Below are 72,089 nucleotides of genomic sequence, written 5' to 3' on the forward strand. Positions count from 1 at the left end.
ACTACCTCTTGAAGCTCATCAAGAGAATGCCAAGAGTGTGCAAAGCAGTAATCAAAGCAAAAGGTGGCTACTTTGAAGAACCTAGAATATGACATATTTTCAGTTGTTTCACACTTGTTTGTTATGTATATAATTCCACATGTGTTAATTCATAGTTTTGATGCCTTCAGTGTGAATCTACAATTTTCATAGTCATGAAAATAATGAAAACTCTTTGAATGAGAAGGTGTGTCCAAACTTTTGGTCTGTACTGTACATTTTTAAATATAGACACAGGAAAATAAAATAAAAAACTCCCAAAAATGTTAAAAAATATATGTTTAACATAAAAAATGATTAAAACAATAGGTTGTTTTTTGATTATACTTTCTATTTAAATACAGTAGTGTTCAGTGAATATGGAATCCTAACTATTGCTTTGCTTTGGTTGTGTTGTTGTGGTTTCCATCACTATACTGAATTCAGCTTAGGATATGACTAAACTCCCATTGATATTGGTCTATACGAAAGCTCTTCAACTCCAATGTCAGGAGATATATGGATTATACTGTGATAAGAGGACATCCTCTACGTCTAGAAGAAGGAAGGTTTCTACATCAACATAGAAGGGGATTCTTTACATTAAGGGTCCATTCACACGATCGTATGGGCGTCGTGACCATGTTGCGGACCGAACATAGGCAGCGGCTGTGTGTACTCTGCATTGCGCATGTGGACTGGCTTATTTTAAGATGGGTCTTCGATCCGCAGGATATGCCAAAAGATAAGACATGTCCCATCTTTTGTGTTGCAAAGGAACAGACGGGAAGCCCACAGAAACACTCGGATACCCTTCCGCGGGCTTTCAGGTCCATGCATCCACATCACAAAAGATAGGACAAGTCCTATATTTTGCCGTATCTTGCATAACACTTACCCATTCAAGTCAATGGGTCCGCAAAGTAGCACTTAGTTCACACGGCAGGTGCCTGTGTATTGTGGACTACTATTTGCGGTCCGCAACAAAGGCACGGCACCATAAGTTTGTCTGAATGACCCTAAAGAGCTCCTGGTAACAGATGATCTGCCGGGGTCTGACACCTGGACCCCCCACAGATCTGATATTGGTGACCTACAGTATCTTGTGGATTGGTCATCAATATATTTGTAATTTTTTCCCATAATAACCCCTTTAAGGCTTTAAGGTACAAGCTAGTCACGTTAAAAAAAGGTTTAAAAATGTAATAAAAAATCCTATTAAAAAAACTGCCCTATGCATAAAATCCAATATAAACACACTACACCCCTCAAAAAAAAAAAAAATGTGTGACACCAAACGGTAGTCAACAGTTGGGGATCAACATTTTGTCAGGATTGCACAGTAGATCGTTTGAGTCACATTTATGAAGAGTGACTTTTTTAAAAGGATACAAAAGAGCAGTCTAAAAAACTTCTCTTACAGTAAATACATCTGCAATGATAAATCACCCCTATATAGCATAATGATCTCCTAACAGAGTACCTTTAAATCAGGCTTTTTTCTCAAAGTTCGAGGTCATGCCACACATTTTGATATAATGCATGTCGAAACGATGGGAAGGATGAAGAAGGACACATCTGTAAGTTAATATTAGTAGCAGATACAAAGTTGTCCAGCTACATATACTAAGTCAGGCCTCTTGCACACGAACGTGTGTGTCTCGTGGCCGTATTACGGCCCGCATACGGCGGGTCCGCATTACATGGGAAACCGGCCGTGTGCATTCCGCATGCATGCGGACCCATTCACTTCAAAGGGTCTGCAAATCCAGAGATGCGGTGCGAAACAGAACGGAACCACAGAACGGAAGCACTACGGGGGGCTTCTGTGGTGTTACGTTCCGTGCTTCCGTTCCCGCAAAAAGATAGAACTTGTCCTATCTTTTTGCGGAACTGACGGATCACGGGCCCCATTCAAGCGAATAGGGTCGCGATCCGCATGCGGCTGGCCCACAGTCGATGCCTGTGCCACCACGGCAGCAGTTCGTGTGCAAGAGGCCTTAAGCTGTAACATGTTTAAAAGCCGAGTCAATAGGTTTTGGAACCGCGCTGCTGGAAACTATGTGTTTTCCCGGTCACAAGTGGATGGTACAAGGGTGTCAGCCCCTCTCCTCAACACCAAAGGATACGATCCTCCTAGATCCCCTCCTCTACAGGATTTAAGGAGATAGGCAAAATAGTGAAGCACCCTTGAGAATCTTATCATAAAAAGGTTTTATTCTACTTACAACAGGTCAGTAGACAAAAGGCATAAAAATACAAAGTGATCGTCACTTTCCTGCCCGACCCGGGTTTCGCTGCCTCGCTTCTTCAAGGGCGATGACTGAGCATGCTCACAATCAAGCCTTTTAAATAGCCCAGCTGTCTCATTATTCAAGCGGGTGTGGTTCCGATCCGTATAATATACTTTCAAAAATAACAGTTTTACATCATATAGCATAAAATCACATTCATTAATACTTTTAGTGCAATCACCTTTAAAATGTAGACATAAAAATACACACGGGAGCAGATTATTACTCCCTATTGCCAGTCCATATGTAAACCCTTTCGGGTTACCGCTAGTATTCATATTCAATATATAAATTCAGCCTCCTTATATGAATCAACCCCCCAAATAGTCTTCTCGTATCCTAAAAGTGTTCCAACTCAATCTATTATAATAGTCCTACCATCCTATACATTCCATCCACTCCTAGAATATTATACAGGTATTCTCCTTCTGCTCCCGAAACGTCACTCCGGTGATCTCCGCCCACTTTTGGAGCATCACTCCGCAAAACGCCATCCATTCCTGGGGCGTCGCTCAGGTGGTCTCCACCCACTCTTGGAGCGTCACTAAGAAGGACGCCACCCACTCCGGTAGCGTCATTCAGGTGTTCTCGACCCTGCCTCCACCTCTGACGCTCCTATCACGAAACGTCATGGTCCAATGGAGCAGCCAGAAAACCTGACGTCACCCAAAGGTCCTTAGGAGGCCAGGTAGAGAGCAGCCGAACGGCGTCACCGGTAAGATCGCTTTACAGTAAGCATGGTTTTAGGTCAAATTCGATGTTGAGCCCACTGGGTTGTAGGGTCCCTAGCTGGTAAATCCACTCCACCTCTTTTCTATTGATTTGTGCCAGCGAGTCCCCTCCACGCCAGTGTGGCTTAACAGTTTCAACTCCGGCGAATTTTAACCTATACGGATTTTTTCCATGCAATAATTTAAAGTGTGCTGATACACTATGGGTCATTAGGCCTTTTCTGATGTTCCGTAGGTGTTCTTGTATCCTAACCTTCAACTTCCTAATTGTCCGTCCCACGTACTGGAGCCCGCAAGGGCATTCCAGTACGTAGATTATGCCCTCATTCTCGCACGAGCAATTGTTCTTTATACGAAATTCGACCCCATTTTTTTTAGATACTATATGTTTAATATTAATTAGACGTTCTTTAGAGTTAGAGTTCCTTTGGGTGACGTCAGGTTTTCTGGCTGCTCCATTGGACCATGACGTTTCGTGATAGGAGCGTCAGAGGTGGAGGCGGGGTCGAGAACACCTGAATGACGCTACAGGAGTGGGTGGCGTCCTTCTTAGTGACGCTCCAAGAGTGGGTGGAGACCACCTGAGCGACGCCCCAGGAATGGATGGCGTTTTGCGGAGTGATGCTCCAAAAGTGGGCGGAGATCACCGGAGTGACGTTCCGGGAGCAGAAGGAGAATACCTGTATAATATTCTAGGAGTGGATGGAATGTATAGGATGGTAGGACTATTATAATAGATTGAGTTGGAACACTTTTAGGATACGAGAAGACTATTTGGGGGGTTGATTCCTATAAGGAGGCTGAATTTATATATTTAATATGAATACTAGCGGTAACCCGAAAGGGTTTACATATGGACTGGCAATAGGGAGTAATAATCTGCTCCCGTGTGTATTTTTATGTCTACATTTTAAAGGTGATTGCACTAAAAGTATTAATGAATGTGATTTTATGCTATATGATGTAAAACTGTTATTTTTGAAAGTATATTATACGGATCGGAACCACACCCGCTTGAATAATGAGACAGCTGGGCTATTTAAAAGGCTTGATTGTGAGCATGCTCAGTCATCGCCCTTGAAGAAGCGAGGCAGCGAAACCCGGGTCGGGCAGGAAAGTGACGATCACTTTGTATTTTTATGCCTTTTGTCTACTGACCTGTTGTAAGTAGAATAAACCAGAACGAACAAGTGGAAATGTTGTATCAAAAAATAAGTTTATTTATAAAATATAAAGAGTGGAGAAGCTACAGGATGATATCCAAAGATACGGAAAAGCACAGGGTAAATGACACCAATCAATCACCAATACTACTGTGAAATATAGCATACAGTAGGATGCAGTCCATGAATCCAAATCAAAGCTCAAGGAGAACCAGGATGGTGGGTGCCACTGTAGGGCTATGCACCCACTGTACAAATGACCATACCTGATAATCCATGGGCTGATTTGCACCTGACACAGTACATAAATACCTAGACTAACCAGTATAGTGGTAGATAATGATAGATACTAAAGATAGAAATAAATATCTCAGTCGGAGAAAGGGGATGGTACCAATATGCACAGAAGAAATATATCTGTATGGGAGACTCACTATGGATACAAGCAAAGGTCCCATGCAAAATGTAATACGGTACTAGTGACAGGACGTACCTGAGGACATGGTGATGGATGGAAAGTCAAACGCTGAGCGCGAGACCTCCGAGGGACACAGGACTGACTTTCTGTTTTATTTGTATTCTACATGTTTAAAAGCCGAGCTACATCTCAAGTCTAATTTCTCTAAGAAACTATTTTCTTACGCTACGCAAGGCTCAATTAAATGCTGTACTATTTGTTAAAATTACAATTAGTCCAGGTTAGTAGTAGTAATTGGTGTTTACCAGGTGGGATTGCTCCTTTTCCACTAAAGTGCTAAAATATTTAATCAAGTGACCCACTAGTGTAATAAAACACAGCTGCTCCACAAGTTAATGAAATTTATGGAGTTGTTTTTTCAGCCGCAATTAATTACTAAATCTTTGCAACTAGAACTTTTTTTAAATCAATTACTAACGATTAACAGCAACAGGCTCTGATATAAAAGCTGCCAGGAATATGACCTTTATCTCTGTCTCCCTTTTTAATGCCTTACAATGTCTAGCGTGTACTTGCTGCGTACATATAGAATTACCTTAAAATAATTTAATTAAGCTTTATTTAAACCTTGCTAGAACAAATGTGATTAATTCAAGGTTACAGAAATCCCCTCTAGGAAATACATTGGATTAATTATGGCGTTATGTGGATGGCTCTGTTCAAACTAGTGGGGGCTTTATTGGGTGTGATCACTTATTGTCTAATAAGGGGCAGCAATAGTAAGACTATTAAAGTGGTGACCCTATGATTACATTTTATACCAAAAGTCCTAAAAGACTGGTAACCCTTAGGCCTCTTTCACACGGGCGTCGTGTTTTTGGCCCGGATAAGATGCGGGTGCGTTGCGGGAAAATGCACGATTTTTCCGCGCGAGTGCAAAACATTGGAATGTGTTTTGCACGCGCGTGAGAAAAATCGCCATGTTTGGTACCCAAACCCGAACTTCTTCACAGAAGTTCGGGTTTGGGGATCGGGGTTGTGTAGATTGTATTATTTTCCCTTATAACATGGTTATAAGGGAAAATAATAGCATTCTTAATACAGAATGCATAGTACAATAGGGCTGGAGGGGTTAAAAAAATAATAATAATAATTCAACTCACCTTAATCCACTTGCTTGCGCAGCCCGGCTTCTCTTCTGTCTTCTTCTTTGAGGAATAGGACCTTTGATGACGTCACTGCGCTCATCACATGGTCCATCACATGTTTTTTTTTTACCATGGTGATGGATCATGTGAAGGACCATGTGATGAGCGCAGTGACGTCACCACAGGTCCGTTTCCTGTGCACAGCAAAGATGAAGATAGAAGAGAAGCTGGGCTGCGTGAACAAGTGGATTAAGGTGAGTTAAATATATATTTTTTTTTTTAACCCCTCCAGCCCTATTGTACTATGCATTCTGTATTACGAATGCTATTATCTTCCCTTATAACCATGTTATAAGGGAAAATAATAATGATCGGGTCCCCATCCCTATCGTCTCCTAGCAACCGTGCGTGAAAATCGCACCGCATCCGCACTTGCTTGCGGATGCTTGCGATTTTCACGCAACCCCATTCACTTCTATGGGGCCTGCGTTGCGTGAAAAACGCGCAAAATAGAGCATGCTGCGATTTTCACGCAACGCACAAGGGATGCGTGAAAATCACCGCTCATGTGCACAGACCCACAGAAATGAATGGGTCCGGATTCAGTGCGGGTGCAATGCGTTCACCTCACGCATTGCACCCGTGCGGAAATCTCGCCCATGTGAAAGGGGCCTTAGGCTTCCAGTGCAGCACATGTGCGGCGCTGGGAAGGTCTTTAAACTCTGCACGTGCAGCGGGCAGAGGCCTGCAGCTAATGTCTGTGACCGGCAATAATGCCAATTGCAGGCTTTTTACCCTTTAGATGCCATGGTCAAGTACGACCATGGCATCTAAATAGCGAAAAACCCAGGAGTGCGATTTTCTGGGTTAAGACCGGCTCCCCTGTGCAACTATCGGGGAAGCCGTTCCTTCAATCTATGAGTCTCTCTAAAGAGACTCAGTGTATTAGAGCTGCAGTTCCTATGTTGACCTGCAGGATAACAGCAAATTCAGCTTATTCTGTAGTTCTGTGGAACTATAGGATAAACAAAAAAAATCTGACCAGTCAGTATTACAGCCTCCTGATGAGCTAAAAAAAATGTAAAAAAATAATAATAATCTAAAATACAAAAAATACCAATTTTTCTTGCTTCAATGTGCCCCCCTTGATGCTGCTGGTGGCAGGTTTTAGGTTGAATAAATCTTCTCTCTGACATATAGTCTATTCTTATTCCCAGGAAAACTTGTCTTCTCAGTTATAGTGCCATGCTATTCAGAGGTTCTGCTCCTTCTCTGGCAGGCAGGGCTACCCTGCAGTGAACAGAGGATCTCTGTGGGGAGACAACAAGCCCCCGAGAAGCTGGTGCAGAGGATGGGAGTGGTAATGGTGACGTTTTTCATCACTGTGTACTCCCTCAGGCTGTTGCTTCCTGAGGATCAGTGCAGTGGAAATGTAGTACTGAAGAAGGAGGATAGAATCTGTAAAGTCTTTTCTCTAAGTACAACGTAGAACTTCAAATAAATTCTGCAGCAGCAGATTTTAAGTGCAATCTTCTATCTGGCACCAGTAAGGATATGGAATCAGGTTGGATGGCTACAGTTTAGCACTTAGGTTATACTGGCCTTAATAGTAAAGTTGTGATGGGTGTCTTGGCTGTAATACCTCATTTGCAGCAGTGTCTTCAATACTGGATATAGCAGCTCACCCTGCTGTTTAGTGTCTCAAGACTTTACTTGAGGAAGGTTTGAGTAGTTCTCTCTGGAAAATCTTGGCAAGAAGCAGGATCAGCTCGCTCCGACCAAGAGGGGAGGATCAGGGTGGTTAGCCCTGTTCCTGGCTAACCTTTGCTACCCATATTCTCTTCTGGTAACTTCAGCCAGATAACAATAAAACAATACAAAATACATAACCATGCAAATTGTAGTACTACACCTGGCTGCATGTAGGGTGATTGAGCATTCATGTCTGCCAGCACTCCATACAATAGTAGTACTCTTGACTGGCTCATTTTAAGTAGAATATAAATGTCAAATATGATTCCTTTATTAATTATATATCCCAAGATGTGCATATTAACCCTTCCTGGCATGGGCAATGGAGTAGCTTTGTCCATGAAACATGTTAAGTGGCCTATGTTCACAGTGAAGTGCTGTCTGCATCACAAATAACGGAAGTAAATGTCAGGACCCACAGGATACCGCAACTAGTAGATTAGAATTTCTTACAAATGTTGGTGGGTGGCATGCTATGTGTGTCATGGCCAAGGTTGCAATGAAAATCCTGACTCAAATCAGTGGAAACTTTACATCCTCTGCTAAACTACACTTTCAGGGGCGTAGCTCAAGGCTCATGAGCTCTGGTGCAAGAGTTCAGCTTGGGTCCCCCTTCTCTCAGTGCTTCGTGGCCAGGGGCAGGGAAGCACATAGCCTTTGTGTTGCCTGAGGCAAAAATTGAAAGGACACCTCCCCCCATGCCAAATCCTTGACCTAAACCCTTCCCTACAGCCAGAGGTGTAACTTGACGAGCATCTGCTTTGTATAATACAAGTGTCTTCTCATGCGGCACAAGAGTTGCCCGGTAGCGACTGCTACCTCTGCACCCCCTATAGCTACGCCCATGCCTTATAGAGAGTAGCATAGAATTTTGCCATAAACACCAGTAAATGTTTCCTCCCCTCTGCAATTGCTTCACAATTTGAAAAATAAATAAATCAATAAATAAATTATTGAATCAATGTAGCCATGTGAGGTCTTGTTTTAGGCCTCCTGCACACAAACGTGTGCGCCCCGTGGTCGGGGCGGGCCGCAATGCACAAACACCATCCTTGGGGCCGTAGCAGTGGATCGCGGACCCATTCACTTTAATGGGACCGCGATCCGGCTGTTCCGCAAAAAGATAGGACATTTTCTATCCTTTTGTGGAACGGAAGTACGGGACGAAACCCCACGGAAGCACTCCGTAGTGCTGCCGTTGGGTTCCGTTCCGTGCTTCCGTTCCGCACCATTCCGCATCTCCGTATTTGCGGACCCGATGAAGTGAATGGGTCCGCATCCGTGATGCGGAATGGCCACGGAACGACGCCCGTGTATTGCGGATCCGCAAATGCGGTCCGCAATACGGCAATGCGAAGCACACATTTGTTTTTCGTTTTTTGTTTTTATTTTAGGAAGAATTTGTTTTAGAAGAATGTAGTTTGTTTTAACAGGCAAATGCATAAAATCACAAACGTGTTTGAAAGGTTCTCTATCATTTTCCAATCATCCCCTATGCATTTCAAAGTTTATTATATGTATTATAAGTTATTATAAATACATTTTTATATATTTTATTGGCAGAGAATAACAGGAGTTATCCAACAGCAGGAAGGTAGAATAGATCATATAGAGACATGGACATGTGGCTAAGGTGTAGGGAGGGAAAGGCACATGAAACAGGAACGTATAGGTTGTTTTAATAGCTACCATTTTTTTTTTACCAGAATTTTTGTTGCTGTTTATGTTGTAAAAAAAATCCTGACATTTTTACAAAAGAAAAAAAAGAAAAATTGCCTGAAACGGTCACTGTGATAGAAGAAGCTGTGCTCGGGCAAAACTATATGATTCTTTTCCCCTTGGCCAAGCACAGCTCAGGATAATCAGTAGGGGATTAAAAAAGACAGTCATATGATATGGATATTGTGATGGAATTTAAAGGGGAACTCTATTCAGAAATCATCACAATATTTTTGCTAAATCAATGCTTGGCACTACTGGTGTAACACTTTAAATCTGATCATTTGCCAAGCCTTGGCAGCGACTATAGATGCCGTATGCAAGACATTTTGTATTTCCGAGATTCCAGAACAACATCTGCGACAATTGTAGCGGCCCCATATTGTTTCCATAGTTACAAATGTTACCAGGGGCTATCAAATTATTAGCAAGTGTGCCAAATGTCATCAAGAGATATCAGTCAGTCTTTAAAGGGCTATTGAAATCTCAATTACCAGGTGGTAAACTTCTTTTTAATGTTACAATTTTGTGGATACAGCATTTAAGAGCAGACTGTATCTGTACGTACATGTGTAAAAGTTTTAGTTATAATTTTATAAGATTATATAAAATTATAAAACTACGCAATAATTTTGAATGCAAACTTTATGTGTGCATTAATGCATCTCTGAAATCTTACTGGTTTATTTTCCAGATTGGTTATAATACCTTTTAAAGAGGTTTTCTGGGACCCAGCAGGTCCCACAAATCCACCTTAAAGGGGTTGTTCCATAAAAAAATATTCAAAAGTTTTCAAACCAGCACATGAATCTGAATTCTTTTGTAATTGCATGTAATTAAAAATCTAGCATAGCCACTGAGTTATCCAATAAAATATATCTGTATAGCGCCACCTACTGTTAGTGTTTTTTTTTTATTTCTTTGACCTGCTCACTGAAAAGGCCGCACATGCTCAGTTTCATCCTTCAAATGCCACCTGAGCTGTGATAGGGAGAGCATGGACACGCCCCCTGATGTGCAACAGAAAAGACCCTCCCCCTGAGCTGTCAGCTTGATATAAATCTAGCAGAGCAATGAATGGGGAGATCTCTGGATCCATGTGAGGTACAGGACTGGTTCCAGCAATGCTGGGAAGAGGTTGTCATGTACTATATGAAGACTATACTGATGAAGACTTTAATTGCACATAATAGGAAAATATATAATATACCTACCATCTCAAATTGCGTGGGTTTGCCTCTGAGAGTTATGGCCACAGCACTCAGCTTTTGTGGGTGCACATCCCCGGGTAGATCCCTCTCCACCTGAGGAACCTAGTGATGTGATTCTTCTCTTCTTAAAGGGATTATCCAGGAATGATGATATAATTGCTGCTAGCAACCTGGCCTAGAATTTGAGCAGGACTGGCTGTGACCATTTGCAGAGTTGACTAGTGGATCGTGGGGGTGGGACCTCGCTACGCACTTACATAAACTACATATTGGTGAGATTTCCTGTTGGGCTGCTAAGCCATGGTGGCATACTGTAGGCAGGATCACATCATTCTGATGAAGAATAATATTGTGAGTCCCTTCCCCTCACCTGCCCCCAAACAGCTCTGCAAGTGGAGGCAACCAGTCCTTCTCACACTCTTGGACAGGTTGCTGGTGGCCATTTTAAGTAATTCCCGGATGACCCCTTTAAAATCCTACTTCTTTACCATTTATTTCAGCCAGAGCTACAAGTGGGACATTACTTCCATTGTGAATGGGTTCAGAATTATCCCTTTCCCTGGTGAATGTACAAACTCCCAAATTCACCTTGTCTGTGCATGTTCTAGGATTAGAAATCGTTTTGGCCCTGCCAATAAGCAAAAGTGAAGTTCCTCCGAAGCTCAAGCTGGAAAACTGGTAAATAATGTTGGCAGAAGCAGTATTTTTAGAATAGCGTCATATGGCAAGTTATGTATAATTAAGATTGGTTTGCAGGACATGCTGGGCCGCAGGAAATGAATTTAAGGTGGCCATACACTTTCAATAGTCAGTCAACTATTCCTCCCAACCTCACCATACACATGAGCACTCTTTTTTGGTCTCAGTGGGGGGAAGGGATGAGGTTGCATCCAGATACCTCTACTGTATAAGTGGCTTATCTTTCTTGAGAGTAAAGGAGGAGTATATCTGCTGAACCAATGGCTTTGACCAATGTTAATTTACAGGGGTTGCACAGGAGGACGCTCCTGTGATCTTCAGATTGGTGGGGGTCCGACTGTCAGATTGAATATCAGATCCGCATATCAGATCGCTGGAGGTCCGACTAGCGGCACTCTCACAGACGATCTGTTTAAAGAGGTAGCAGCACTTATGTGAGCTCCACATCAATCTTAAAGTTACCTGAACGTTATCTTCTTTGTAGAAATAATGAAGTGTAATTACAACCGCACGTCCCATTCGCTTGAATGGGATAAGCGGTTGTAATGGCGCTGCTGCTGCAAAAGATATGACAACACTACTAGTTTTGAAGCGGAAGCCGCACTTGCATGAGTGCCGCTACTTTTCCAAACAGCTGATCTGCGAGAATGCCGGGAGTCGGACCACTGCCGATCCGATATTCAAGACCTATCTTGAGGATTGGTCAGCAATATTAGTGCAATGCAATTATATTTAATGTATACAGTTACTTTTAGGTTACTTAGACCAAATTTTAACATCAGCATTATCCTCCCAGACCCAGAACCCCCAGGCTTATACTGAACCTAAATGACCACTGGACTGTACAATTGTCTGTTTGGTTCCGTAAATCTTACCTGTAGTCTGACAGTCTGAAACTACTCCTAGAAACGGAAAAGATAAACTCAAGAATTTATACCCTTTGGTAATTTCTCAAATAAATGAGTCGTACGTAGGTTAAAGCTATTAGAACTTTTTGCAGATACACTAATATTTAAATTCTGTATATTCCTCTCTCAAGAGCAAATTCTTCAATTCCCCAAACCACCCTAACCAGAGATATTCAAATCCTGCCTCCTGATCAAGGCTCATTTATTTTATTTTTTTACAAGAGAAGGTAGTTTGAAAGGCAGAAGCTTTGTCAGCATTTCTCTCTATTAAGAACCCTGAGTGGAGGTCTGGCAGCAATTTAATTAGTCTGATTTACCTAGGACTGCTAATCAGTGATCAGTTGGCCTTGGAAGTAAGGGGGAAAAAGTATTGCTTAAAACGCACCTGAGTTTTCAATAAAATGTTAGCATAATGGCTGTGTTTCTTTGTACAATCATAGGAGTAAGTCTTGTTTGGACTTCCCTGGTGTTTTTTTAAGCCTAATTATTCCCTTCTTTAGTTGCATATCTAGATGCATTTCACTCAGAAGCAGGAGCGTCTCTCTTCTGCCAGCAGTGTACTGCTGTCATATCCTTTCCTTTACTTCTCACTATGTTTCAGCTCTGGAGCTCACAGAATAAAGGAGGGAGAGATCATACTCTCACACTCCTGTGATCATCAGAAGCTGTGTAGAAGTAGTTGTTTTATCAGTATCACAATCTCAGCTAGCTCTTACACCCCCCCCCCCCCCCCCGCCCACCTTCCTCTCAGTCATCTTCTAAGTCTTTGGTTCCACTGATCTTGCCTGACAACAAGCAGTGGACTGCAACTTAGGTGGAAGTGAGACCCCCTAGTGGCCATGACTTTACAGCTTTTTTCAGGTGGATGCAGGCAGATTTCTTTTTTAATGATTTAGAAATGTGCGAGTTGCACTAATGCCTATTAATTAAAATTGTGTGAAAATATAATAACTCTTTAAAGAGGACCCGTCACCTCTCCTGTCATGTCAGTTTTAGTAAATACTTGCATTCCCCATGTAATTCCAATTCTGGAGCAGCTGTTTTTATGACTCTATGATATGCCATTACTGTATTATTCCTGCTAGAAGTTTACAAATAAATTGCCAGCAGTCTGAAGTAAAGGTATGGCTGGGTGTTACCAGTTATGGGTATGTCTGACTCTGCCCAATCAGTGCTGCTGGTGTCAGACGGTGCGAGGACACAACCCTAACTGGTAACACCCCTCTGCACCTTTGCTGCAAGCTGCTGGCACTTCATTCATAACTTCTAGTAGAAATCACAAAGGAATGGCACAACAGACAGTCAGAAGAATAGATGCTCCAGAATTGTTATTACATAGGGAATGCATGTAGCTACTACCACAAACATGTCAGGAGACATGCCATTTCTTCTTTAAGTTCTAAATGTCTCTGTTATCTGCTCTAACTGATTGGTGCCTAATAAAAATTTCAGAAACCACATACTAACATGTACATGTATTTAATGGCCAAATAGCTATTTACATCCTTATGAGGAAAACCATAATCTAAGCATTAAAGTGCTTGGAGTAACTAATGTCCATGTACTAGGCAGTAATGCCATCCAGGGATTTACCATGGTGGCCTGTTCTGCAACAGGATTCACAAATTATTGGGGTCATTTATAAAACAGGTGTAAATTAGAACTTGCTTAGTTGCCCATAACAACCAATCAGATTCCACCTTTCATTTTTGACAGCTCCTTTGGAAAATGAAAGGTGGAATCTGATTGGTTGCTATGGGCAACTATGTCAGTTCTACTTTACACCAGTTTGATAAATGACCCCAAATATTTTAGAGGAAATGTATTCTTGGATTCCAAAGGTTAACTTAAATGAACACCCAGGACAAAGCAAATGCTAGGCTAGCAAAGGTCCTGTGTCCTCCCAGTGCCTTTCACTGGCACCTCAGCTCCTACTGTACATTGGACATATTGGTACAACTGTCATAACCAAATACCTTAGTAAGAAAATGCAGTAAAAACTACAACTGGCTTAGTTCCCCATAGCAACCAATCAGATTCCACCTTTCATTTTCCAAAGGAGCTGTCAGAAATGAAAGGTGAAATCTGATTGGTTGCTATGGGCAACTAAACCAGTTCTACTTTATGCCAGTTTGATAAATGACCCCCATAGACTTTAAATTCATGTTCATGAATGTCTACTTTACAGATGTTTGTAATAAATATCCAAATTAGTTTAATTGGGTCAGGTCTAGTGCTATTACATGAATTGGAGGTGGTGATTTTTTATTTATTTTTTGTCTTATGTATATTTTGTATGTAATTACTTTTTTTTTTTCTACCAATCATGTGAACACAAGGACAGTGACATTGTCACTGCCTGTGTTCCATATATAATACTCATTAAATGCTGTGTAGGAAAGGATAGAAAATACTAAAGTAGTGAGAAGCCAACATTTGGCTGCCCTTCCGAACTATGGGAAGTATACACTGATGCAGGTATAAAAATGTTTTTCAAGACTTAAGAACTAATGACCTATCCTCAGTATATGATTGGTGGCGGTCCAACACCTGGGACCCCCACCGATCAGCTTTTTGAGAAGGCACCGATGTTCCTGTGAGTGCCGCTGCCTTCTCTCAGATTACCAAGCACAATGCCGTACATTATATAGCGGCTGTGCTTGGTATCAGGCTTAGCACCATTCACTTGAATGGAGCTTAGCTATGCCTAGGCCACGAGACCAATGAACATGTCATCACTGGCTTGGAGAAACCTATGAGAGTGACGAAGATAGGTTAAGGACCAGGATTTAAAAGGGCCCCTCCCTCCAATTAAGCAATGAGTGAATACTGGGAAAGCATTCTATTTGCAAAAAGATGGGTCATCATCACTTCAGGTCTGCCAGGGCCTGGAAGCAGCTGGGATGGGAGCTTCAACATTGGACTAGAGATACTTTCTTAAAATGAGTGTTTTTCTTTGCTGTATGCAGGTTCTTGTTTTTGCTTTTTGGGAGGGGGGCATTAATTGGTTAAAAACCATAGTTGACTGAATGTTGCAATACAACTGCAAAAATTTCACTGCTCTTCACGTCCTGACATGCAGGAAATGCCTGTTGCTCAGCCTATTGCTGCCTAAGCTGGCATCTTATCTCCTCCTTGCCGATCCAGGACCAGGAAGTAGAAACCAGCAGGGTTCCAGTAAGCATCAGAAAAGGAGCTCCAGGAGATCAGTAAGAGTGAGTAATTCTTCTTTTTCTCTCTCTCTCTCTTTTTTTTTTTTTTTTAATACCTCTCTGAGCAATTTATAAAGATTCTGTAATATAATAACATATTTATTATTTTATGTTATTATTTTTATCTTTTATTAATAATTCGATTTTATTTTATTTGAGAACTTTTTGAACTGCTCCTTATTATTCATGGGCGTGATTGTATGGCATGTACTGAATATTAGGGTTTTTTGATTAGCCGCAGAGTTAATTCCAGTGGGTCTCAGGATCCCATATTCCCAACAGGAAAGAACAAGGGTCGTATAATGAGAGCAATTAAATGCAATGAGTGATTCACATTCCTGGTAATTAAAGTTTCAAGAGTAAGGAAAATGAGTTAATTTTGTGTACATATTATTATGCTTGACAATAGTCTCTGAATTTCTCATTTGATTATTTGAATGTTCTAAGAAATGTGTCACTAAAGGATTTTTGTATAAATGGCTAATTAGCAAAAAAAAAAGAAAAAAAAGAAAGGAATTCCAGAGAATAGGAGGTAGAACTATAAACTTGAAGGGGAGGGGGCTTACTTGACCCCTTTGCTGGCCCTGTTAACTGCCTCGGCTGAAATATGAAAATCTGACTGGCTGGCTGGCAAACAGATAGTAAAAAAAGTGGACCAGGAAAAAAGATTATTTGGGATGGTCCAGAAACATCAGACACACCCTAATCAGTGGAGGGAGAAACCGATTAATCCATCCATGCCAAAATTCACTCCAATTTACTCCAAAAAATTGGCATTCATTTATGCCTTGCACCACATATTTTGATTGAAATTATTTTTTAATCTGGTCTGACAAACAGGTATGACTTAGGCTACTTTCATATTTGCGTTTTTGCTGGTTCCGTCATGGATCAGCAAAAATACAACCGTCTGCATCCGTTATGAAACGATCCGGTTGTATTATCTATAAAATAGCCATGACGGATCCGTCTCTAAAACTATTGTAAGTCAATGGGTGACGGATCAGTTTTCTTTTATGTCAGAGAAAATGGATCCGTCTCCATTGACTTACATTGTGAGTTATGATGGATCCGTATTGCACTGCATCCCAGGACACCCTCAAAAACGCCGCTCGCAACACTTTTGCGTGCGACATGGGAGCGCAATGAAACCGCACAGAACACATTCTGGTGCACTCCATTCCCTTCAGTTCAGTTTTGTCTCCATTGAAAAAAATCCTAAGCATTTTCCCCCTCTATTTAGATCCTATGATCCCTGTGCAGCTGTTTCATAATGATAATTCAAAGGGGCTGCGCCATTATGAATAGAGATGGCCTTGCGGTTCGCCCGGCGGCAGTTTCACAGAAAACTTTGCTCGTTCGCGGTCCGCTGAATAGGTGAACATATGGCGCCATCCGCCGGCGCCATATTCTCTTGCATTGTGCCGAACTTTGACCAATGACACATCCATCAGGTGGTACAGGACAGCCAATTGAGACGTTTCAGCACATGGACATACCCCCTACCCTATAAATAAACCCGATCTGGCAGCCATTTTATATTCAGTGTTTTCCCAGTGTAGGGAGTTGTTGCTGTGTGGTGCAGGGACAGGCTGTTAGGGACACCAAACGCTAGCTAATAGGGCCACAACAGTCCTTTTAAGGACTGGTATAGGTGTGCTATCGATAGGTGTGACTTACTGAGGGGTGTGATATACTTATAATATACTTTCTAACATAGAAAGTATATTACAGTGCATTTGTATTGTGCACTTGCGGTTTTGCAAACATTTGATCGCGTTCGCAAATCGCCCCACCGATGTTCGTCCATCACTAATTATGAAAACCCCACATCCATGAGATCTGTAGAACTGAGAATTGTTCTGTAAACTGATCTTCTGTGGATAGACAATCATTATACTGGCTTCTTTTTAAAAGCAGATTGTCTTTATGAGACACCCTCATCAAGGACCCAAATGAAAGGTTTTACGGACAGCCCAGAGAACTTTTGTTACATCACAGTCTGTATTTACAACCACAGTTTATAGTGTAGGTTAGAATGAATAGCACCACTCTTGTCCAAGGGATGTGACTGGTCTTGCAGCAGAGCCCAACCAAATACAGTAGATGCAATGACAGGCATAGCCCATGGACAACAGTGGCATTTCTTCTAGAGAAACATTTAGAGACTCATTTTTAATCTTGTATAACTCCTTGTAGAATGTAAATCTAGAAAATGAAGGAGGGAGACATTTCATAAAAGCATAAATAAGACCACATAATTCAAGTCAAATTTACTGTACCTTGTTCTAAAATTCGTAGGGTGAGGGTGTCCATCATATAAAGATAAATAATCATATTCTTCTTCAAGAGCAAATGATTGAAAGGCAATCTGGATTCTGTTTTGTTCTTCTCCTATTATTACCCATGTGCAATTTGCACCATTTGGATAGCCATACGGGAAGCCTGGGCTTTCTATAGTCCCATTCAATCCTTTGAAAGTTCCACCACAAGTATATATAAATCCTGAAGAAAGAACAGACAGATCATGAGTATTTATTTGTAGACACATTTATTTTAATAGTCCTATTCGTGTCATTGTAACAGGTTCAAAATAAAGATCTATATCTACAACGAATACACAGATACGTGTGACTGACATTTATTATTTAGCACTCTATTTGTATGACTACTTAAAGGGCATGCAGACCTTCACAACCAAGTTTTCTATAAAATAACTGAAACATAAGAATAAGAACGGTGGTTAGTAACGGAAGTAGGAGTTTTCTGAGAAATGAATTGCCTAGTGTACTGTAAGTAAAGGTCTAAGAAAGAGTGGCTCCTGTCACTGACACATATGTAAATGTTTTTAAAGGTTTTCAAAAAATGGGATATGTAAGGAAAAAACAATGGGGGAAATTTAAAATAACTTGGCTCAAAATTGCACCACTTTTTGAGCCTCACTAGACATTTTAGAAGAATCTTTAGGAAGGGGTATGGCTGAAGGAGTTTTAAAATACACCAGATTGATTAATCGTGTGTGTGTAAAAATTACTGACTTTGAGTTGCTCATAATATTCAGTTAAACAGTGGAGAAAACACAACGGTCAGACAACAATATCAAAGACTTCTCCGTGGTAATAATTACAAGTTGACAGGGACCTAACTACTGAGGTGCAGTGGTTGCATTCTTCCCCACGCCCTGAAGCCAGAAATTTGCCTTTGGCTGATATAAAATGATAAGTACTGTAAATGGCATTAAGAGTAGTGTTGAGTGAATAGAGTTTCAGATCATAGATCTGAAGTTCATTGAATAAAGCACTTTGTTTTAGCACTGTCTGGAGACCTATCTCTGTACAGCATTAAAATGTATTGACTTCATGGAGGCAAAATTTGTTCAGCCGATGTCGCATGAGACTTCATTCAATGAAGTCGGTAATTACTTCTGAATTTTAAAAACATTTTAAAATAGTAATCCGAAGTCAGGTTTGGTACTGAGGTACCAGCCGGTACCAAACCCAACTTCAGATTCTGAATTTTAAATGTTTTTAAGGATGAGGAAATAAATACTGAATTAATTCACCAAAGTCTCAACCAACTTCGGCTGAAATGGATTTTGCCCCCACTGAGGCAATACATTTTAATGCTATTTCGATCCAAAGATTGATTTGTTCAAGCCTACTTAAGAATATGACTGTTCCCACCCTTAGCTTTGTAAGGATCTTGATTTCTCATGACAAAAATTCAATACAATATCACACATTTCTAGAAAAAAAATCTTCATAGCCTGAAATTAAAATAAAAAAAGTTTGGTGGCCACACATAGACAAATAGCATATACATCTCCTAACAGATACTTTGAAGTCATATTTTTGTTCAAATCTAGTCATCTTGCGTCACTTGGAATCTGTTAAGCCATGAGAAAAGTTAAGGAAGATAAGACACATTTGTGTGAACAAATGGTGGAAACAACAGTAATTTTTTGTTACTTACAATCAAACAAAAGTTACCATGGACGCATATGTTTCATTACAACTATAGAGTAGAGTTGAGCGGACACCTGGATGTTCGGGTTCGATGGGTTTGGCCGAACTTCACAAAAAAGTTCAAGTTTGGGACCCGAACTTGACCCCGAACCCCATTGAAGTCAATGGGGACCCAAACTTTTGAGCACTAAAATGGCTCTAAAAAAGTCATGGAAAGGGCTAGAGGGCTGCAAAAGGCAGCAAAATGTGGTTAAGAGCATGGCAAATAGAGAATATGAATAGGGAAATGACTTAAAATAACAGAATACGTAAAAATAAAAAATTGTAGTCTTCATCTAGGAGGATGAGGTCCATATTGAGTAGGAGGTTGAGGAGGCGGTGGATGTGGCAGTGTAGGTGGAAGCGGCGGTGGAGGAGGAGGTAGCCAACACTGGTTTTTTATTTTGTTTTTTATTTTATTAATTTATTTTTTTTGTTCAAATTTGGGTAGACCCCAAAACATTGGAAAATCTAAAAATAAAACAAAGAGAAAGTGCGCTGGAGTACAACAATGGCTGGATGAGGCCGGTATACATGTCTATTCTGCACAAGGCACGGAAAAGTCCTGTGGGATCCCTGCCTGGTTCATTTTAATGAACGTGAGCTTGTCCACATTGGCTGTGGACAAGTGGCTGCGCTTGTCTGTAATAACCCCCTCCTGCCGTGCTAAACAAACGTTCAGCCAATACACTGGCTGCAGGGCAGGACAGCACTTCCAAGGCATAAAGGGCAAGCTCAGGCCATGTGCCCAATTTAGAGACCCAGAAGTTGAAGCGGGAAGACCCATCAGTCAGTACGTGTAGGCATGTGCATACATACTGCTCGACTATGTCGCTCGTCCCAGTGACATCCATGATCCAATGGGATATCTGCTCTATCAACTTTCAATGTTCTTTTATGCGCCTACCATGGTGATCACGGGTGGTGGGGAATCAGGGTTCCAGGTCAGAGAGGGAGCGTGAGAAAGAGAGATCACATCCAAGGGAGGCCAATGGCTGAAATGTGATTGAGCAGAAATGTGGGACAAGTTATTAAAGCCGAAGCATCCAAGTAAAGGAGGGGGCGCATGGCAATTACCCACTCCCGACTCGGGGAGGTAGTGATGATAAATAACAGTACAGGACTCATAAGATGCCCTGTTATTGGAATGATTAATAAAAAATTAAAGGGAATGTCACTGCGGTATTTTGGATTTGGAAACGTTAGACAGGAGAGGCCCTACTGCCGCTTTGTTGACTCAAGATAACTTCTGCCTGATCGCACGTCCCTGTGACATCCACGATCCAATTGGATATCTTCTTTATCAACTTTCGATGTTCTTTTATGTGCATACCATAGTGATCACGGGTAACGGGGAATCAGGGTTCCATGCCGGAGAGGGAGCCTTAGAAAGGGATACCACATCCAAGGGAGGTCAATGGCTAAAATGTGATCGAGCGGAAATGTGGGACAAGTTATTAAAGCGGAAGAATCGAATGAAAGGAGGGAACCCCCGCCAATTAAAGACGAATTTTAGAAATTTAAGTCCCTGTGACCTATGCAGAGCAGGGGTTTTTCAATGGTAAAAATGGGTTAATGTCACCCACCAATGGAACAGATGATTTTTTAAAATTCTGGTCCGTGTCTCCGATGCAGAGCAGGGGTTTATTCACGGCAAAACTGGGTTCATGTCACCCACCAATTGAACAGACGATTTTACAACAATTAGGTTCCTGTCACCTATGCAGAGCAGGGGTTTGTATACGGCAAAAATGGTAAAATGTCACCTGAGAATTTATCAGACGATTTTTAGAAATTTAGGTCCCTGTCACCTATGCAGAGCAGGGATTTATTCATGGCAAAAATCGTAAAATGTCACCCAAGAATGTAACAGATGCTTTTGCACCCTGCTCCCTATTTTGCTGTGCTGGTGCCTCTGTGAGACTACCGCCTCTTCCTCCAAACTGCACACGTCACTCGCATGACCTTGATTCCTCCACATCATCCTCCACCCAATCTTTACCCCTGCCCTCCTTGTCGGTCTGCAGAGTGCAGAAAGCCGCAGCAGTTGGCACCTGTGTTTCGTCATCATCAGAGACGTGCTGCGGTGGTCTTCCCATGTCCTCATCCTGAAACATAAGTGGTACGGCATCAGTGCACTCAATATCTTCCACTTCTGGTGCAGGGCTATGTGGATGGCCCTGGGAAACCCTGCTAGCAGAATCATCAAAAAGCATAAGAGACTGCTGCATGACTTGGGGTTCAGACTTCTTGGCTGATTTGCAAGGGGGTGAGGTAAAAGACAGATGGCCATGGGCTGTAGTTGCCAACTCTGATCTTTCAGCAGGGGACCGAGTGGGAGACAATGGGAAGGAATTGGAGGCACTGTTAGCCACCCAATCTACTATCACCTGTACTTGTTCTGGCCTCACCATTCGTACTGTCCTAAATGCAGTGTAGGCCGCAAATGTACAAAAAATTGTCAACCAACAATGTAACAGCAGTATTTAACGCTTGTATTGAACTGTCAGAAATGCAGCAAAGGCCACAAATGTAGTATCTAGCACAAAATGGGTGTTTTTTTCAAACCACAACATAAGAGCAGTATTTATCGGTTGTATTGGACTGTCAGAAATGCAGGGCAGGCCGCAAAGTAACTTTATGGAAAAAAATATATTTTTTTTCACCCACAGTGAAACAGATAGATTTATTGATTTTATTTCACTATCAGATTTGCAGTGCAGGCCGCAAAGGTACTTTATGGCCAAAAAATATGATTTTTTCACCCACAGTGAAAGAGATGGATCTACTGATTTGTCCCCCCATTATCTAACACATGGAATTACTTGGATTGTACTTTACAGAAAAAAAAATATCTTGAGAGGATAGAATATAGATAAAGAGAGAAATAGATAACATAAAAGAGAATAAATCAGCACCTATAAAATATATATAAAAAAGGGGCACACAGGTGCACGCAACCTTGGCTGCAACCCAATGTGTAGAACTACAAGTAACAGCGCAGCGCTTACTGCACAAAGTCACAGGTGGAGGGTAAACACATTAAAGTGTGAACTACATTACTGCTATACTTACTTTATGAAAAGTAGAAGCTCTCTGCGCATATTTTTGATCAAGAATATGTCGGGCTCATATACCAGCGACAAGGGGGCTTCTAACAGATGGGACCTGTTCTAGCAGCCATGCCTCTCCTAGGCTTTTGACCGTCAAGTTTCAGGGCAAAGTAGGATACAGCTATGAGATACTCTGATTGAAAGCACCAGGTAGATACAAAGTGGATACAAATACAAAGAATGAGGCAGCACTCCAAGCATATAGTGAATAGGTGTTGGATCCATTTATTCCTAAGTGGCAACATCTTAGCCCAGCACAATGAGGCATTGTCAAGCTTGACAAAGGCTTCATTGTGCTGGGCTGAATCATTGCTACTTGGGGAATAAACGGCTCCAACACCTATTCACCATATATCTGGAGTGCTGCCTCATTCTTTGTATTTAGATAGATATAGTCCTTGTAGTCCTTGTTTTCTTTTGCATTTTACGATTGCTTGCATTGTGCTGAACTTTGTAGGCCAAAAACTCAAGAGAGGCCCATCTGTTACAACTCACCTTGTCTCTGGTAGATGAGCCCAAAAAATTTTGATCAAACGTGTAGAAAAAGCCTTTTCATATATTAAGTATAGCAGTAATGCAATTTATTGCATGTTTTTAGTGATTGCATGTGTCTTTACACATGGCAGAGTGCTGCTACTTGTAGTCCTTGTGTGCTTTTGCATGGCAGCCATTGTAGCTTGCACCTTTACATAGTTTGGAGGTGCTAGTCTAACATTCTTTAAGGTAGTTATATAGATAGATAAGTAAATAGAGAGAGATATTAGAAAAAAATTAATTAAAAGTATATAAAAATATAATAAAAAACTGCCAGTCCCAAAATAACTCCTAACTCCCAAACCGTGCACATGAGAACTCATGCAATAGAAAATACATTTTCTTTTATTAAAAAAATGACACTGTCAGGACACAATTAATCACCGCTAATAAGGTAGATCATAAAAAATATTACAAATCCTTTATAATAATATTATTATTATTATTATTATTATTATTATATAATTTCTTTTCATATCTTAATTGTACTTAAAATGAGGCTGATCATTTGGATGTCTTGTGATAAGTCCATAATAAATCATTCTTTTTAAAGATATAATCTTACAGGATATTCAGAAATCCGAATGAAGAGAATGTAATGTGATGCATGCATACATTCACTTGAGTAAATGGAAAATAATTTCCATTCCTAATTTAGTTAAACATTTATCATGGTCTGACGAATCCTCAGTCAAAAATGAGACAATGTGGCTAATTAATGGTGCCTATGTATAACAATAATTGAAACAATGTTTCTTCTTGTATTAATTGTTTGTTTTCTGCCTTTTGACCCGCATTACAAGCCAACATCAAATATTCATTGATAACGAGGAACAACAAGACAGAAGATGGCCTTTGAAGTTGATCCAAGCAAGGGAGATGAATTTTCAATCCTAGTTCCCTGAGGAAATCAAATACACAATTAGGTTGAATTCCCTGTAAAAATGAATATCATTTTTTTTATTTTTATTTTTTTCTTTTTTTTGTTTTAGCAATAAACGTTCATATTAGTTGAGCTGACATAATCACTCCCAGGAAAGATAATAAAACCTTGAGGATGGATTTACTGTACTCCCTCGACTTATAAACAGAAGATCTGGTAAACACTATAAACCAGGTAGGCCATTCAGTATTGAGTCAATAAAACATATCTGAAACATGTTCATATTTATACCAGTTAATTAAAAACAATTCATCACCATTTTTTAAAAAGGCTTGAGCCTCAGTAACTAACTGATCAATGGGGTTCTGACTGCTCAATCATGAGAATGAGGGCTCCAGCCCCAATCCTGATGGAGCGTCAGGTTGACCATGACCCTTGCTACTCTATTCAGTCTCTATGGGACTGCCATAATAAGCCAGTCTCTATGGGACTGCCATAATTAGTATTTTTGCCCATGGTCAGTACAGAGCAGGTTGGCTAGATAAGTTGTCCTTGGGAAGGGATGGACTGGTTCTCATTGAATACATCCAGCTGGTTTATGGATCAAATTAACTGTTCTCCAAAGGAAAGAAAACTACCTCACATTTGATCTCTTCAATTCAGTGAATAGAAAAGAGATTAAAAAAAAATGCTCATTACTTTCATCAAGATTTAAAAATGCGGTTTCTATACCAACTTGCCTTAATAAATAATTGAATTACCTATTTTTAGTCTTTTTTTCCCAAGTCACAGGCCTGAACTGGTAGCCCTTAATAGTCAGTGAAAACGTCCTAAAATTCATTTTAGAACCACGCTTCCTGCAGAGAATGCAGTTAAATAGAAACTGTTTGTAGCCACAAGTAGGGGGAGCTTAAAATATTACTGCATGTTGTGTTAGGAGGTTGGTAGTTAGATCTGGTATCCAAAAGGCAAGGCAAACAACAAATGTCAAATTTAATGCACAGTTAACCACAACATAGAAAGGTGGAATACAGTTGAGATGCAGGTAATCCAGGGTTAGGCAGAATGCTGAATCTCCTTAAAGAGACCAGTCCTAAAGGGAGACTACTCTATGGTATGGATACTTATTGTCAATGCTCGTTGGGAAACAAATATACAAAGAGCTATCTGCCAAGAAAGAGAACCTTTTCACCAGGGGCAGACTGGGAACTTAAAGTGGCCCTGGAAAAAGAAAAACTAAAACTGGCCCCATTTTGTAGGCAGGTCCAAATTACCCGAAGGCATGGCAAGATAAGTAGGCAGGGTCAACAATACCATAGCCAGTGGCGTAACTACCGGGGAAGCTGCTGCTTCGGTGCCTGGGCTGACAAGGGGCCCGGCAGCCTGACACCAAGTTTCTTGATTATCTAATACAGTTTTTCAGTCCAGGCCCCTTCACATACAGTGCGGCGCCAGCGACATTGGGGGCCCGGAATGTCCATTATCACCACCCCGCCCCATCCCCGTGTGTAACCGAATTTGAGCAGTGCATCCATTTCCACACAATCTCCAGCACAGCTCGGCGCCTGACTCTGCCCACTCATGTGACTAATCACGTGCTCGTGACATCATGAAAGGTCCTTTTCGCGCACTAGGAACTAGCATCTCCTGAGGTAGGACATGTGAATGGAGCATTTCCAGCACTGATGCAGATACGGGGGTTGCAGAAAACCAGAGCCCCCCACCTGTCCTGTACTGCTTCTGTGGAACTACAAGTCCCAGAATACTAGTTCTCGCGATAGGTGTAAATCCATTAAAACCTGGCTACTTGTAGGCTTTCCTTATGTATGGAGACAGTGAGCTCAGATCCTGGGGCTCCGGGGCTCAGATCATGGGGACAGTCGGTTAATGATGTCCAGTTCATGAACGAATCGTTCTTCTGAATCGTTTGAAAACAGCTGAGTCAGACAGCAGAGCAATAGCAGAGACCAGCAGCAGGGAGGAGCGTAATAGGATCCTAGAGTGTAAGCCAGGTTGCTGCCAGCCCCGCCCCTCCCCACCCTGCAACCAATCAGATGTGAGGCAACCAGCTCTGAGTCTCAGGACACAGTACAGGGAGTCTAAGAATCAAATGAGTCTACAAGTTAGGCCTAATGCACACGACCGTTGTGTTCATCCGCGTCCGTTCCGTCATTTTTCACAGTTTAGCGGAGGTCCCATTCATTTCTAGGGAGCTGTGAAAAAAAACTGATAGTCCTCCGTTTTTTCTCCGCGTCCATGATCCGTGATTCCAGTCCGTCCAAAAAATATAACCTGTCCTATTCTTGTCAGTGGAAAACAGAGGACGGACCCATTCAAGTCAAAGGGTCCGTCCAAAAAAACGGAGGCACAACTGGTATGTAATCCGTGTCCGCGTCCTTTTTTTTTCTACAAGACCTTGGTGCAATAAAATTACACTTTTCATTAACCTTCCTTTTTTTTCCCCCTGTCAGACAAAAAAAAAGGAAGACACAAGGAAACACAACTGAAGCAAAATCGGACATGGACCACTGAAGCCAAATCACTGACAGTGAAAAAACACTGTCATGTGCATGAGGCCTTAAAAGAATCAAATGATCCTACTTATTTATAGACTCATTTGATTCTTTGAGTTAAAAGAATCATGTCACCAGAGCACTACTGAAGTCAGCAAGTGAACCGAAGCTTCCGTGAACTGAGCATGCGCATTGAGCTTCGGTTCACTTGCTTCCTGTCAGCCCGAGTCAGGAGTCAGTCGAGAGCCGAGTCAGCAAGTGAACCGAAGCTTCTGTGAACTGGACATGCACATTAAACTTCGGTTCACTTGCTTGTCAGGCGCATCAGTCGGCTCAGGAAGTGAACTGAAGATCCGATTCATGAATTGGTTCATTTGAATGAACTGATCCAAATGAACCGATTCATGAAAAAGATCCGAACTTCCCATCACTACAGTCGGTGTCAGCCCTGCAGCAATACATAGAATGGGCACCTATCCTACAGCAGTGGTCATACGGTGCTGTAGTGTGATGTCATGTTCACCTCTTCGGTTATATTACCCAGGAAAGCACAATTCTGCATCACCCCCCCCCCCCCCAGCCCTTGTCTGAGCCCCCCCAGCCCTTGTCTGCACCGCCCTGGCCTGTATTCCCCTTGGCCCCTGTCTGCGCCCCCCTGCTTGCTGTTCTTCCATATACTACTGCTTATTTTATTACTCTTCATTTCAGAGGGTGTGCGCTTATATGTGCCATAATAAGTACTAGTACATGACGGAACAGCGGGCAAAAAGGGGAGGCTGCCATGTACTGCAAGCTACAGACAGTATCACCTCCCCCTATTCAATGTTTTATAATAAAAAAAAATAAACAAAAAAAAAATCTTCACTAAAATATGAAAATACTAAAAACATGGTTTTGGTGACCAACTCCCCCCCCCCCCCTCCCCACAACACACACACGCACCAAACACATTTTTTTTTTTAAAAAAGGCCCATGCACAAGGACCATATTCCCTCTGAGACATTCGGTCCTTGAGCGGGCCATATGTCCTGGAGCGGCACTGATCGTGTACACGGGAGCGCACAGCTTCATAGATGACTAAAACGTATGATTATGGGACAGAAGTCCAGTGCGCAGCCCAACGCCCACATTACCTGATGCTGTGCTCTCCTGTGCACACAATCAATACTGCTCCGGAACATATGGCTCGCTCACGGACTGTTTGTCTCGGAGGGCATACAGTTGTGTGCATGGGCCCTAACAACGATCAAAAAATTGCACGCACCCCAATAATGGTACCAATAAAAACTACAGTTCACCCACAAAAAAGCCCTCATAAAGCTCTGCGGACAGAAATATTAAAAAGTTATGGTTGTCAGAAAATGGTGATGCAAAGAAAAAACTTTTTTTCTTAAAGGTTTTATTTTAATCCCTTCTACCCCAGAGGCTTTTTTTATTTTTGCATTTTTGTTTTGTTCCCTCCGCCTTCCCAGAGCCTTAACTTTTTTTTTTTTTTTCCGTTAACATAGCTGTGAGAGGGCTTGTTTTTAGCAGGACAAGTTGTAATTCCCAACGCAACCATTTAATATTGCACAAAATGTAGTGGGAAGTGGAAAAAAATTCCAAAGGTGGTGGAATTGAAAAAATAAATAAATAAATAACTTTACCACAGTTTTACAGTTTTTATTTTATTTCACTTGTGATCTTGATTCTCCAGGTCAGTATAAATCTGGCAGATACCACATAATGTATAGTTTTTCTTGTGTTTTGATACTGGAAATAATAAAAAAATTTGAAACATTTTATTTTTTGCCATTTTCGGACCCCTATAAGCTTTTTGTAGTTAACTAGCATTGAAGTCTATAATGATTTTACTAGTTTCCTATCGAGTGCGGCTACAGACAGGGGCTCCATAGGAAACACTGTGCAGCAGCCTCCTGTCATTCACTATGACAGGGGCTGCCGTACACAAGTTCTGGCTCCTCTGATTCCAACACGGGGGATCTGGAGCATTACCAGAAGCGCGTATTGTAAAAAAGAACTATGTAAATTAAAAAGTTCTTGATCTTGGTGGCAAAGGAGGAAATAACAAAATAAAAATTAAGTATTAAAGGGGTTGTGTAATCTTAGACATTGGACAAAACACCAAGACTGAAAATAGCCAAGCGCACTGCTCAGGTCATGTCTAGGATTCGATGACTTTCTTACCCTCATCTTACATGTTCTACCTCTTGGGCTAATAGTATATTACAAAATATTTTTTTCTACCTTATAGATTTTATTGCTTGGAGCAGTGCGTCGGCAGAACTTGAAGAGGAGAAGAGCACGGCAGTGAAGATGCAGTCCAGCGAGAAAGATCCCAACAAGGGTGAGTATGGCTGGCTTCAGTGCTGTGGACCCGAGTGTCTCCTTCTCAGCCTCTATATCTTAGTAAAATTAGAGGAGGAGAAGGATGGACTTCCGTGACATCCGGCACTGGCCGCCAAGCTACACCGAGTGGGACTTGGAATGTGCAGGGTGTTGGAGGAGGGCAGCAGCAGACTACTAAGATATATCTCCTTAAAGGCTTTGTCTGTTTTTTTTTCTATTCACGACCTATCCAGATCGGTGGGGGGAGGGGACAACTCCCGACACCCCCGCGATCAGCTGTTTGAAGAGACGGCAGCACTCATACAAGCGCAGTCTTCTCCTCATTGTTAACCTTCTTACCGACTGCAGTGAAGAGCAGTGTAATTGCAACTATGGCATCCCCATGCACCTTTATGGGACATTACCCTACTACTCACTTGGACAGGAAGGAACTGTTCCATTGAAGTGAATGCAGTTGCGAGGGCAAGCAGGCAAACAATGAGGAGAAGGCAGTGCTTGCATGAGCGCTGCTTTCTCTTCAAATAGCTGATCGACGGGGGAGCTGGTGTTGAACCCACACTGATCTGATATTGATGACCTATCTTTAGAATGGGTCATCAATAGAAAAAAAGCTGAAACCCCCTTTAAGGAAATGATCTGCTTTTGTGAAACTGATAACCGATCCGGATAGGACATCAACATTAGAGCTCATGCACACAATAGAATTTTTCCCCCATGCCCATAATTTTTTTTAGGCCTGTACACTGCGTGCAGAATTTTTAGGTAAATGAGTATTTTGACCACATCATCCTCTTTATGCATGTTGTCTTACTCCAAGCTGTATAGGCTCGAAAGCCTACTACCAATTAAGCATATTAGGTAGAAAGTATACAAGTCCACCCGCGCTCCCAGATACACTCAAAACTACGTATCAGGCAGAGAATCGCTGCAGGTTCACTGCCACGGTCTGCTGCAGTGACCGTAATGTGAAAGTATTAACAAGGTCTGATTTGGACACAAATCAGAATCGGAACCTGCGCTGATTCAGATACGTTGCAGATTATTGGGTGGGTATGTAGAGGAGGGGGTATTCACAGTGTTAGGTGGGTGTGTAAGGGAAGAGATATTCACAGTGATCTTTGGTGCGGTTACCTTATTTTGCAGGTAGTCTATCCGTGGAGTCCGGGAACTTGGCGTGTGACGTCACCGCCAAGTTCCCGGACTTCAACTGGGGTTCCCTCGCGTGAGTGATCTGCTACCGGCCGGAGCATCACCTACGCTGGAGGTTGAACCTGAAGGCACCTGGGAAACCTACCCACCGGATCCAGAAAGAAGGACACTCCACGGATAGACTACCTGCAAAATAAGGTAACCGCACCAAAGATCACTGTGAATATCTCTTCCCTTACACACCCACCTAACACTGTGAATACCCCCTCCTCTACATACCCACCCAATAATCTGCAACGTATCTGAATCAGCGCAGGTTCCGATTCTGATTTGTGTCCAAATCAGACCTTGTTAAGCATATTAGGTGATGTGCATCTCTGTAATGAGAAGGGGTGTGGTCTAATGACATCAACACCCTATATTAGGTGCGCATAATTATTAGGCAACTTCCTTTCCTTTGGCAAAATGGGTCAAAAGAAGGACTTGACAGGCTCAGAAAAGTCAAAAATAGTGAGATATCTTGCAGAGGGATGCAGCACTCTTAAAATTGCAAAGCTTCTGAAGCGTGATCATCGAACAATCAAGCGTTTCATTCAAAATAGTCAACAGGGTCGCAAGAAGCGTGTGGAAAAAACAAGGCGCTAAATAACTGCCCATGAACTGAGAAAAGTCAAGCGTGCAGCTGCCAAGATGCAACTTGCCACCAGTTTGGCCATATTTCAGAGCTGCAACATCACTGGAGTGCCCAAAAGCACAAGGTGTGCAATACTCAGAGACATGGCCAAGGTAAGAAAGGCTGAAAAACGACCACCACTGAACAAGACACACAAGCTGAAACGTCAAGACTGGGCCAAGAAATATCTCAAGACTGATTTTTCTAAGGTTTTATGGACTGATAAAATAAGAGTGAGTCTTGATGGGCCAGATGGATGGGCCCGTGGCTGGATTGGTAAAGGGCAGAGAGCTCCAGTCCGACTCAGACGCCAGCAAGGTGGAGGTGGAGTACTGGTTTGGGCTGGTATCATCAAAGATGAGCTTGTGGGGCCTTTTCGGGTTGAGGATGGAGTCAAGCTCAACTCCCAGTCCTACTGCCAGTTTCTGGAAGACACCTTCTTCAAGCAGTGGTACAGGAAGAAGTCTGCATCCTTCAAGAAAAACATGATTTTCATGCAGGACAATGCTCCATCACACGCGTTCAAGTACTCCACAGCGTGGCTGGCAAGAAAGGGTATAAAAGAAGAAAATCTAATGACATGGCCTCCTTGTTCACCTGATCTGAACCCCATTGAGAACCTGTGGTCCATCATCAAATGTGAGATTTACAAGGAGGGAAAACAGTACACCTCTCTGAACAGTGTCTGGGAGGCTGTAGTTGCTGCTGCACGCAATGTTGATGGTGAACAGATCAAAACACTGACAGAATCCATGGATGGCAGGCTTTTGAGTGTCCTTGCAAAGAAAGGTGGCTATATTGGTCACTGATTTGTTTTTGTTTTGTTTTTAATGTCAGAAATGTATATTTGTGAATGTTGAGATGTTATATTGGTTTCAGTGGTAAAAATAAATAATTGAAATGGGTATATATTTGTTTTTTGTTAAGTTGCCTAATAATTATGCACAGTAATAGTCACCTGCACACACAGATATCCCCCTAAAATAGCTAAAACTAAAAACAAACTAAAAACTACTTCCAAAAATATTCAGCTTTGATAATTGGGTTCATTGAGAACATGGTTGTTGTTCAATAATAAAATTAATCCTCAAAAATACAACTTGCCTAATAATTCTGCACTCCCTGTATGTGTAACCATTCACTACAATGGGCCTGGCAAAAAATGGAAATGACACAAAGTGCATTACATGCCTGTATGTGCGGATGGCAGAGAGGCACGGAGCGTTATCAATCATGTTAATGCTCCGTGTCTCTGCTGTCTGGAACGGGGCTTGGCACTCTTTCACACAGCGGATTCCACGCTCAGGATCCGCTCATGTGAAAAATCCCTAAAGGTGCTGCAGATCACCCGGTCATCCAGCAATGAAACGTGTACATGTGGACACCAGAATCCTCCTTCCTTGTCAGCTTATTGTGCTGTTATCAGCACCCTGCTCCCCAGAAATAATGATTCTGTATTAGGATGAGCTATAGAAATGGCGATCGCTCCACCCCATACCATGTAAAGGGGCTGTAAAGAATGCGTGGGGGGGGTGATCTTGACTAGTCACAGGAGTGTGGGGGTTGCATGGGAGGAGGGTTAAGACTTTAACAGGGCCCTCACAACAGTATTATACAATGACACTACATGACAGATAGTATGTGTATATATATATATATTATAGGAAAAGGATGGTGTGGCAGCCTGGTCTCGTCTAGATCGTGACTAGGTGACTAGCCAAAGGAGTGGGGTTTACACAGGAGGAGGGAGTTTGCGAAGCACGTGGGGGGGGGGGGGCCATACAAATTTTGCTGTGGGGCCCAGTCACTTCTAGCTACGCCCCTACGCACCATAGCTCAAAATACCATTCCAGCAGACCCAAATACCACAGTGCAGAACAATATACTGCCCCAAAAGCTGGCCCTCTGTGGTGGCCATTAATAGCTACCATCTTCTGTCCTCCTCCTCTAGTTGTCTATGGAGCAGGGGGCTTAGGGGGTGAGTTGAGGGCCATAGCAGTTGAATTCAGGAGGGAATGTGCGGTCTGTGGCTGGGTACATGAGTACCTGATTCTCACAGAGTTAATTACTGTTGAGAGCTCAATATGTACCCGGTCAGTGGCAGAGAGGAGGACTTGGGTGGCCCCCTGGGGCATCAGCCCACCGTAAAATTTATCTGTAAGGTCTATGGCCAATCCAACCCTTTCTTTCAACAAGTCCACATCTTGGAAGTGGCTCCTTATGAGTTAAAATCTGACTTTCCAACAAGCCTTGGGATTTGACAAGGTAATATAGCCAGATATGGATGATATCTGGTCTGGTCTACTAGGTAGCACTGGTAAGATGGTTCTCTTTCTTGGGAGATACCCCTTTGCACATAGGCCTGGAAGTGAAATTTCAACAGCAAAAGCAGAAAAGCTAGACAGTTCAAAACACTAGACACAGGATCCAGGATAAAGGGTTTAAGGTTGAAAACACAAATCCATCTGAAGATACAGTATATGCAAGATGTGTGTTTCAGGTTGCCAACTTAAGTTTTGGGTATGAAATATAAATCCATCAAAATTAGTTGTCTGTGTAGTGCAGAACAGGAGAGATCCTCTAGTGCAAGAAATGCTCTTTGTAAATGCTCTCCACTCTGGCCAAGAGATGAGGATTATGAACAGGTTCTCCAGGAATGATTTAAAATGGCTCTAAGCAACCTATCCTAATATATAAGTAAGACTGGTTGCCTCCACTTGCAGAACTGCCTTAGACGGGTAAGGGACCTCATTACAAAATAGACAGATAAGGGACCTTATTACAAAATATACTCTAGCATTTGCATATACTACACATTGGTGTAGCTACTTTCACATCAACAATTTGGCATTCTGATTTTGAGATCCGGCAAATGCTCTCAAAACTGGGCACAGATGGTTCAGTTTAGGGCCAATGTATTGTGAATGGGGTATGCTCCATTCAGGATGTATCAGTATGCATTCTGTTCCTGCAGCATTCCATTCTGTGACCAGACACAAAGCCTCTGCAAGCTATGGTTTTGTGTCCAATCATAGAAACGGAACAAAACTGGATCTGTCACTAAAAACAATGTAAGTCAATGTTGCTGGACCTGTCACCCATTGACTTACATTCTTTTTAGTGAAGGATTGGATTTGTCCATTTTGATTTAATACTACAGAACTAATGTATCCTGATGTGTCAAATCAAAATGAACCATTTTGGTCTGGTTTTTGAGAAGTGTACCTATAAGGCTGCAGAGACATGATGGCAAATTTCATCAATACCATCTAATGTAGAGTAATGTAGTGTGTAGTGAGGTCTCGTCCCCTCACCCACCTTGGCAGCTCAGAAAGTGGAGCACCCAGTCCTACTCACATTCTAGGACAGGTTGCTTGAGGCCATTTTATAAATATTTTTTTTTTCTTTTTGAAATTGGACAAGACCTTTAATTTAAGACTGTGTTAACCTGGAAGTGTAATGTCTACGTTGTGATTTACTATGGTTTAATTATCAAGATCATTTGTTATTACCTTCAACCTGAACAGAGGGAATCATTAGTGCTTTGGTATGTTCTTGGGGCACATCTGCACATTATTATACTTCACAAAGACCAATACATCACATGTACTGTATGCCCTCAATAGACCATTAGGACACAAAGTATAAACTCTGTTGATTTTGCTTTGAAGGGATTCTTAATAAAAAACCTGATTTGTAAGTCCCAGTGATCTCTTCTAATATGTGTCATTAATCTAAACCAATAATTTAAGAGCCACAATAACAAAACCAAACAAAAGGTGTTTGGATATAAAAATTTTACTAAGCTTTTAAACAGAAGTGCAGTGAACAATAGCCACTGGAGACCTCCCACACATATCTCGAAGATGGATGAGTTTCTACTTCCTACAAACAATTAATTGAAGATTTTAATGCATTCTCAAATTAAACATCTCCTGGAGGAAAAGAGTCCATGCGAGCACCATCTTAGCTTTTCATACGAATGCAAATTGGATGATGCATTCTGCATATTTATCTTCTATTCATTCATTTATGGCAGTTCAGTGTGAACACTTCACTAAGGATTAGATTGACATTGTCTTTATTACAATAGCTCCTTTCTTGAGAGCCATTTCTATTCTGGTGAATTTTGAACACAGTGCACCCTCTCACTAATCTAAAAAATTTAATATTAACGAGAAAAAAAATAACACTGATAATGATAATGATAATAATAATAATGCCACATAGAATGAAAAAAACTATAAATACTACTACTACTAATAATAATAATAATAATAATAACAAAAATAATAAACAATTATAAATATAATGATACAATAATAAATAATTCAACATGCAATGCTAAAAAAAGTTATTGTTAATAATATTATACAGTGCTAAATATAATGATAAAATAATTAATAATACTTTAAAATAAGGCTAAATATAATGGTAAAATAAAATAGTAATAATAATACTAAGAAATAATGTTTTATATAATAATTAACAATGATAATATTAATGATTATGTAAATAATAATAGTAAACAATGGTCATAATATAATAATAATAATAATAATAATAATAATAATAATTGCAGTCTATGAAAGAAGCAATCAGTTGATCACATGTTCAAGTACTCTAGAGGTACTTAAAAAAAAAAGAGTAAAAATAAAACCTTGTCGAAAAAGTTATGGGGGTCGGAATGTAGTATTGCTATAATCATACTGCCTGGGTGAATGAAGGTAACAAGTCATTTTTATCGCATAGGGAATACTGTATGAAAAAAACCCATAAAACCGTGGGAGAATGACATTTTTTTCTAGTTTCAGCCAATATGGAATTTCGTCCCAGCTTTCTACTACACTGTATGCAACATTATATAGTGGCATCAAAATACAACTTGACCCGCAAAAATATCAAGCCCTCAAAATATATGTGAATAGAAAAAAAAAGTAATAGCTCTGGGAATGCAGGGAGTTAAAAAACGAAAATGAAATAAAATAAAATGTTGCTCCTTCAGGAAGGTGTTAATACTGGAGTAGAATAATGAGGACCTCTCCTCTGGATAGCTATTCAATATCTGATTGTCAAAGGTCTGACTTCTGGATAAGCTGTTTCAAGAGGCCACAGAGATGCGGCCTCTTCCTAGGCCAGTGATGTTCTGCTCATTGGTCACATGACCTATTTGTAGCTCAGTCCCATTCAAATAAATAGTTCTGGGCTGCAATACCAAGCACAGCCACTATACAATTTACAGATTTCTTCTTGGTATGCTATGGGGAGGCAGCAGCACTCACTGTAGCGCCATGGCTTCTTAAAATAGCTGATCATGCCAATGCCAAGCATTGGACCTCAGCCAATTAGATATTGAAGCCCTATCATGAGCATAGGTCATCAATATTGTGTTCCGGTAAAACCCCAGTAGTAATAATATTAAATAACAATAATAATTATAGTAAACAATGCTATTATATACAGTATAAGGATTAAATAATAATTATATAATAATATATGAAAGGGTCTGACAGTCATTTTACATATATTCAGTGCTGATATTCTTCTGTTAATAAAATAGAGGTAGCGCCTACAATCCCATTAGTTGCAGTCATGATGACTGATGTTGTAGTGATTTTAGACCTGAGGGGGAACTCACATGAACCTTATGCAGAACCTTTATCACAAGCAGCACAGTATATATTATTAATATTATCATAACTAGAGATGAGTGAATCAAATCCCACAAAGTGGAATTCGATCCGAATTTCAGGATAAATTCGATTTGCCACGAAGCCGAATTTCCTCGTGCTTCATGTAAGTGAATCAACTTAACCTGAAATAGCTCGCAACGGGGCACTAGCTGCCATCTTGATTGAAGATCTCGACCGAAATTCAGTGCGCAGTGACATTTGACGTCACCACGCTGGCCGGAGTGATGGGGGCAATCTCGCGCGGCGAGAGATTTTGTGCCACATCTTCAACCAGGATCGCGGCGGACGGCCCGTCGTGAGCAAATGGAGGCGGTAAGTTTGATTAAATTTTTTTAATGTTCATTTTACACTGTTTTTTTACTCAGATGCCACGATCATGTATGAACGCGGCATCTGAGGGGTACAATGACGGGGGGGGGGGGCGGCGCTATCGCTGCTCCCTGTCATTGCAACCGCTACTTACAAAAAAATGCGCTTCGTGACAAAGTAATTTGTCACAAAGCAAATGTTTTTGTAAAATTTGGCCAATCAGCCCGGATCGCACTTTTCAAAAATTCGCTCATCTCTAATGATAACCTTAGGAAAATGTGTTAAAGGTGTTTTTGAAGGGGAATATTTGGCCATTGGACAACATTGCATGAAAGGCATTGCATCAGTGGAAAGAATCCACAACAGAAGGTGATGTGGTAGATTTTAAAATCTGCACTGCAGATCAATGTATGCACAGAATGTTTTGTTAGTTGAACATGATGCACGATGAAAGAAGAAATGTTAGAGATACTACATCATCCTAACCAAAACAGTACAAAGCATCTGATTGGCTAATAGTAATGGGAGCAAACAAAGAATACAGTGCAAGAGAGAGAGAGATGATTGATAGATAGATAGATAGATAGATAGATAGATAGATAGATAGATAGATAGATAGATAGATAGATACAGAGCCTTGAAAAAGTATTCATATCCCTTGAACTTTTCCACAATTTTTCATGTTGCATTCACAAACTTAACTCTATTTTATTTTATTGGGATTGTATGTTATAGACCAGGGATCAGCAACCTTCGGCATTCCAGCTGTTGTGAAACTACAACTCCCAGCATGCTCCTTTCACACCATGGGAGAAGTCTGTGAACGATTGATTTGTGACAAACAGATACAGTAGATACCTAGATAGATAGATAGATAGATTACTCCTAAATAAAACTTTGATACAAAAATTGCAGATCAGAGACCATGAGACCACACTGGCTACTGTGCCAAGTAAGCCCCTGTGCAGTTGAGAGAGATGAGAAGTGCTTCATCACCTTTAATTCTTTCCCAAAGTCTCTTTTGAATAGCTATAAATCTAGATGAGAGTTTTATACCCATGCTAGATCGGCTTTATGTCAAATGCCACCCTACCATTTACATGGACGAATGAGGATAACATCAAATTACATGATTCCAGGAATCGGGTAGTTGCTAGACGTTACATGCCTAGTAGCCATTTCAAGCATAATATTCCTCACTTTATTCTAACCCCTCTCAGAGACCACAATTATTATTCTGTCAATGATCTCCCAGGGTACTGGACAGATTGACAGCTCAGGGATTTGGGGGGTTATGGAGTATTCATAGACTGTGCTATTCATAGAGGAACCTCAACTGTAATAGAAATCTGTTTTAATTCATTAACCTAGATGACACAAGTGCTGGTAATCCGCATTCCAGGAAGTAACAGAAGCGGGGATACTTAATGACACACAGTGGAATTACCATGCCACAATGACACTTTGCAAAGCTCTTTAATAACATACAGAAATGTCATCCATCCACGGCAGGGGAAATACACGTCGTATCATTTGGATGATAATTTTAGCTGTTTAGTAATTTGTGGTGCTCGTGAAGATACACAAAAATATAACCAAAGCTCAAATAGAATAATAAATGTCTCCGATTCTTTCTATTCTACTGACTACATCTTTTAATAAGACTTAATGCATTTCACTAATAAGGATAAAATGGTTAAGAAAACTTTTGTACGATAAACCTCTACCTTCCTGAAACTTTTGATTCCTTTGACCTTCTTAATGAAAAGACATCATGAGCTGGAAGCTACGTAAAATGCTTAGCTAGGCTCCATGGTCCATATGTCTGTTTATACATTACAGGGGTCATTTGTTAAAGACTCCCTGCTGCCAAACTGATTCCCAGAAAAAACATTCTCCTGAACATAACAAGTCCTCTTCACTAATTCCTTAAGTGTAGTTTTTCTTCGGAAATATAAAATAGCAAACATTTGAACCAAAATTTGCCACTCGAGTGAAACATTGAAGTGGACTGTTGCTTTCTTCGACAAAGACCAGTACTGCTGCTTTAACAAGAATGATCTATTTAAATGGGTTATCCTATGTTTAAAAAAAAATCATCAGACACCATATAGTCCATGTCTCTTTCTAACAAAGCTAGAACCAGCACTGTACCTCACTTGGATTTGGAGATCTCGCAATTCAATTGCTCCAAATGCTCTGCTAGATTTATTTCAAACTGACTGCTCCGGGGGCATGTCTGTGCCCTTTCTGCTGAAGTTGGTCGCAGTTATAGGACGAAACTGAGCTGGTGTGTGCACTTCAGGAGATGGATAGATAAATAGTAGAGATAGCAAACCATAATTGGTGCTATATGGATACATTTTATTGAGCAACTCATTGGCTATTCTACACTTTTAATTACATGCAATTACATTATTCAGATCCAGGCGCTGGCTTGAAAACTGTAGAATATAGTGACATATCAAACGTTTAGATTGTTTGAGGTCTTAGTGCTTAGTGATGAGCGGCAGGGGTCATATTCGAATTCGCGATATTTTGCGAATATTTTTTAGAATATTCGTCAAAAATTTGCAAATTCGAAAATTCACGTTTTTTTTTACTCAAAAAATCGGAAAGGTAATGCTTGTGTAATATGCGAATTTTCGGATTCAAATTTTTTATTGCAAATTTTTCAACTTACAACTATTAGACAAAGAAGATTATATCACTATATTAGCTAAATTGCTCTATTCGATTTTTTTTTGAATATTCTCTGTATTGCTATAACTTCGTTTTTTCGAATATTCGTAATATTCTAAAACAAGAATATATAGCAATATAGCGAATATTAAAAAAAAAACGAATATAGAGCAAAATTTGCAAACACTACTACTCCTAAAGTCAAGTATATTGCAGCCTTCTTATTGGCCCACAAGCTAGAAGCAGTGAGGGATCATGTGTACTGATCAAAAAAAAAAAAAAAAATCTGGAAAAATTCGAATATTCTAAATTTCGAATATATATAACTATATTCGAAATTTTCGCGAATTTTCGAAGTACCAATATTCGCGATAAAAATTTGACATTCAAATATTCGTGATCAACACTATTAGTGCTGAGGCCCCCAATCATCTCTAGAACAAGGGGAGAAAAGAGCATGATACTGTATGCCATTCTCCCCTCATTCTAGAGATTGGTGGAGAGCTCAGCGCTCAGACCCCAAAAGTCTAAACTTTTGATATTTTTCTGTAACATATCCAAAGTTTTTTGAAAACTTCAGATGGCCATACACTCAAGACAGACGTTAGTTGTTCATGTACATTTTTACCAGAGCTGAATGATCTGCTACTACTGTGGATCCCTCTAGCATTGGCTTGTCTCCTCCAGGAAAAATGATCATGCATGTTAACATGCAACATGCCCTGCCCTTCTTTCCTTTGACATCTGCCACATTAGAAGGTTAACCAATCCTGCTAAAGTCAGCAGGTACAGTCAACATTTGTTGACTGTGTATGATCACCTTTAGTATGTGATTCTTACAGAAATGTTCTGTGATTGGTTTATGCCAAACATGCCATAGCACATAAAGCTTTTTGAGGAAACATGATCTTCTATTTTCAAAATGGATTTATATAATCCCCTATGTTTCTGTTTGCTTAAATATATGATGTATTTTGACCAGCTAAATATTATAGCTTTTCTGAACCAAAGTGTTAACCTGTTATTAAATAACAGAGACAATGAATAAGCTGGAGTTGGGCTTTCCCATTCTGCTCAGATGTGGTTTTGAAGAAGACCTTGTTTTTAGAGAGGAGCAGCTTCCTCGTCATAGAAAACCAATATTTGTCTAGATCGAGATTCAAGAACATGTAATTGGTATGATATTTTTGATATGTGATTTGAGAGCTTTTCTAGTCTAACCTATAGCCCAATTAATGGAACCTTCAACCAGCCCAAGGAACATCTTCCATTAAAAATATTTACTGTAAAGTGAAGAAATGCATTACATTATAACTGCAGTCACAGTGACAAGCAAAAGGGATGTTCTTTGAAGATTGCAGATATTTCCTCTATTGAAATTTATGGCTAGCAAAGTTATATTATTGGTTTAATCATACACATCAATACCAAATGAATTTCTGCCACATACAGATGTGTTCCTCTTTATCTTTGATCTTGGAGCAACATATCCCCAGATTTTCTGTCAGAAGATAACTATATGTGTGTGGCTACCAAGTGGTTGTGTTGTGAATTGCATCTTGACAAGGGTTTTGTTTACATAATTAAATATTGTATACACTTTGCTTTGTGAGAAATAAGAACCCTTAACAAAATTCAAGAAAATGTAAGGGTGGACAGATTTGTAAGAAGACACATATTATAAATTATTATATATGTTGTAACAGATTTTGCAATGGGCTGTAGGTAGCTTTATTGTACCTATTTAGAACCTGTAGTTCTAGCATTGTTTAACTTGACTCATTAAATACACAATTTGTTAGGAGTTTACCCAGCCAAGATACTATGCATGGCTGTGCTTGGTCAAACTATCAGTAAGGCTGGAAGACATGCCAATCTGGTTCCTGGCTTAGCATCCTAGAACTAAGTTGGGGATTTAAATCTGCTACTCATTTCCAGATGCCTGGGATTGTTTAATTGTCCTGGCTTTATACACTGCTCAAAAAAATAAAGGGAACACAAAAATAACACATCCTAGATCTGAATTAATTAAATATTCTTCTGAAATACTTTGTTCTTTACATAGTTGAATGTGCTGACAACAAAATCACACCAAAAAAATAATGGAAATCAAATTTTTTAACCCATGGAGGTCTGGATTTGGAGTCACCCTCAAAATTAAAGTGGAAAAACACACTACAGGCTGATCCAACTTTGATGTAATGTCCTTAAAACAAGTCAAAATGAGGCTCAGTAGTGTGTGTGGCCTCCACGTGCCTGTATGACCTCCCTACAACGCCTGTGCATGCTTCTGATGAGGTGGCGGACGGTCTCCTGAGGGATCTCCTCCCAGACCGGGACTAAAGCATCTGCCAACTCCTGGACAGTCTGTGGTGCAACGTGACGTTGGTGGATAGAGCGAGACGTGATGTCCCAATGTGCTCAATTGGATTCAGGTCTGGGGAACGGGCGGGCCAGTCCATAGCATCAATGCCTTCGTCTTGCAGGAACTGCTGACACACTTCAGCCACATGAGGTCTAGCATTGTCTTGCATTAGGAGGAACCCAGGGCCAACCGCACCAGCATATGGTCTCACAAGGGGTCTGAGGATCTCATCTCTGTACCTAATGGCAGTCAGGCTACCTCTGGCAAGCACATGGAGGGCTGTGCGGCCCTCCAAAGAAATACCATCCCACACCATTACTGACCTAATGCCAAATCGGTCATGCTGGAGGATGTTTCAGGCAGCAGAACGTTCTCCACAGCGTCTCCAGACTCTGTCACGTCTGTCACATGTGCTCAGTGTGAACCTGCTTTCATCTGTGAAGAGCACAGGGCGCCAGTGGCGAATTTGCCAATCTTGATGTTTTCTGGCAAATGCCAAACGTCCTGCACGGTATTGGGCTGTAAGAACAACCCCCACCTATGGACGTCGGGCCCTCATATCACCCTCATGGAGTCTGTTTCTGACCGTTTGAGCAGACACATGCACATTTGTGGCCTGCTGGATGTCATTTTGCAGGGCTCTGGCAGTGCTCCTCCTGTTCCTCCTTGCACAAAGGCAGAGGTATCGGTCCTGCTGCTGGGTTGTTGCCCTCCTACGGCCTCCTCCACGTCTCCTGATGTACTGGCCTGTCTCCTGGTAGCGCCTCCATGCTCTGGACACTACGCTGACAGACACAGCAAACCTTCTTGCCACAGCTCGCATTGATGTGCCATCCTGGATAAGCTGCACTACCTGAGCCACTTGTGTGGGTTGTAGACTCCGTCTCATGCTACCACTAGAGTGAAATCACCGCCAGCATTCAAAAGTGACCAAAACATCAGCTAGGAAGCATAGGAACTGAGAAGTGGTCAGGTCACCACCTGCAGAACCACTCCTTTATTGGGGGTGTCTTGCTAATTGCCTATAATTTCCACCTGTTGTCTATCCCATTTGCACAACAGCATGTGAAATTGATTGTCACTCAGTGTTGCTTCCTAAGTGGACAGTTTGATTTCACAGAAGTGTGATTGACTTGGAGTTACATTGTGTTGTTTAAGTGTTCCCTTTATTTTTTTGAGCAGTGTATTTCTTTGCTCTGTGCCTGAACTCCAGACTTACTTGTTAACTCTCTGTGTACCAACCTTGGCTTGTTTTCTGGATTATCCTCCAGTCTATTGATTTGGCTTCCTAGGATCCTGACTGTGGCTTGTTTTCTGGTACCTTGTGTCTGCTGAATGGGCTACTAGTAATTCTCCTGGTATTCTGATTTTGGCTAGTTCTTAGATTAACCCCAATCCACTGTTTTGACTCTATCCTTCCCTCCTGGTTGTTACCATGCTTGTCTACTATTATTTTCACCACAGTCATTCTGGCAGGTCTGCTTCTAGTGAGCTTGCATCAGTTTTCTGCTACCTTACTCTGCAGACATAAGCTAAGTCCCTTGCAGCCAAGTCCTTCTGGCGTGGCGGCAGGTTCTGGTGAAGGTGGTAGGATTAGCCTTTGGCTCCTACCAACCCGTGTTATTAAGGAAGACTGGTAGAAGTTTTTAAGTTTTCTGGCTGTGGTTCCAGATGGTGACTATAGGATTTCCTTACATAATTGCCACAAACTATAAATGCACACTTAACACAACAAAAGTCATTGAACGTTAGCTTAACATCTGCTGCAACTGTTTATTTAATGTGTTGTCTTTTTGTAATGTGTTGGTTCTTTTCCAGTACAGAAAGTGCAGCCAAGCTAATGCATTTAAAATAATTATTTCCAGTTTTGGCAGCATCTGAATATTACATGTATAGAATCAAGCTCTGGATATACAATTGCATTAGAGGAAAGTGCACTATATCATGATATGTTATCTGTAGCTTTTTATGTGATGCAGCAAAACTTATTGAGAATCTGCAAGAGTGTCCTCGAGTATCCTATCCTTGCCTGATTTGCAGCATATCTTTCATGAAAGTGTCACTTAAAGAGCAACTTAAAGAGCAACTGTCAGCATTACTAACCTCTTAAACCAGGCATAACACCTGGTAGGGCTGATCCTGAGGAGTAAAAGCATACCTTCATTTGATTTCAACAATGCAGCATTGTAGATAAAATCAACTTATATTAAATATGCAAATTAATAATACGTTTACATGGGGCAGCCATAGTCTCTTGCTGCACCTTAGCTTCTCTGCTCAGCCCTGGTTTAACCCTTTCCCCCCTCTTGATTGACAGGGCAAGGCACCAACATAATTACGACAGTTAGCACTGTAATTCTGTGTCTGCACCATACAGATGGTGCATGCTTAGCAGTAATCCGGGCTCAGTAGGATCTACCGTGTATGCATCTATCAATCTATATGGCACTGGCTTGGGATTACAGGGCTAGGTGCCATTATGTTACTGATGCAGGGCCCAGATCAATCAAGTGGAGTGGGGGGCACAATGAGGCTCAGCATAGGCGCTAAGGTGCACTAAGAGGCTAAGTCCCAACCCCTTGATAGACTTAAGCCCTCATCTGCCAATTAAGAAATGTTGATTTTTGACGTTTTCTCTGTTACTCGTAAACCCTAAAACATACTGATTTGTTAATTGGCTTCCAATGAAACTGCCCAGATTATGAGCCCCACTGGCACAGGGTCTGATCTGAATAGTGACAATCTCTTCAATGCTATGTAAGCAATTAAATAAATAACTGAACACAATAACATTGCCTCAAACATAAAAAATATGTAACATACACTTATTGACCAAAAAAATATAACACACAAATGTCAGATTGCTACAAAACTTGGCAGACAGTGCAGTTATGTCTCAGGCAGATATGTAAGCGATTACATAAGTGGTCTGATTAGACACTGGGTATTTCCATAAATGGGTGTAAAGGTGCTTCCCTGCTGCTCTATAAAAAAGGCTTTCAGAGGCTACTTTTGGGTAGCATACCCAAGGCGAGAGATTGCCTGATAGACATGCCTCTCATGCATTTTACAGCAGAATAATGATTGCCCACACACAGCAAGGGTTTACCAGAAGGGCCTCTGGCAGATTAAAATACTTTGTTGACCTGCCAGGTCACCAGATTTATCTCCATTCAACCATTTATGGGACCAACTGAGACACCATCCACATAATGTAAAAGAAAATGTGATTCATTAGACTAGGCTACCTTATTTCAGCCAATCCATAGTCTTATACTCACAGGCTCATTATTGGCACTTTTGGGTATCCAGCCTGCAACAGACACCTACCGTAGCTATGCAGCATTCTGTGATGAACTGTTTTCTGACAGCTTTGTATAATATAAAGTACAATCCGGTCAGCACTCGATCCTGTTGCACAGGAGGGAGCGAATTCCACATAAAGTAGAAGGAAGACCCCAGCAATCGTATCAGATAAAATTGCTGGGATCTTCCTTCTAGCTTTGTATAATAGACAGAAGTATATTTTTTCAGCTATTTTTCCTACAGTAGCTCTTCTGTGGGATCAGACCAGCCAAGCTAGCCTTTGCTCCCTACATGCATAAGTGAGCCTTCAGCATCCTTAACTTTGTCACCAGTTCATTGGTTGTTTTCCATAGACCACTGTTGGCATGTAATAGCCGAGCACACTAAAACACCCCATTAAAACTGCCATCTTGGGGAAACACCCAGTCATCTCTCCATCAAAAGAGAGCGAATGAGAAAAATTTCTATGTTCCTATGTAAGTAATCTTGGCCATAACTGCCCAGATATTAGATATGTCATCATTAATGCTTACTAATTAAAAAATGTATTTGACTAAGTTAAGCCATGCTAGGCATGATATGTTTTTGAAAAACACCCAATTCTTAAAAAACAAGAAGTCTGATAAAATCAGGATTCTTCTTACTAATTTAATACAGTATGTTGCAAAGGTGGAAAATGAAAACCAATGGTGTTCCTAAAAAACAGAAAAAATGTGTCTAATGACCTAGGATAATTTAATTAGTCTTTGATCACAGATAACACATAATTCAATAGTCCTTTTGTCCACGTGACTAAGAGACTAAAAGCCCCCATTAGATATGGGTGGAGAGAAAGAGACTTTTCTAGGCATTCAAAGGACTTGCGAGTAGAATAATTTGTAAGCAAATCAAATCACGAGAGCAGACCTGGAACAAATTTTGAGAAATGTGCTTATCTCTAGCCCCCATACATATTAGCGTATTGTTGGCCAACAACATCTAATGTATGGGGAGTGCCTGATTATCCCCTAACAGATGATGTCGGGGAAAGAGAAGGATCGAGTGATATTTTTGGAGGGAGTCAAGAGAGATAGCTGGTGGCAGAACGATCGTTCAGCCAACAGCTATTGAAAGTGTATGGCCGCACTAAGGGACTACAGGACTGATGTCCGAAAAGCATTTTTTTAAGCCAAAATTATGATTATAATCCACTCCCTTCATTTGTTTTAAAAACTGATGCAACATAGACACCCAAGCCTAGGGGCATTGCCAAAACATGTGGATAAAATTAGCCTCAATTACTTTAAGCCCAGCACAACCTGAAAAAATGTTATATCAGATTCAGTGTCATTTACTTCACCTGTCCAAGGTTTTTAGATGCTATGGCTAATCAGTGTATGTAAAAATTGATAGACTAAAATTGTAAGATTATAATATTTCCAATTTTCTACACTAGGTGGTAGTCTATGTTTTCCTACATATTTATGACATAAATTGTATCTTTCTCTTTTTAGATAGAAATCTATTTGCATTTCATTATCCTTGCAGCTTTTGAGAACATGTCAGAGGCTGAAACAGACACGTGTATTGTATGTTAAGGAAGATCTTTATATGCGACAACTGAAAGCTCACACAGTACTGTGTATTATATGTAAATTAACATCTGTCAGAATTGACCTGTGGTCACACAGATAAAGCTAAAATCTTTAAAAATAGGTAAGAAATTGATATTTTGCCTGGAAAATAAATAAACAATAACATGTAAAGTCCTGTCTAAAGCCTATACTATGTGAAGTGGAAAGTGAACATGTGGCATCACTGTGGGTAGAAAAACCTGAAGGCAAAAACACTAATAAAAAGTAATGAATAGCCACAGAAAATCTATTTCTATTGATAGAGGTTTAAAGGGTATAAGTCAAGGTCCAGAACAACCAGAAATCATGAGTATTACCTACAGCTTCTAATGCTCATGTTATAGCACCTTAGGACCATAAAAGATGAAGCAGCCAATTACACTGAGATGTGTAGTCATTTTGGAGGACTATCCAGATATACTCTAAGCTGTGATGCTAAAACTTGTGAATCTTATAAGCAAAATGGCAATAACAAAAGACAATTACCTTTCCTAACTGGTATAGGACTCAATAAGAGGGACAACCATACTGGACTTAACCAACAAAGCTGACAGAAAAATAAGCACGCAGGTTGGGGGACACCTGGGTAATAGGGACCCAAATATAATAAATGTCTCGTTGACATTAAATAGGGTGTTTTGTAGGAGAGGCACAAAAACACTGAACTTCAACATTGAACTTCAGGAAGGAAAATTGGTTCAGTTTACAAAGGTCATTAGCCCCACTGACTGGAGAAATGTCCTAAAAAATAAGAGCACACTAAATAGGATGTTTTTAAAAGCATCCTTAATTTTCATTAAGAGAGGTAAATACCTTACAAGAATAAAATGGCAGGAGCAGGAAATAAACAAAGTAGATAAATAATATTGTAAAATGGGCAGGGCTCGAGTCCTGCGGGAACATGTGGGAACGGCATTCCTACACTTTTTTCATAGCAGGAACGCTGTTCCCTTTCAGGGCCGCCTGTCTTTAACGCTGGGCAAAAGGACAAGGAAGCGGTGAAGGCTTTGTGCTCACCGCTTCCTGGTCCTTGGCTGTCGGCTGTGAAGGCCTGCGCACAGGCATGAGGGCTGAGGCGCTCTGCACTGTGACTTCACGCTGTGCGCAGCCTTTACAGCAGGATCATCACATAGGAGGAGAGGAGTGGTGGTGTCCAGGAGCAGGAGAGGGTAAGCGTTTTATTTTATTTTATGAGGCTGATGGAGAGGCACTGACTGGGGGGCCTGGGGCTGATGGAGAGGCACTGACTGGGGGGCCTGGGGGCTGATGGAGAAGCACTGGGGGGTTGCTGGTGAGAGGCACTGGGGGCTGATGGAGAGGCAATAGGGGTTGATGGAGAGGACCTGGGGGCTGATTGAGAGGCACTGGGGGCTGGTGAGTGGGCACTTTGGGCTGGTGAGAGGCACTGGGGCTGATGGAGAGGCACTGGGGGCTGGTGAGAGGCACTGGGGGTTGATGGAGAGGCTACTGGGGGCTTCTATATGGCTACTAGGGGCTGCTATGAGGCTACTGGGGGCTGCTATGAGGCATGGGGCTCTTATCTGAGGTCTGATTGGGGGTCATTCACATTGGGGTCTGAGCTCAGGTGTGATTTGAGGTCTTATTGGGATCTTATTAACATTGGGGATCTTATTGGGGCTGTTAACTGAGGTCTGATTAACATTGGGGGTCTGATTGGTGGTCTGACCTGAGGTGTAATGAAATTTTTTTTTTCCAGAGCAGCTTGCAGAAAAAAGGTGTCAGAGTCTCCCACACTCCTTCTGCCCAGCCAAGCTAGCCAGCACCCCTCAGGCCAAGCCTGTCAGCACCCCTGAGACCAAGCCTGCCAGCACCCCTGAGGCTAAGCCAGCCTGAACCCATGAGGCCAAGCCTGTCAGCCCCCCTGAGACCAAGTCAGCCAGCACCCCTGAGGCCAAGACAGCTAGCACCCCTGAGGCCAAGCCTGTCAGCACCCCTGAGACCAAGCCAGCCAGCACCCCTGAGGCTAAGCCAGCCAGCACCCCTGAGGCCAAGCCTGTCAGCACCCCTGATACCAAGCCAGCCAGCACCCCTGAGACCAAGCCAGCTAGCACCCCTGAGGCCAAGCCAGCCAGCACACCTGAGGCTAAGCCAGCCAGCACCCCTGAGTCCTCAGAACTGTAAGTAAATTATATATAAGGGGAGCATATAATATGAAAGAGATGAATTACGCCTGAACAGACATATAGTGCAAATTCCAGTTTTTTTGGGGGGGGGGGGGGGGGGGGGGGGTTGTGAAGCAGTGGATCGTGGGTGAGTTCCCACACTTTTTTTTCCCAGGACTTGACCCCTGAAAATGGGCAATAATCCACAAAATGAAAGCATTGAAATTACTGAAGTTGGACAGTACTAAAGAGGCACTAAAAACTGTAAGACAAAAAACAAGAATATGTAAAAGGCAGATAAAGGCAGCCAAGCTGGAGACAGAGAGGCTCATTGCCAAAGTGAGTACAACTAACCCTGGAATGTTCTTTATTATAAATAAATGGTCAAAGGTTAAAAATAACGTGTGAATAAAGTGTGAAGGCAGGAGTTGGAGGAAATGTAGAAGAGATTATTATCTCCCCTTCAGATAGATCAATGTCAAAATAGACAAATCATGTTATCCATGTAGTATGGGTGGGCCCCTGTATTCTAAGGAAGTTAAATAGTAATCACAAAATCAAAAGTAAAAGTGAAGATAAGAAACCGTTTTAATACATGTTATTAGAGAAAAATACATATGTTTATACTTATCCCTCCTTACCCCTCCTTTCCCCTCCTCTACTTTTCCTCTTACCTCTTCACTCTCAGTTCATTGCTAAAATGTACCTAGACAAGGCTTACTAGCAGCTCGCTGACCAAGATTTTTACACCAACACAGTTACTGTAAGAGCAGTGAGACTACAAACCCCCCTACCAAAAGAGTTGTGATGATTGCACTAAAAAAATTCTAAAGGCATCTGGATGTATTTTTCAACTATAATATTATTACTAGTAGTGACAGTGTGTGCAGATGGGTTATTGATTCAGAGAGACATTATGACTTGGAGATCTATTGATCTATCTTTTATTTCATAGGTATGGAAATGGGTTAAGATCTGATATACCTATTTAAAATCTCCTGCTTCTGATGTCCCCCAATCTTAGCTGTCAAACAAGGCAACATATTGGATTTTTTACATTAGGATTGTATATTTTACTGACTCTATCTCTGTCTATGGGTATTGTTTTTATTTTATTTTTATGCGAAAAAAGGAATAAAAGAAGAAAAATACAGTAAAGGGAATATAACGTCTACCTCTGAAGCACTTGAGATCTTATTTCAAGCAGTAATCATTACAAGCTGGAGGCTATGAGAAAAGGTTACACTGTTTGCCAAGTAACAAATTAGAACACCCTCATACACTAGACTAAAATGGCTACTTTTATAACATGTATAAATTTCCCTGTTGTTTGAAATGTCACAGAAAAAAACAAAGTAAAAAGCAACAACTATATCCATTTACTTACTTGATGGCAACAAGGTTTATAATGTACAATATACAACAGCTAGAACACAAATTAGAGCAAAGGTCTAGAGGGAGATTAACTACATTTAACTACATTGCCTCTTATGACCTGGTACTTAGGTTCCCAACAGAAAGATGATGAATGGAAGAAGAGGAACAAAACACAATGAAAAAGGCAGAATAAAATCCTGAAAAAAAAACTGTATTCGATGGATCTAAAATTGCAATTTTTCTGAATCTCCATGATTCATAAATGACCACTGAATGGAAAAAGAAAAGATAAACTGCTCTAATAAAGAATTGAAAAGTGACCCATGGTTAAAAAAAAAGGTTGCTTTAATACTACTAATTTGGCCCACACCATGCAGCCGACCTTCAACTTTTAATTTCCTTATTCATAAATGGTGGACAGCACAGTGGCTTCATGATTACCACCATTTTCTGGGTCCTAAGTTTGAATTCCTCCTAGGACAACATGTGCACTTTTTTCCCATGTTAGCGTCTGTTTTATCCAGGCTTTATACCCAATTACAAAACATTTCCAGATAAAAAAGCTTCCTATGAAATTGGACCTAGCATGTGAGATCAGGAAATAAGCATGTGATAGGTAGAATCAATTTGCTCACTTCTAATATGTATACATAAAAACATATTCTACTAATAAAGTGCAATTTAACTAAGACATAGAAAAAAAGTCCTCAACTTATCCTATATAACAAAAGCGCAGTATGAGTGCGCTGTGTCCGTGTATCACCAGTTTTGCACTGGGCATGCGCGGCGGGCCAAGCAATTAGGACACATTGCTCCACACTCAGCCGTACCGCCCACAGCATTGCGCCGACCAATCAGGACACGGCACTGACACTCTGCTTCAAATAACTGTTTAACCCCTTCCATGCCGTGGTCCTTAGGGACGGCTGTCTAGAAGGGGCTAACCATAGGGCCACTGCTCTGCCGTGGCAGCGGCCCGATGCTTGAAGGGTTAATGCCCCCCACACACAACCCCCCCAACCCCCCTTCAAGACGCAGAGCACGCAGCACCCCTGCCCCCCCTTTCAAGATGGCAGAGCGCGCAGCACCCCCCTTTCAGGATGGCAGAGCGGCAGTGGGGTAGAGTGTTAGCTATAATGTACAGCTAACACTCTGCTTCAAACGGCCGTTTAACCCCTTCCATGCCATGGTCCTTAGGGACCGCTGTATGGAGGGGCTAACCATTGGGCCGCTGCTCTGCTTTGGCAGCGGCTGATGCTTGAAGGGTAAACTGAGGGAGGGAGCTCCCTCCCCCATTGGGCCGCTGCGCTGTGGCAGCGTCCCGATGGTTACCATGGCAACCGTATGCCTTCACAGGCATCCGGCTTGCCGTGGTATATCTAAACCTGATCAGGCTCCTGCTAAAGGCAGGAGCCTTATCAGGCTTAGTGTCAGTTCAATACAATGCAGCACATTATATAGTGTACTGCAGTGTATTGTAAGCCATCAGACCAACTTCCTAAATCTACACATAATTGGTTACAAATTATAAAAATAAAATAAAATACTAAACATGTTTGGCATCGCCACGTCCGTAAGGACCTGATCTATAAAAGGATCATGATACTTTTACCGTATGGTGAACACCATATAAAAAAAAGAAAAACTATGAGAGAATTGCAATTTTGCCCACCGCACTTCCTAAAAAATGGTGTAAAAAGTGATAAAAAAAGTCAAATGTATCAAATATCAGCCCCTACATAAGCCAATCGTCCAAAAAAAAAAAATATATGGCTTTCAGAAAATGGAGACACACAAAAACATGATTTTGTTTTCCAAACATGCTTTTATTGAATAAAATCCAGTTGAAAAATGCACATATTAGGTATTGTCATGCCCGTAACGACCTGCTCTATAAAAATAGCATGTAATCCACACATCTGGTGAACACCATAAAAAAAAAAAATTGCCAAAAAAATCTATTTTTTATCACCTTACATCACAAAAAGTGTAATACCAATCAATCAAAAAGTTAGATGTGCCCCATAATGGTACCATTCAAACTGTTATCTCATCTCACAAAAAATTAGACCCTACCTAAGACAATCGCCCAAAAAAAAAAAAAAATATAGCTTTCAGAAAATGGAAACACAAAAACATAATTATTTTAAAAAAAGCTTTCATTGTTTAAAAAATAAATAAAAAAAATGCACATATTAGGCATCGCTGTGTCCGTAACAACCTGCTCTATAAAAAATAGTATGTGATCAAACCCGTCTGGTGAACGCCGTAATAAAATTAAATAAAAAATGTGCCGAAAAGGCTATTTTTATCACCTTACATCACAAAAAGTGTAAAACCAAGCGATCAAAAATTCATATGTGCCCCAAAATGGTACCAATCATCTATTCCAGCAAAAAATGAGACCCTCGCCCTAAAAATAAAAAAATATGGCTTTCAGAAAATGGAAACACAAGAATAAAAATATTGTGTAAATCCCAAAAAATAAAAAAATAAATAGACTTATTGCCGCATCGTTACGACCTGCTCTATAAAAATATCACATTATCTACTCTGTCAGGTGAACATTGTAAAAAAAAAATAATAAAAAATAAAAACTGTGCCAGAACAGCCATACACACACACACAATGCACAACTACCTCTAGCAAAAGATTTCTATACTGCAGGAATAACCCTAATAATAACACGCCCCCCACACCGCTCACCCCAGCATGCCGACCAATCAGGACACGGCGCTCCACATGCCGACTGCACTGCCTACACCTGCATGCCGGCAAGCAGGTCGGAGCGCCACCATTTCTGCTCGTCAATCCAAGCCGCCATTTTTGTTCGTCAGTCACAGTACTATCAGCCATACAGAGAGGAGCCCCTGTTAGCAATCTGACCTACCACTCACTACCAGCAGTCTCAGCACCAGCAGTCAGTGCCAGTCGTACAGCCACAGCCACCAGTCACAGTGCCAGCAGTGTCAGCCAACAGTCAGTGCCAGCCATCTCAACCATCAGTTAGTGCCACCAGCCACAGCCACCAGTCTTAGCCAGCAGTCAGTTCCAGCAGTCTCAGCTACAGCCAGCACTCATTGCCAGCAATCTCAGCCACAAGCCGCAGCCAGCAGTCTCAGCCACAGCCACCAGTCAGTGCCAGCAGTTTGAGCCACCAGCTGCAGTCAGCAGTCTCAGCCACAGCCAGCACTCAGTGCCAGCAGTCTCAGGCACAAGCCACAGCCAGCAATCTCAGCCACAGACACCAGTTTGAGCCACCAGTCAGTCCCAGAATTCTCAGCTTCAGCCAACAGTCAGTGCCAGCAGTCTCAGCCACAAGCTACAGCCAGCAGTCTCCGTCACAGCTACCAGTCAGTGCCAGCAGTCTCAGCCGCAGCCAGCAGTCTCAGCCACAGCCACCAGTCTCGGCCACCAGTCTAAGCCACCAGTCAGTGCCAGCAGTCTCAGCCACAGACACCAGTCTGAGCCACCAGTCAGTGCCAGCATTCTCAGCTACAGCCAGCAGTCAGTGCCAGCAGTCTCAGCCACAAGCCATAGCCAGCAGTCTCCGTCACAGCTACCAGTCAGTGCCAGCAGTCTCAGCCGCAGCAGCCAGCAGTCTCAGCAACAGCCACCAGTCAGTCTGGGATTAGACAAGCATAGTCTTCTGCAGAAAGCGCACAGGTGGCGCCTGAAACCCATGCCCATCAGTCTGTCACATCACCCCTGTGCATATCGGGGAACCTGTCTGAGCCTCAAGTCATGCAGCAGTCTCTTATGCTGTTTGAAGACTCTGCTGGCAGGGGGTTTCCCAAGGGCACCGACCTAGCCCTTCCCCAGGAATGGAAGACATAGAATGCACTGATGCACAACCACTTATGTTTCCTGATGAGGACATGGGAATACCACCTCAGCACGTCTCTGATGATGACGAAACACAGGTGCCAACTGCTGCGTCTTTCTGCAGTGTGCAGACCGAAAAGGAGGTCAGGGAGGAAGACTGGGTGGAAGACGATGCAGGGGACGATGAGGTCCTAGACCCCACATGGAATGAAGGTCGTGCCACTGACATTCAGAGTTCGGAGGAAGAGGCAGTGGTGAGACCGAGCCAACAGCGTAGCAAAAGAGGGAGCAGGGTGCAAAAGCAGAGCAGCCGTCGCCAAAACAGTTTGCCTGCTACTGGCCACCGTCCCCAGAAACCGAGCACACCAAAGGCAGCTTCAAGGAGTACCCTGGCATGGCACTTCTTCACACAATGTGCTGACGACAAGACCCAAGTGGTTTGCACGGTGTGCCATCAGAGCCTGAAGCGAGGCATTAACGTTCTGAACCTTAGCACAACCTGCATGACCAGGCATCTACATGCAAGACAAGGGCTGCATTGGAGTAAGCACCTTCAAAACCAAGAAAGGGCTCAGACCCCTCCTGGTCCCTCTTCTGCTGCTGCCTCGGCCTCTTCCTCCGCCTCTGGAGGAACGTTGGCACCTGCTGCCCAGCAAACAGAGGATGTGCCACCAACAACACCACCTCCGTCACCAAGCATCTCCACCATGTCACACGGAAGCGTTCAGCTCTCCATCTCACAAACCTTTGAGAGAAAGCGTAAATTCCCACCTAGCCACCCTCGATCCCTGGCCCTGAATGCCAGCATTTCTAAACTGCTGGCCTTTGAAATGCTGTCATTCAGGCTGGTGGAGACGGACAGCTTCAAACAGCTCATGTCGCTTGCTGTCCCACAGTACGTCGTTCCCAGCCGCCACTACTTCTCCAGGAGAGCCCTGCACAACCAAGTATCGGATAAAATCAAGTGTGCACTGCGCAACGCCATCTGTGGCAAGGTCCACCTAACCACAGATACGTGGATCAGTAAGCACGGGCCAGGGACGCTATATATCTCCCTAACTGCACACTGGGTAAATGTACTGGAGGCTGGGCCCCAGGCGGAGAGCTGTTTTTGGCGCACGTCCTTCCGCCGCCAAGGATCGCAGGGCATCATCCTTTGCCTCCTGTTGCCTCCTCTTCTATTACCTCCTCATCCGGTCAGCGACAGACCTTCACCACCAACTTCAGCACAGCCCAGGGTAAACGTCAGCAGGCCGATCTGAAACTAATGTGTTTGGGGGACAGGCCCCACACCGCGCAGGAGTTGTGGCGGGGTATAGAACAACAGACCGACGAGTAGTTGCTGCCAGTGAGCCTCAAGCCCAGCCTGGTGGTGTGTGCGATAATGGGCAAAATCTCGTTGCAGCTCTGGGACTAGCCGGTTTAACGCACATCCCTTGCCTGGCACATGTGCTGAATTTGGTGGTGCAGAAATTCATTTACAACTACCCTGACATGTTTGAGCTGCTGCATAAAGTGCGGGCCGTCTGTGCGCACTTCTGGCGTTCTCATCCTGCCGCCGCTCGGCTGTCTGCTCTACAGCGTAACTTTGGCCTTCCCGCTCACCGCCTCATATGCGATGTGCCCACGAGGTGGAACTCCACCTTGCACATGCTGGAGAGACTGTGCGAGCAGCAGCAGGCCATAGTGGAGTTTCAGCTGCAGCACGCACTCCACTCCTGGAGGACGAGGAGGATGAGGAGGAGGATGGGGATGAAGCATGTTCACAGTGGGGTGGCATCCAACGCAGCTCGGGCCCATCACTGGTGCGTGGCTGGGGGGATACGGAGGACGCAGACGATACGCCTCCCACAGAGGACAGCTTGTCCTTACCTCTGGGCAGCCTGGCACACATGAGCGACTACATGTTGCAGTGCCTGCGCAACGACTGCAGAGTTGCCCACATTTTAACGTGTGCTGACTACTGGGTCGCCACCCTGCTGGATCCCCGTTACAAAAACAATGTACTGTCCTTAATTCCCTCACTGGAGCGTGATCGGAAGATGCGCGACTACAGGCACACGCTGGTAGACGTGCTCCTGAGAGCATTCCCGACTGACGCCGGGGGACAAATGGAAGCACAAGGCGAAGGCAGGGGAGGAGGAAGAGGTCGCCAACGCAGCTGTGTCAGCGCCAGCACCTCAGAAGGCAGGGTTAGCATGGCCGACATGTGGAAAAGCTTTGTCACCTCGCCGCAACAACCGGCCCCAACTGCTGATATGGAGCGTGTTAGCAGGAGGCAGCATTTGAACAACATGGTGGAACAGTACCTGTGCACACAACTAAATGTACTGACTGATGGCCAGAACTTGCCCTGTATGCCTTGGAGGTGCTGGCCTGCCCTGCAGCCAGTGTACTCTCTGAACGTGTATTTAGCACGGCAGGAGGCGTCATTACAGACAGACGCAGCCACCTGTCCACAGCCAACGTGGACAAGCTCACGTTCATTAAAATGAACCAGGCTTGGATTCCACAGGACTTGTCTGTACCTTGTGAAGAATAGACATTTATACCACCATCAAACATACATTCTTGTACTCAAGTCAAGTGCAATGATTCTTTGTTTTCTTTTTTTTTATTTGTCCCAATATTTTGGGGGCTACCTACCCCAATAAAAAATAAAAATAAAAACATTGTTGGCTACCTCCTCCTCCTCCATTGCTGCCTTCACCTACAACACCACAATTACTGCCTCCTCAACTTTCAACTCCATATCCACCTCTTTTTCTGAGTTGCAGGTTAATAATTTGAAATTTTTAGTTATTTTTTTTCATTTGAAGTTATTTCCCTATCCACATTAGTTTGCAGAGCAGTTGCCATGCTCTTAAGCACATTTTACTGCCTTTTACATCCCTCTAGCCTTTTCAAGAACTATTTTAGAGCCATTTTAATGCAAAAAAGTGGCAATTTTAGTGCCCTAAATTGAAAAAATTCTTATTTTCAATTGTCGGGTGACATTTTACCATTTTTGGTGTATACAAACCCCTGCTGTGCCTGGGTGACAAGGGCCTAAATCTCTCAAAATCCTCTGTTCTATTGTTGGGTGACATGAACCCCCTTTTGCCGTGAATGAACCCCTGCTGTGCCTGGGTGACATGGGCCTAAATCTCTCAAAATCCTATGTTCTATTGCTGGGTGACATGATCCCCCTTTTGCCGTGAATGAACCCCTGCTCTGCATTGCTGACAGGGAACTAAATTTAGTGAAAACATCTGTTACTGATCGGAAGATGCGTGACTACAAGCGCACGCTGCTGATGGCATTCCCACCTGACAGCGGGGGCACAGTGGAAGCACAAGGCGAAGGCAGAGGAGGAGGAAGAGTTCAACAACGCAGCTGGGGCACCGCCAGCACCTGAGAAGGCAGGGTTAGCATGGCCCAAATGTGGAAAATCTTTGTCAGCCTTGGAGGTGCTGACCTGCCCTGCAGCCAGTGTATAGTGTGAACGTGTGTTTAGTACGGCAGAGAGCATTATCACAGGCCGCAGCCAATGTGGACAGCTTACGTTTATTAAAATGAACCAGGCATGGTTCCCACAGGACTTGTCCGTACCTTGTGCAGAATAGACATTTATACCAGCCTCAACCATCCATTCTTGTACTCAAGTGCACTTATTCTTTGTTTTATTTTGTTATATGTCCCAATATTTTGGGGAATACCCCAATTTAAAAATAAAAAATAACACAAATCAGTGTTGGCTACCTATTCCTCCTTCACCGCCGCTTCCACCTACACCGCCACGTCAACCTACACCGCCACATCAACCTACACCGCCACATCCACCCATCCACCACCTCCTACTCCTAGATCCAGATTGTTATTTTAAATTTTTCTGTATTTTATGTTATTTTAAGTCATTTCCCTATCCACATTTGTTTGCCGAACAGTTGCTATGCTTTTAAGCACATTTTGATGCCTTTTGCAGCCCTCTAGCCCTTTCCAGGACTATTTTAGAGCCATTTTAGTGCCCAAAAGTTCGGGTCCCCATTGACTTCAATGGGGTTCGGGTTTGGGGTCAAGTTCGGGTCCCGAACCCAAACTTTTTTTTTCAAGTTCGGCCGAACCTGCCGAACCCGAACATCCAGGTGTCCGCTCAACTCTAATCGTGAGCACTTAAACTGCATATGGCAGCATGAATGTTCAAACTGTGTAGACAGAGTTGCAAATTATGCTTGATATCATAAAAAAAAAATGCATTCCAAGAGCTATAAAGTTTTAGTTTTTTCATCAATGTACTTGGATGAGGTCTTATTTTTTGCAGGACAAGTTATAGTTTTTAATGCACCATTTTAAGTAGTACATGTAATGATTGATTAAAGCAAGCTGTTTAGCTAAAACCCTCTTTGTTTATGTCAGTAAAAAGGAGTATTTGTGGTCACTAAGGGGTTAAATAATCTCGCAAATGTATAATTTGTTAACACAAACTACAGTAGGGCCCATTACATTAACACCCATGTACAGATATAGCAGACCTGAACTGGTGATTATGTATGTATTCTTAATTATTACTACTACTACTACTACTACCACTACTTCTACCGCTACTATTACTACTACTACTATTACTACTAATAATAATAATAAATATTTTTATTATTATTATTAATTGTTTGCCTGATGTCCTTTGTAAACCCACACATAATATATAATTTTCACCCTACGTTGTACCTAGTGACAAACTTGTCTCTACTTCTTTTGTATGTTGTGCATATTCATAGCGAACTTCTTATGCCATTCAAGGATTTATGTTACGACAAAGTAGGTACCTGACAAGTTACAGATTTGTTTCCTTCCTTCTACTCTTGGTCCAACATATCCCAAGATATGTGTCGCAAAATAAGTGACTCTTTTTAAAAAAATGATTTCATGATATTCTGTCACAAGATGTCTCTCTATATGTTCCTATCTTTGGCCACCCAATGGTTGTGATGTGACTAGCAGTCTGTCAAGGGTTTTGAAAGCATGTCCCAATATTGAAGTTCTTTCATTAGACACTGGGAATCCTTAACCATATTTGAGCTCAGATAAAGGTGGACTATATTTCATGGTTACTGGTACACTGTAACAGTCTTTTACTTAGACACTATATTGGCAGCCAATAAACGTTCGGGGAGGAGACTCGAGCACCGCGCTCGAGCTCACGTGGTGTTCGGCCGAACACTGCGATGTGCCGAGCATCGCGATGCTTGAGTCAAAATGGTGTTCGGCCAAGCATGCTCGTCCAACACTAGTCATTATAACACATTTAAGTTTAGCTTTTTTAAACGCATACTAATTTTGGCACAGCTGGGGATTACAATTGTCTAAATCTTCCTATCGCTAAAAAAATCCTTTCATTTAGCATAAAATGTTCCACTTGAAACAGGTCTAAAATTGGCTCCGTTTTTCCTACTAACATGTCCTCCAATGGTTAAATAGGATAGCATTGCATGGCTTTGGATCGGGTTATTTTGCAACCGCTATACATTTTGACGCTTAATGTTTATTACAATCAATAGTGTCATCTGGTTTTCATAGGATTTGTCTACTCCAGTTTTATAATTTAATACAATTCTATACATAACTGAGCAGCCCCATGTTGTGGAACCTTTATAGATATTTGCTAAGCAATAAAGATCTCCATTTTGAGTGATATATCACTCCATATCTGTTCGGAGAGAATCTAATGCTTATGCACGGATATATTATGGATGTGGGAGATCTTATCTTTACAGTTGATGCTGGCTTACACTGCATGAACGGTGTGATGCTTTAAGAAAGATGCACTATGTTGTATCTCGTGTAGGGCCTGAGGGGTGGTGTATGGTACAGGGATTTCCTTTGCCAGTACAGCTTTTTCTAGAAAATGGATCCGTGATAAAAAAAAAAGCAAAATCATTTAAAAAGATGCAATTTGCACATCTTTTTTTACCCAAGTACTGTCATAGTCATTCAATGCAAAATAATAGTCATACCATCCCCACATAATACTGAAATGTAGTGATTAAATAGTACCACCTCACCTCGTATGGTGCTGACTTATAGTATCTTGTGATCTGGGACACTAAAGGGTTTGAAGAGATTTTCTAGGAATTAAATATAGATGAAGTATTGATAACTTAAACTCAGAATATATTGTTACTAACTGATTGGTGAGGGTTTGACTCCTAGAAGTCTCAACAAACAAATGTCTGAACACTCGGACAAGCAATATGGGTACTGTAGCAAGAACATTGGTGGGGGTGTCAGGTTCTGACCTCTAAAGGTCAAAAATGGATGACTTATTCTGAGGAAGAGTCCTCAACATTTTAATCCCAGAAAAGTTCCTAAATGGTAAAGTTCCTGGTGGACTGGGGTGGTAAAGGGTTAATAGTAAAATCCTCAGAGGTGTAGGGCAGTGAAAAATATACATGGTACTAAAATTTTAGAATTTCAAGGCTTATGTTTTTAGTGGTCATGGTAAATGAACGCTCTGGAAATTACTGAAACACACAGTGGAGTGGAATGATTTCCCATCCTATATTTTACTTGCTTCTGGAGATCCTGTCCAACCCTTAAAGTACTCTGCGGCTTGGTGTACGTTGAATATCTGTGCCATGTATCACCCTCTCTCATCACCCCACTAGGCATAACACAATGCATCAGTTTCTCAAAAATGACTTCTGAAATGCAAAGCCCTGAAGTATATAATAATACAGTAAAGGCAACACATTTTCTAATTTAAAAATAAAATAAAAACTTCACTAATATACAAACGGGAATGATGTTTGGAATTTTTTGGGTCACATTTCAGAAATATTATAGCCCTGTGATCTGTTACAATCCCTGCAAAAATGTTTATGTTAAACGGCACTATGTAGTACAGTAGCTGATATACAGTACACATCGAGGAATTTTAAAGAGGTGGTTAATTCCAGAAGAAACAATGGTGGATTTGAAGGTTTAGTCATGCTAGACCTCTAAAGACAAATTAATTTATGCAGATGTATAAGGTTCTTCTACATCAGACACTAGTTTCTTCCAATTGGGGCATTAGTTGATGGGTTAAGAAAATTTCTTTGGTGACGAACATTTGACCACAATTTGTTGCCTTATTGCCCAGTCACCAGATTTTTTGTCAATCAAGCATTTAAGGGACCAATTAGTACGCCAGCTTCTATAACTTACAAGTATGAAGGATCTATAGGCCCAACTGCAACATCTGTGGGCAAATGTGCCTCAGGACACTATATAGAACCTATATGCCTCCATACTTGTTAAAGGGGTTGTCCAGGTTCAGAGCTGAACCCAGACATTCCTCCATTTTCACCCAGGCAGCCCCCCTGACTTGAGCATCGTAGCAGTTTATGCTCCGATGCTCTCCTTTGGCCTGCGCTAAATCGCACAGGAAAAGGCATTTTTTGGAGATCCGGTGACGTACCGGGCTCTCCATGGGGCTTCCAGGAGGTCCGGTGACATCACCGGCACTGATGGGTGGGATTTAGCGCTGCCCTAGCCTGTAAAACGGCTAGGGCAGCACTAAAGCCCGCCCATCAGAGCCGGTGACGTCACCAAACACACTGCCGGGCGGAAGCTTCCGCCCAGCAGTGTGTTATGATAAAAAAAAGAGCCCTTGCCCTGCAATTTAGCGCAGGGCAAGGGAGCGCATCGGAAAGTGATCTACACAATCTAAGAGGTGGCGCCTATTATTTGGCTTAGCAGCCAGTGTGAAATTTGCCAGATTTTGCTTGTTTTTAATATAGACATTGACGTGGAAAATTAAAAATAATGCCATCAAAACTTCTTACAAAAATGTTTAACATAAAACCATGACTTAAACAATAGGTCATTTTCCCTGTAAGATATTTGCACTGCAATTTTATAGATTTCAATAATAACCTTTTCTATGATTATTGTAACCCAATACACATGTCAATAAATTGTTAATATGGGTTGTAGCTGCATGAATATTCATTAACATCTTCAATTTTCTGGATGTAATCAGTAAAACAGGAGAAGCAAAAACGATTCTATTCTGAGACATGTAAGATATAGAGAAGAACAGAGAAAATAAGGCTGCCTCCAGCTGATTCGCCGGCTCGAGAGCCTTACCTAGAAGAATCAGCTGGAGGTGGCCTGTTCTTCTCTCTGATATCGTACACGTCTAATTACATTTTTCACGGTGAAGACTTTGATTAAGAAATGGAGCTGTAATTATACAAAGTTAGTTAATGAGTTATTATATAAGCGGGATGACAGCAGCTCTTCCTTGATTTTTACTATTCTATCTTGTACATTATCAGTGCTGTATTTCAAAGACATTCCCATATGGTATTCATTTATTACAAGCCGTAAAATATGTAATGTCTGGGCTACTTCTCCACATGCTTTGCTTTTATAAAGTTATGAAAAAATTGAAAAATATGGTAGGTGATTCCAAGAAACAGCACCTCTCCTGACTATAGGCCAGTGATGGTTAACCTCCGGCACTGCAACTGTGGGGAAACTATGACTCCCAGCATGCCCTGTTCATTTCTATGGAGTTCTGAGAACAGCCAAGCAAGTGTGCATCTTGGGAGTTGTAGTTATACCACAGCTGGAGTGCCGGAGGTTAGCCATCACAAACATAGGCTGTGTCTAGTATTACAGCTAAGCCCCATACAACTCCAGTTATCATTTAGCTTAATTTCTGGTTTATATGCCAAAGTTAAAAAAAAAATCCTGTACCATCTTGACATGCCTGTTTTAGTTTCATGACCCATGAAATAACAATTGTGGAACATGTATTCCTGTGAATCTATGTTGTCTAGCCATTCCTCTGTTATTCCTACTGCTCATAAATGAATTGTTGACAGTATGAAAGTCAATATGGAAGTTACTAGTGCTGCCAAGGTCATATTTGACATATCTTGATTGTCAGGGCTAGCTTCCCGCATAGTCACCTCAACTGACCCTGTCAATGAAGAAGGAAAGGGAGGGGCTGACAGAGGAATCAGGAGGAGCAAGGGTGCACATAGTGGCTTTGGCCCACCCTCTGGGCACTTAACTTCTCATTTGCATATGGATCGCTGGAGTAGACCATTTAATGGATCATGGAGCGGCGCTTTCTTAAAAACCTCCTATTACTAACAGCTGTGGTTCGTAGCACAGGCTCCTGCTTCACAGCTGGGGTCAGAGGAAGAGCTGATCCAGGCTGTAAACTCTTTGATTATCACCATCTATACCTTAGAATGATTGAAGGGGGTTCCACCCTGCAATGAGTTTCCCAGTGACCTTATCCAAGACTAAGAAGCCATCTACAGTCAGCCCTGTAGACTTGCAAAGGACCCCCAAGACTGTGACTTCATGGCTGGGAAATAGGGAAGACTTGTGTTGTCCTAATAGCGGCCTGTGTCATACTGACACAGAGTATAATGTCTTGCACTCAGAAGTACGCTGATATATTAGAAGTTTAAAATAAAGTCATAAAATAGCAATGCCATAATGTGAATTTTAATGCTATAAACAATGTCATAAAAAACAAACTCTGAAAATAAATAAGGCATTATTTAGTATAAAGCACATTTTATTGTGCACACACTACAAAAAAAAGATTAATAATAATAATCATAAGACACACATTAGGTATCTGCACGGCTGTAAGACCCTAAAGAATTAAAACATGATATAAAAGTAAACAAAAAAAATATTATTTTTATATTTCTGTAGGGAGAAAAAAAATGCATAAATTACACTGTAATTTATGTTATCCTGTACACACCAAAAAATAATAACATTTCTCCCACATACGGTAAAACAGGGTTTCAGACAGCCAAATCAATAAAAAATTTATTGCTGCTGAAATGCAGAAAGGCAAAAAGAAAAGAAAATGCTACTGGTCATTAAAGGGAATGTGTCACCTATATTTTATTCTGTCAGTTAAAACCAGATAGCAGCACATATCCTTTTTTATAATCAGTTTTTTTTTCTGATTGTAGATGTGAGCTAATCTTAACAGCATTTAGAAAGCATTAGGAAAATTGCTTTACGGTAGCCCCATGGTCTTTAGACACAATGGTCAGGAGAAAACCTCATTGACTTCTATGTGGGAGTTTTCCTGGCCTGCTCTGTGGTTTGTGCAGGACGGAGTAGACAAGCACTGAAAATCACCTCTGGATAGGTCACCAGTATCTGAATGGTGGGGGCCCAACACATGGGACCACCACCAATCAGTTACTTGAGAAGACACCAGCGCTCCTATAAGCGCTGCGGTCTTCTCCTTTCTCACCAAGCACAGCACCATACATTGTGGCTATGCTTGGTAATCGCAGCTCAGCCCCTAGGTCATGTGACTGATGAACATGTTATCACCTGGCTTAGAGAAAGATGAGAGAAGGCCATGGCGCTACTGTGAGCGCCGCTGCCTTCTCAATCAGCTGACCGGTGGGGGTCCTGGGTGTCAAACCCCCAACAATCAGATATTGATCACCTATCAGATGATAGGTCATCAGTATGTTAGTCTCGGAAAACCCCATTAAGGCTTTTCCAGGCCTGATTTTTAAGCTACTATGATATAGTATTAGTGTAGTACTGTTCTCTCCGTGTAATGATCCTGCAGCCTTCTTCTAATTTTCCTGTCTAAATGCCAGAATACTTTTTATTTTTAACTTGGAGGGTTATGTGGGTTTGGTAGAGGCATATGGGCACATTTATCAAACTGATGTAAAGTAGAACTGTCTCAGTTCCCCATAGAAACCAATCAGATTCCACCTTTCCTTTTCCAAAGGAGCTGTCCAAAATAAAAGGAGGAATCTGATTGGTTGCTGTGGGCAACAAAATCTGTACTACTTTACACCAGTTTGATAAATGACCCCCATAATTTTTTCTTTGTTTTTGTTTTATTTTTTGCATTTTGCAATGGAAATATTAACAAGAAAAACACACAAAAGAAATATTGACTTAAAATATATTACAAAATATAATCAATTAAATAATTCATGGATCAGGACAGGAATCACTTTTTCAGATATTTTGCATTTTGAGTCTGGTTTTAAATAAGCCTGATGAAAATACCATAGCATTTGAATTCCACATCAGCGGTCAATTACTGCCTGGATTCCGTGAGGAGTTTTCTGAAGCATGGAGATAAGATCTGGTAAAATCTCATCCATTTTTGCTGCTATTGTAGTTTGCTGCAGACTTCCTACCAACGAATCCCGTTGGAAAATCTGCAGCTTTTCTACCACATGTAGAAAGATGCAAATTCTTTAAAAAATAATTCAAAAGCCAAGTTATTGATGCCTAATGGACCTATCTGAACATTCCCCTTAAATTTGCCCTAATAAAACAAAGTTAGTCATGGGAGAAACTGTAGCATATGGTACTATTGGGAGGGGTATCAGGAGCAAGAATATTTAACTTTTTTATGGGGCATAACAATTTGGTGGCTTTTTGCTATAATCTGGAATTTATGATATATGGTGCTATTACTTTAAATTATTGCTGCTTATGCTGTGGTTTATGCTGTGGTGGGGGCCCCATTTTATTTTTCGTTGGAACCCTATGAATTATAGTTACTCCCCTGTATTAAGGTGTAATCTTTTTGCATCAAAATGCAAAGTGCTGCTAAAGACCATGGCTGACTATTCATTGGAATGGGTATGATGTAGTCTAGTCCTGGGGGAAACAGGTAGCTCTGCTACCTCCAGTAGAGCCTTAATCATCTTGGAATGCAACAATATAAAATATATCAAGATGTGTCCACCATTACCTTTTAAAAAATTTTAAAGACTCCAGTTCCTCATAAAGCTTGTTCAATACAACGTTGCAACGGGCTGGCAAAACCCTTGAGAGGCTGCAACTCACATAAAAACCACTGGGTCTCGACAGATAGACATCTATACCATTTACATCTTATGACACAGTATTGTAAAACCATAGTATTTTTTTCTAAACTAATCATGGCATGCCACTCAAGATATATTGAGCCAAGTTAAAAAGTAAGAACAAACAAATCTACAGGCCAAATGTATATAAAACAACTCGTCTATGTGTCATATACAAAGTCAGTTCCTTCATTCAAGTTGTTTCATGTTAAAATAATGCCCAAAATTTGATTGACTCCCTGTAATTTCAATTAGTTTGGTGAAAATAGCATGAGGGTGAAACACATACTCAGGTGCTAACCTTCCTGTTTCTAATTTTTATCTGCCTGCTTTCCACAAAAGGGTTTTTCTAAATAGCTTAATGCTTAAAATTCAGATAAGGCATAACTAGAGACATTCTGCATGAGGCACAACAATTGGTTTGGTAACTAGTTTACTAAATCAGCTATAAAGAACATTCTTGCAAAATTATTTAAAAAAATCAGCAAAATGCTAATTCTATTACATTGCATAGCTAAAACTAAGATGTGAAGCATTGAGAAATATTGATAAAGTGACTGATAGCTGGTCTCCTTGTCAGAAATGGAAAATATGCAGGATAACTATGATAGAAAGATGAAGATTGCAGGATATTTATCTTATACAAAAATAGTGAAAAATGATGAGCAATGCATTAAAGGTGTTTCCTGTTACACAAAAAATAAATAAATATATAACACCACCAAGATGAGTAAGATCTTAATGCATTGTGACTTGTCCAGTGTAATTGGGATCTGTGACCTACACCCAGCACTTACATTCTAGGGCCAGACTCACGAGAAGTGTCTGTAGCATCAGTTCTCTGCCTCTCCTTCCTCCTCCCAGCTCAAACATTACAGATCCAAGCCGTCTTGAAGCCCTTCTTGAAAAACCCCACCCTAAGACATAGCATCATTGCTGACATCATGTATCCAGGACAGGGTCCAGGAGAATGAGCAGAACATTGCCCTCAGAGGCAAGGTGATTGAAGATGTAGTGTCTACAGGAGAGAGCCTTACAAGATTTGCCATGCCCCAGATGGAGTGCAGGAAAATGGGGCTTTACAGAAAAACAATCACCATTAGTAAGTGATAGCATGTGATGTTTCATGTCAATTGATGCAATTGCTGAAAGTTTGGAATACCCTTTTAACATTATTCAGTGGTATTTTTTTGAAAGTGAGGCCCAAATGGACTATGACTGAGGATGTTACTATGAAAAACTCAACTCAATGGAAAATCAGCCTCTTGATCAAAATGAGCAAAGTGGGTGAAGAATCTATTAGAGTCATATTTGCTATTACTATAGGTCATTGAGGATGAAGAGCTCATAAAAAATCAGAGATTGCATGAATAGTGTTTCCTCTACATTTCAGGATCCACTTTTCATTTTAGACAATTTTAACTTAGCATGTTGACGGTTTTTGGACATAGGGCATGAGTAGGGGAGACTACCATGTTTGGGTGATGTGTTCTTCTTCACTTGCTTAGGAGGAAGTCATGTACTAGGAGTTGAAGAACTCTTATGCCATATTGCAAATTTCATCCTTCGTAAAGTTTGATATATATATATATATATATATATATATATATATATATATATATATATATTAGAAGTAAATGCTTGGTGCCATGAGATCTGGGATGTTGAGGTGATGTCTGTAAGTCTGGATTTTCTTACCCCCTGAAATAAAGTCTGCATCTTTCTAGTGGGTGCCAAAATAATTAATCATACTTGGAACAGAGAATCAATCCAAAACAGATGCAGGTAGAAGAACTATAACCATGGAACATAACAGTCAGGTAATGTTGATAAATAACCAATAGACAACCAGAGAAATAGTCAAAGTAAACTAACTTAAAATGGGAACCACTATGGATTTGTGCCATGAGTTGCATGTTTACAAGGAAAAAAAAATGTCAAAACGGTAATTTTTTTAAAACTCAATAGTCATGGAAAACTATTTTTTATAATTATTTCTGTACCTTTTTCATTTTGACAGTACTATGTTGTATATTGTCCTACATAGAGAACTGTTTTCCAGTTTACTGCTGCTGTGAGGGGAAGTTATCTGTAAGGCTCTATGAACGAAGTTAAAGAGTCAGGACAGGACGTCAAATACATGGTGTGACTTCAAAAAATTACATCCACAAAAATACATAGAATATTCACATATAGGCTTTAAATATGTGCAAAACTTTAATACATAGGGCAAGAAGTCTGCAGATTATGTCATATAGGATTGAGAAGCCTTTTCCAAACAAGCCTTTAGGAATCCTCTGCTGTTCTACTGGGGCAGGATCTGACCAGGTATGAAGCCATAATAAAACCACAAAAACTTGTTGAACCAAAGCAATAAATTCAATGACAAGACTGGATGCAGGACCACAGAACAAACCAAATTTAGAAGTCGACAGAAATTTAGAGTCAAGTTCAAGCAAAACAAGCCAGAGTTCTACAGTCTAAATAACCCACCAATTAAAAGTAAATGTGACTTGATTTAGAGAGCAACCACTGTAGGTGTCACTGGAGTGAAAAGAAGGGTGCATAATATCATTGTGAATTTAGAATACAACTTGTAATCTGTACAAAAAATTCTAAGAAGCCTTTGAACACTTTTAGTTCTCAAGTAAGTTGTTTTTATCTTTTCAGTGATTACATTGCATGGATGAGCGCTCTGGCAATGGCAACCAAGGGGTGAAACCGATTACCCTGGATCTTTCTATAACCAGGCGCAGAGAAAATAAGCTTTCCTCTCTCACAAGATTTTATTTATTTGTGTTTATCTTTAATATTTGCTCACAGCAAACAATGTAACTCTTTCTCAAACCATTAAAGATCATTTCTATGCAGAATACGTCCCGCTGTGTTGATAAAAAGCTAACATTTCAGAAGGCAAGGCAGATCATTTACGTTGGAATGCTTCAGCCCCTATCCATTGACCTACAGCCCAAGAAAAGGTTTTGTAATACATAGGCACGGTTTTAATCTCTGCAGTAATATTAATAACAGCACCGGTAGAATAGCTTTCTAATGCTAACAATGTTTCACAGAACGGAGTGCAAGATTATTATGTATAAAACATTAAAAGAAAACTGCATTTTTAATAAATATTTCAGATGCCCATAAAACATTTATAGAGCCACTCAGAGGCTTGAGGGTCATTAATGTGTTTATTTGGTCTCCTCGAATAGACATTTACTTGTTGTGAGGCTAATGCATCAGAACTGAATCTCAATAGTAACTGTTAAGGTCTTTGTGAATTATAGATTATATCAGTGGAGGATATTCCTCATGTGAACCGTGGAGTTGGTAATAATGTATAGCCTGATCTATTATACGATGCATGCTCTTGATGCAAAAATCCCACAGAATACACATTAATAAGTAAAATAATGTCATACAAAATTGATAAGCGTTATCTAAGGCAATTATATGGATATAGTTGAGTGTTATTCGACACAATAATGAGAATTTCTCAAGGTTTCCAAGATAGTTTTCTGGTATAAAGAAGTCAAAAAGTTTTTCGCAAGTACCCTTTTGGGCAGACATTTAAAAATTTTGCTGGTTTACTCCATGCAAGCCATTTTTCTAAAAAAGTGGAACAGTTGTGGTCAGGAGAGAGCAGGACCTAAATGGCTCAACAGATTTAAAGGGGTTTTCCCAAGATTTTTGTATTGATGACCTATCCTCAGGATAGGTTATCAATATAAGATTGGTGGGGGTCTGACCCCAATGGCGATCACCTGTTTAAGAAGGTCATAGAGCTCCAGTGAGTGCTGATTACCAAGCACAGCACCATCCATTTGATAGCAATTGTGCTTGGTATCGCAGCATAGTTCCATTCACTTGAATGGGTATGAGCTCAGCCTCAGTAATGTGACGGATGACAGTGACTTCACTGGTCTAGGGAGAGACCATAGCATGCACTTGAGCATGGTTGCCTTTTCAAACAGCTGATCAGTGGAGGTGCTGGGAGTCGTATCCCTGCTAATTTCATATTGATGACCTATTGATGAGGACAGGTCATCAATATGAAAAACCTTGGAAACCCTTTTAAACATTACTTATGCCAGAAGACTAAATTACATTTGAAATCTCCACCATCTCCTAGCTGGTGTATTCAGTTTTTGGCATATGAACCTCTCAAGATGCTCCAAAATTGTGCGCCTATTAATACATTTGGCACATCTTACACCACTGCAACTTATAATTACGATTTAGGTACTATACATCAGTCTTAATCAATCAGCCTAATCTGTTGTCTTTTTAATTTTTATTTTTGCAAGGGCTCATACCCATGGTTGGCTATGCACAATTCACACTATCAACAGTCTATAGGGCCATAGGGTACCTATGAATGGAGTTCAACAGAAATTAAAAAATAAGACACTCTGTATACAATAACATATTACTGATATGGCAAAAGAGAATTAAACACAGCACATCTTGGGTAGTACAGTCTGTATAGGGGGTAGGGTGGAGCAAATGCAGGTGACTGGGTGCTCATCTTATGTTGTTGTGCTAACAATAGATCACTGGTTCAGTCCTTAAACACATAGACCCAATACAGCCTTTATCTTGGATGAACCTCATTTGAAGTCAAGCAGCGCTGTCAAGTCCCTACTATTACTGAGGTATTCTCCATATTCTGTTACTTTGTGGTGGCACACAAAGTTCCTATGGCTCTGCACTACTGAGCCTTGGGTACTTTGTGTCTGGCAGTGGCATGTGCATGACGCCTTATTGAATAAGTTCTCCCAGGGAACAGAAGAAACAGTAAATTGATAATACCAGCTTTGCTACATCTGTATTGTGCATGCATAATGAAGACAATCTTAAGGAATACATGAATAATAAATGTCCATAATGATGAGAAGAATGCAAACCAAGGGTAAACTTATAGCAGAGGGTGCTAATAAGAAAGAAAAAAACTGGAGCCACCTCATATCGACACAAGTCGTCACATCATCTGCCAGGATGTCAAAAAAGACCGATCTGGCCAGAGCATTCCCTGCTTTTCGGCAAAGTTTTTTTTCAAATCCTGAAAATTAGTTTAAAGTTCTATCTTTCTTCACTGTTTTATAGGATGTATGTACGGTATGTACAGTAACATAGTAACATAGTACATAGTACATAAGGCCGAAAAAAGACATTTGTCCATCCAGTTCGGCCTGTTATCCAGCAAGTTGATCCAGGGGAAGGCAAAAACCCTGTGAGGTAGAAGCCAATTTTCTCCACTTTAGGGAAATAAAAAATTCCTTCCCGACTCCAATCATGCAGTCAGAATAACTCCCTGGATCAACGACCCCTCTCTAGTAGCTATAGCCTGTAATATTATTACGCTCCAGAAATATATCCAGGCCCCTCTTGAATTACTTTATTGTACTCACCATCACCACCTCCTCAGGCAGAGAGTTCCATAGTCTCACTGCTCTTACCGTAAAGAATCCTTTTCTATGTTTGTGTACAATCCTTCTTTCCTCCAGACGCAGAGGATGTCCCCTCGTCACAGTCACAGTCCTGGGGATAAATAGCTGATGGGATAGATCTCTGAACTGACCCCTGATATATTTATACATATTAATTAGATCTCCCCTCAGTCGTCTTTTTTCTAAAGTGAATAACCCTAATTTTGATAATCTTTCAGGGTACTGTAGTTGCCCCATTCCAGTTATTACTTTAGTTGCCCTCCTCTGGACCTTCTCCAGCTCTGCTATGTCTGCCTTGTTTACAGGAGCCCAGAACTGTACACAGTACTCCATGTGTGGTCTGACTAGCGATTTGTAAAGTAATAGGACTATGTTCATATCACGGGAATCTATGCCCCTTCTGCTGCAACCCATTATCTTGTTGGCCTTGGCAGCAGCTGCCTGACACTGGTTTTTGCTGCTTAGTTTTCTGTTTATTAAAATTCCTAGATCCTTTTCCATGTCAGTGTTACCGAGTGTTTTACCATTTAGTATGTACGGGTGACTTGCATTTTTCCTTCCCATGTGCATAACTTTACATTTATCAGTGTTAAACCTCATCTGCCACTTATCTGCCCAAGCCTCCAATCTATCCAGATCCCTCTGTAGTAGTATACTGTCCTCTTCAGTGTAAATTACTTTACACAGTTTAGTGTCATCTGCGAAAATTGATACTTTACTATGCAAGCCTTCTACAAGATCATTAATAAATATATTAAAGAGAATAGGGCCCAATACTGACCCCTGAGGTACTCCACTAGTGACAGTGACCCAATCTGAGTGTGTACCGTTAATAACCACCCTCTGTTTTCTATCACTCAGCCAGTTACTTACCCACACACAGATGTTTTCTCCCAGTCCGAGCATTCTCATTTTATATACTAACCTTTTATGCGGTACAGTGTCAAATGCTTTGGAGAAGTCCAGATACACGACATCCATTGATTCGCCGCTG

Source organism: Bufo bufo, chromosome 5, assembly GCF_905171765.1.
Source record: "Bufo bufo chromosome 5, aBufBuf1.1, whole genome shotgun sequence".
Lineage (NCBI taxonomy): Eukaryota > Metazoa > Chordata > Amphibia > Anura > Bufonidae > Bufo > Bufo bufo.